Source organism: Oncorhynchus clarkii, chromosome 19 (assembly GCF_045791955.1).
Source record: "Oncorhynchus clarkii lewisi isolate Uvic-CL-2024 chromosome 19, UVic_Ocla_1.0, whole genome shotgun sequence".
NCBI classification, from domain to species: Eukaryota; Metazoa; Chordata; class Actinopteri; order Salmoniformes; family Salmonidae; genus Oncorhynchus; species Oncorhynchus clarkii.
The window spans coordinates 38428429-38487370 of NC_092165.1; the positions used below are offsets into that span (position 1 = coordinate 38428429).

Sequence of the window (58942 nt, forward strand, 5' to 3'; positions counted from 1 at the left end):
GTTACATGAAACATCACAATTATCATTTGGTCACTCAACGTGTCACATGTTACTTAACAGGGCCCATCACATAGAAATATAATCCATGGATTCTATGGCCCCTCACATGTTTCCTATCTTTTAGTACTATGTTTTTTTGTGTACTGCACCACTGAAACTGGCTCTGAACTTGTTCTTAACTGACTAGTTAACTATAGGTTAAATAAATAAATAAATAGATAATAAATGATGATGATTTGTCCAATGCCAGAATCATGGCACAGGGAAACAAAAAACTGATTGTGTGTATATTGTACTGCAGAAATGTAAAGGGTACGCTGTCTGCCTGTTCGTATGTCCTCTCCTTTCTTCTCCAGTCATCATCGCAATCACATTGTAACAACACTATTCTTTATTTAGTACTGGATGAGTGTAGAGGGTACATATAAGCCTTTGGTTTCTGTATGCGCGCACACACACACACACACACACACACACACACACACACACACACACACACACACACACACACACACACACACACACACACACTATATTAACCACACACACACACCATATCAACTACATAAATGCTGGACCTCGCCCACACACTCAGGACTCTTCACCACTTGAGGATGGAGTGGGAGGGTAGGAGCTGAAATAGCTCCTGCAGTAGTCCTGTACACACGAGCACGTGCACCGACCACAGGTCAAGCTTTTTAGGATTCAAACCCTTGCAACCAACCATGATGGAAAACCTGTACAGGTATGTATGGTCCTATGGTATGGTGCTGCACGTGGAAGCCCATACCCTCTGTATTGTTTTTGATGAATATTTGATTTAAAAAATAGATACAATTTATTATGGATCCAATAAGCTACATTGGTTTCATATTATCTCTCTCTCTCTCTTTGTCTGTCTGTGTGTGTGTCTGTGTGTGTGTGTCTGTGTGAGTGTGGGCGTGCAGGCTCCATACGCATGTCAGAGTGAGTCAGTGTGTGGAGGCAGTAGCAGTTATGTCTCACAGAGCGAGCTGACAGATAGAACAGGACAGCTAGTACTATATTATCCTGTTTTACACTAGGTATACAAGAGGACACTGATACTAGAAGAGTAACCCTAAGACAGTCAGCTAGTACAGTAGGACGCATTATACTAAAGAGGAATATACTGTTGATTCTACAGAACTGACTAGACAGGGCAAAAGACACCGTTGATTGTAGATGGATATGCAGCTTGTTTCAGTGATGTAAATACCAGATCATTATCATCCACCCCTCTCAGTCTACTGACTAAAGAGGAGAGAAGAGGAGAGCAAGACAGGAGAGTAGAAAGAGTATAAACGGAAAGAGAAAGAGGACTTCCCGCGCTCCTGGTTGAAGGTGTGTGTGTACCATGGCAGGGGCTCAGCCAGGGACACATGCTCTGAAGCTTAAACCCCCGACCGTCCCCGATACTCTGCAGAATGGCAGCCGCTTCATGAAATGGGACGATGTGAGTATCAGTGTGTGAGTGTGTTGTTAACACTCCTTTTAGGAATGATAAGTGCTAGACATTTAAGATGAAAATGTGCACACACTTGATGTTTGTGGTTGTGATTACACATGTAATGTGGTTGCAAATATGTTGTACCGTGTGTGTGTGTGTGTACATGTACGTGTGTACGTGTGTGTACATGTGTGTACATGTGTGTACATGTGTGTACGTGTGTGTAAGTGTGTGTACGTGCACGTGTTTGCAAGAATGTGTGTTGGTATGTTGAAGGTTTTAAGCACAGAGCAAGGATACAGAGAAATGTGCTGGCATGTTGCTATGGTAACTGCCATGGTTAAAATCCCTCCTTGGTTAGCCGAAATGTTCCACCACATAAAAGAGAGAGATAGATAGAGGGAGAGAGAGTGTGTGTGTGCATTGGTGCGTACGTGTGTGTGTCAGTATATATTTCTAAGTAAAGAGGTAATTTGGGACCGAAGTGATTCATGCTTATGCAACGCCTTAGTCAAACCCAACTCAGCTTCTAACATGCGCACACACACACACGCACGCACGCACGCACGCACGCACACACACACACACACACACACACACACACACACACACACACACACACACAATACAACATATTCACAACCACATTACATGCATAATCACAACCAACAATGTCAAGTGTGTGTGCTAATCTCTGTCTCCATGTGGTCAGGATCTCTCAACAGTGACTCCCATCACCCTGACTGTGGATCCACACGGATACTTCCTTCACTGGACTGACCAGAACAAGGTACACACACACACACACACACACACACACACACACACAGGAGCTAAGTGGAGGAGACGCCATGCAGTCTCTCACTTTGGGACTCCCACTGTGTATTCTGCTTCCTGCTGGGGCTTAGTCCCCGTGTGTGTGTGTGTGTGTGTGTGTGTGTGTGTGTGTGTGTGTGTGTGTGTGTGTGTGTGTGTGTGTGTGTGTGTGTGTGTGTGTGTGTGTGTGTGTGTGTGTGTGTGTGTGTATGTTTTTGAGTGAGTGAGTAAGTGAGTGAGTGATGAATATTTTAACACCCCTCGCACTCCTTCTCTCATGTCTTTACTCCCTCCCTCATTATCTCTCTATCCTTTTTTCTCTCTGTCTTTCTCCCTTCTATCTCTCCTGCAGGAGACAGAGTTGTTAGACATCACCCATATAAAGGATGCCAGAACAGGGAAGAGCACCAAAACACCAAAGGTACTTAACCCCCAGGACCTCTGAATCTTAACCCAAGCGTGTCAAACCAGGCTCCTGTTGGTTTTCATCACTGCCTTTGATTCATAGTCTGATTCCCTAGCCAATCAGCAATACTAATCAGTTACACTGATCAATGATGTACCATGTTGAAATAAAAACACATTTTGAGGACTGGAGCTGACACCCCTGGTCTAACCTGGGACCTTGACCTCTAACATCTAAACTCTGACCCTCTGTCCTCTCTAGGAGGCGAAGCTGCGTGAGCTGCTTGATGTGGGGAACCTAGTTGGTCGTATAGAGAATCGTTTGTTGACCATAGTCACAGGACCGGACATGGTCAACATCACATACCTCAACTTCATGGCCCTGCAAGAGGAGGAGGCCACGGTATGCACACACACACACACACACACACACACACACACACACACACACACACACACACACACACACACACACACTGTTCCTCTCTTTGTCTCTGTGTTGTATAGGAGTGGGCTGAGGAGCTGTTCTCTCTGGCCTCCAACCTGTTGAGTCACAACATGAACAGAGAAACAAGTCTGGAGAAAGCGTGAGTCTATCGGGAAAATTCATTTTGGGGCTGATTAAATCTTTACGGCATTTAAAAAGGAAAGGCGGGTGCCAGACAGATCTGTGATAGCAATGGAGATCACTGGGAATGTTGGTGTGACAGAGGTGTGTTTATTCCTGTCTCCCTTTTTCCTAATCTTTCTCTAATAGGTATGTCAGACTGACCCTGCAGCCAAACTCAGAGGGGCGGATCCCAGTCAAGAAGTGAGTGAATCCCATTCGTTCCTCAATCATTTTAGGGGATCGTCCTGAGCAAGGTGTTGTGCAGAATCACTGATCTATATAAATGATCTGGTATCCCAAATAACTACTCATTATGGGGTCAAGATTAGTGAATCTGTGCAGTGCTTTTCTCAGGGCCCATCCCTTCGAACACAAATTGTCACTCCCGTGTCTGCTGATTAACTCCCTGTGAATCCTTTGGGATGTGATTGGTTTATATTGTGCATGTCCTGCCCCTTTTATCCAGCATCGTCCGCATGTTCTCAGCGGACAAAAAGAGGGTGGAGACGGCTTTGGAACACTGCAACCTACCATTTGGACGGGTATAGATTATAACTATGGAATACTACAGTGCCTTGCGAAAGTATTCGGCCCCCTTGAACTTTACGACCTTTTGCCACATTTCAGGCTTCAAACATAAAGATATAAAACTGTATTTTTTTGTGAAGAATCAACAACAAGTGGGACACAATCATGAAGTGGAACGACATTTATTGGATATTTCAAACTTTTTTAACAAATCAAAAACTGAAAAATTGGGCGTGCAAAATTATTCAGCCCCCTTAAGTTAATACTTTGTAGCGACACCTTTTGCTGCGATTACAGCTGTAAGTCGCTTGGGGTATGTCTCTATCAGTTTTGCACATCGAGAGACTGACATTTTTTCCCATTCCTCCTTGCAAAACAGCTCGAGCTCAGTGAGGTTGGATGGAGAGCATTTGTGAACAGCAGTTTTCAGTTCTTTCCACAGATTCTCGATTGGATTCAGGTCTGGACTTTGACTTGGCCATTCTAACACCTGGATATGCTTATTTTTTAACCATTCCATTGTAGATTTTGCTTTATGTTTTGGATCATTGTCTTGTTGGAAGACAAATCTCCGTCACAGTCTCAGGTCTTTTGCAGACTCCATCAGGTTTTCTTCCAGAATGGTCCTGTATTTGGCTCCATCCATCTTCCCATCAATTTTAACCATCTTCCCTGTCCCTGCTGAAGAAAAGCAGGCCCAAACCATGATGCTGCCACCACCATGTTTGACAGTGGGGATGGTGTGTTCAGCTGTGTTGCTTTTACGCCAAACATAACGTTTTGCATTGTTGCCAAAAAGTTCAATTTTGATTTCATCTGACCAGAGCACCTTCTTCCACATGTTTGGTGTGTCTCCCAGGTGGCTTGTGTCAAACTTTAAACGACACTTTTTATGGATATCTTTAAGAAATGGCTTTCTTCTTGCCACTCTTCCATAAAGGCCAGATTTGTGCAATATACGACTGATTGTTGTCCTATGGACAGAGTCTCCCACCTCAGCTGTAGATCTCTGCAGTTCATCCAGAGTGATCATGGGCCTCTTGGCTGCATCTCTGATCAGTCTTCTCCTTGTATGAGCTGAAAGTTTAGAGGGACGGCCAGGTCTTGGTAGATTTGCAGTGGTCTGATACTCCTTCCATTTCAATATTATCGCTTGCACAGTGCTCCTTGGGATGTTTAAAGCTTGGGAAATCTTTTTGTATCCAAATCCGGCTTTAAACTTCTTCACAACAGTATCTCGGACCTGCCTGGTGTGTTCCTTGTTCTTCATGATGCTCTCTGCGCTTTTAACGGACCTCTGAGACTATCACAGTGCAGGTGCATTTATACGGAGACTTGATTACACATAGGTGGATTGTATTTATCATCATTAGTCATTTAGGTCAACATTGGATCATTCAGAGATCCTCACTGAACTTCTGGAGAGAGTTTGCTGCACTGAAAGTAAAGGGGCTGAATAATTTTGCACGCCCAATTTTTCAGTTTTTGATTTGTTAAAAAAGTTTGAAATATCCAATAAATGTCGTTCCACTTCATAATTGTGTCCCACTTGTTGTTGATTATTCACAAAAAAATACAGTTTTATATCTTTATGTTTGAAGCCTGAAATGTGGCAAAAGGTCGCAAAGTTCAAGGGGGCCGAATACTTTCGCAAGGCACTGTATATAATATAACAAACTATACAACATAAAAGCTGGTAGTGGTGGTATTTTAACTGGTAGTTATTTCCTCTCACACTCAAGCCAACTATTTAAATGACCACTTATTGAAACCTGAATCATCTCAGTGGTATTTGTGTTCCTCTGCAGAGTGACTCTATTCCCCTTGAGGACTTCACCCCTGACCTTTACAGATCTTTCCTCTCCCACCTCTGTCCTCGGCCAGAACTAAGCTCAGTTTTCTCTCAGCAGTAAGTACTGATACTACCTCCTGGTACCCAGCTCTAAACCCTGACCCTTTCTGATCCTTCCTCTCCGATCCTCTGCTGTTCAGCCAGAACTCAGCTCAGTCTTCTCTCAGCACTATGTACAGTCACTAATTCCTGACTATTTCTCTCTCTCTCTTTCTGTAGAGGTGCTAAGGGTGCTTACCTGTCGGTGGATCAGATGACAGAGTTCATTAATGAGAGGCAGAGAGATCCTCGTCTGAATGAGATTCTGTATCCTCCTCTCAGACCCTCTCAGACACAGACACTGATGGAGAAATATGAACTCAACCACAGCCTGCTCAAACAAGGTGTGTGTGAGTGTGTGTTTTGTGTGCATGCGTTGGTGCCTACGTGTAAGCTTGCGTGCATGCATGTATGCATACTTTTGTGTGTGAGATATGAGTGTCTTTGTGTATACACAGTGCATTCGGAAATTATTTTGTTACGTTAGTCTTACCGTTACAGTTTTTTCCCCTCATCAATCTCAACACAATACCCCATAATAAAATAGGATTTTATAAATTTTTGCAAGTGTAAAAAAACGAAAAATGGAAGTATCACATGTACATAACTATTCAGACCATTTACTCAGTACTTTGAAGCACCTTTGGCATCGATTACAACCTTGAGTCTTGGGTATGACGCTACAAGTTTGGCACACCTGCATTTGGGGAGTTTCGCCCATTCTTCTCTGCAGATCACCTCAAACTCAGTCAGCTTGGATGGGGAGCGCCTCTGCACAGCTATTTTCAGGTCTTTCCAGAGATGTTCGATCACGTTCAAGTCCAGGCTCTGGCTGGGCCACTCAAGGACATTCAGAGACCTGTCCTGAATCTACTACCGCGTTGTCTTGGCGGTGTGCTTAGGGTCATTGTCTTGTTGGAAGGTGAACCTTCACCCCAGTCTGAGGTCTTGAGCAGGTTTTCATCAAGAATCTCTCTGTCCCTCGATCCTGACTAGTCTTCCAGTCCCTGCCACTGAAAAACATCCCCACAGCATGATGCTGCCACCACCATGCTTCACCGTTGGGATGGGGCCAGGTTTCCTCCAGACGTGACACTTGGCATTCAGGCCAATGAGTTGAATCTTAGTTTCATCAGACAAGAGAATCTTGTTTCTCATGGTCTGAGAGTCCTTTAGGTGCCTTTTGGCAAACACCAAGCAGGCTGTCATGTGTTTTTTACTGAGGAGTGGCTTCCGTCTGGCCACTCCTACCATAAAGTCCTGATTGGTGGAGTGTTGCAGAGATTGTTGTCCTTCTGGAAGGTTCTCCCATCTCTACAGAGGAACTCTGGAGCTCTGTCAGAGTGACCATCGGGTTCTTGGTCACCTCCTTGACCAAGGCCCTTCTCCCCTGATTGCTCAGTTTGGCCGTCGGCCAGCTCTTGGTGGTTCCAAACTTCTTCCATTTAAGAATGATGGAGGCCACTGTGGTTTTGGGGACCTTCAATGCGCGGAAATGTTTTGGTGCCCTTCCTAGATCTGTGCCCCAACACAAACCCATCTCGGAGCTCTACGGACAATTCCTTCGACCCCGTGGCTTGGTTTTTGCTCTGACATGCACTGTCAACTGTGGGACCTTATATAGACAGGTGTGTGCCTTTCCAAATCATGTCCAATCAATTGAATTCACCACAGGTGGACTCCAATCAAGTTGTAGAAACATCTCAAGGATGATCAATGGAAACAGAATACACCTGAGTTCAATTTCAAGTCTCATAGCAAAGGGTCTGAATACTTATGTAAATAAGGTGTTTCAGTTTTTAATTTTTAATAAATTAGCAAGTTTCTAAAAACCTCTTTTCGCTTTGTCATTATGGGGTATTGTGTGTAGATTGCTGATGTTTTTTATTTTATTGAATCCATTTTAGAATAAGGCTGTAAAGTAACAAAATGTGGAAAAAGTAAAGGGGTCTGAATACTTTGTGCCTGTGTGTTCTGTAGGCCTGATCACGTTGGAGGGGCTCAGCAAGTACCTAGTGTCTGATGAGAACGGAGTGATTCCTCCTGAGAAGCTGGACCAGTCCGAAGACATGACCTTCCCTCTGTCTCACTACTTCATCAACTCCTCACATAACACCTACCTCACAGGTACACACACAATAGTGATTTAGGGTCATGAAATATTGTGTGGCTGATGGGTGGGTGTGTTGAATAAAGAGAACACAATAGCTTACATCCATAATGTACTGTATCATGCAATTATAATTCTTGTGCCATTTATATTTATAGGCTACTTTGAGGTTTTTCTCTCATTATTTTAGGTTATCTGGCATTCATGCGTAAGCCTACTCTTTAGGGCCTAACTGTAGCCTATGCACGCCAAATAGCCTTTATGCCAATCACGAAATGCTGTTGGGAACGGGCAGAACAAGTTCATGTAGATCCACAGAGGAAAAAACAATCTCGAGTGTAATTCAATAAAAGAAAAGCTGTGAAATGGAGAGTTAAAAATAAAGAGAGGGGAGGGCAAGAAAAGTCATGTTTGGGAAAGATGTGAAGTGATAAGAGGATGAAAGCAGTGCCGGGCTCTGTTATGTGTTATGATTGTGAGGCGCTGTACAAATAGAGCGTAACAGGACGGGAACAGACGTGGAGAAATGTTATTTGCTGGCTGCTACCAGCTCTCACAGTCAGAACTAGATGTTCACCCATGTTTCTCAAATGTTGAAGTTCTTCCAAACATCAAGTGTTTAAGGTTAAGTTTAGGCATTCACTCAGAATGTTTAAGGTAAGAGTTCAGGTATGGGATAGGCTTGGAACAAAAATGTAAAAAACAACTTTTTATTGCTGGATTCCAACTTGCAGCCTTTGGAATCAGAGACAGATGCTTACGCCCATCCGCCATTCCCGTCCACATCGCCCTAGCAAAACCAAAATCTACTTGAAGGTAACAGTGCTTACTGTTGCCCCTAGTGGCTGGTTTCCACGTCATCTCCCGACTTCCTCAGACATGGATGGATGTCAAATACTGACTTGTATCACAGGTCACCTGGATGATTTATTTCAGCAGAGAATGCGAAGTCAGATACTGTCTGTATAGCTATTTTTAATCAGCATCTTAAAAGCTGATATGCATCCTGTAACGATGTATGCTGAGAGTCGGGAAGCAAGTACAGGGAGTGAATATTTAATAAATAAACGGTACATTATACACAACAAGAACAGCACATAGACATGAAACAGAAACAATAACGCCTGGGGAAGGAACCAAAGGGAGTGACATAAATAGGGCAGGTAATCAAGGAGGTAATGGAATCCAGGTGGGTGTCAATAAGTGCTGGTGGGCGTGACGATGGTGACAGGTGTGCATAATCAGCAGTCTGGTGACCTAGAGGCCAAAGAGGGAGTATACGTGACACATCCAAGCCAAACTGAAATCTTATCAGAAACATCTTGGGTCGTTTTCATAGCTTTCTATTTCCTTAAAACCGGTCAAACTGATGTCATTTAGACATTTTGCATAGAAAATCTCTCCTGGTTTTTTGTTGTTGTCGATTTATTGAATTTTCTCCCAGGTCCCCAAATGTCTTTGCTCTGCAAAGAAGTAGAGATGACAGAGAAAACTTTACCAATGTCAACTAGAATGAAGCATTCATTCTATTGATTTAAGACATTATTCTGGTGAGCAAGGGTTTCTTTAGTCTTCTAGGGAAACATAATGACAGAAGAGAAGGTGCATGTATGTAATGATAGATAAGTTGACGAACAAATAGAAATTATAACTGGAAACATATCTTCAGTGCATTCAGAAAGTATTTTGTTATCTGACAGCCTTATTCTAAAATTGATTAAATTGTTTATTTTTTATTTTTATCATCAATCTACAGTACACACAATACCCCATAATGACAAAGCAAAAATACATTTTTAGTTGTTTTTGCAAATTATAAAAAATACAAAATTGAAATATCAGATTTACAAAGGTATTCAGACCCTTTACTCAGTACTTTGTTGAAGCACCTTTGGCAGTGATTATAGCCTCAAGTCTTCTTGGGTATGACTCTACATGCATGGCACACCTGGGGAGTTTCTCCTATTTTTCTCTGGAGATCCTTTCAAGCTTTGTCAGGTTGGAAGGGGACCATCGCTGCACATATTTTTCAGGTCTCTCCAGAGATGTTTGATCAGGTTCAAGTCCGGGCTCTGGCAGTGCCACTCAATGACATTCAGAAGCCACTCCTGCGTTGTCTTGGCTGTGTGTTTAGGGTCGTTGTCCTGTTAGAAGGTGAACCTTCGCCCCAGCCTGAGCTCTCTGGAGCAGGTTTTCATCAAGGATCTCTCTGTACTTTCCTCCGTTCATCTTTCATTCGATCCTGACTAGTCTCCCAGTTCCTGCTGCTGAACAACATCTACACAGCATGATGCTGCCACCACCATGCTTCACTGTAGGGATGGTATTGGCCAGGTGATGAGCGGTGCCTGGTTTCCTCCAGATGTGACGCTGGCATTCAGGCCAAAGAAGTTCAATGTTGGTTTCATCGGACCAGAGAATCTTGTTTCTCATGGTCTATGAGTCCTTTAGGTGCCTTTTGGCAAACTCCAAGTGGGCTGTCATGCTTTTACTGAGAAGTGGCTTCCGTCTGGCCACTCTACCTTAAAGTCCTGATTGGTGGAGTGCTGCAGAGATTGTTGTCCTTCTGGAAGGTTCTCCCATCTTGACAGAGGAACTCTGGAGCTCTGTCAGAGTGACCATAGGGCTCTTGGTCACCTCCCTGACCAAGGCCCTTCTCCACCGATTGCTCAGTTTGGCCAGGCGGCCAGCTCTAGGAAGAGTCTTGATTTTTCCAAACTTCTTCCATTGAACAAACAGCTGAACCTGGCATCACTAACACACACACACACACACACACACACACACACACACACACACACACACACACACACATACACACACACACGCACACCTATTATTTGTTGACTCACACAAATCTAATCTGTGTGTAGGCCTATATATATTTATAAATATGTGTGTGTACGTGTGTGTGTGTAGCGGGGCAGCTGGCAGGTAGTTCGTCAGTGGAGATGTACCGTCAAGTGATGTTGGCAGGCTGTCGGTGTGTGGAGTTAGACTGTTGGAAAGGACGGACCACAGAGGAGGAACCAGTCATCACACACGGCTTCACCATGACCTCAGAGATCTGCTTTAAGGTACAGGCATGTCGCACGCCGCTCGCTCGCACGCACACACAAACACACACATGCTCTGAAATCTCCTGCATCAAGGCTAACTCCATTCGTCTGTGTCAAGGCTACATTAGTCTCCGCCTTGTCTCTGCTTCGAAAATGGATCATTTTATTCTGATATAGTCTATATCGGACGTGGCAGGCCACTGCAGTAACTTGAATACTGTCATGTTTGTGGAACCATTCCTGAACAATCCTAGCTTTGTGTCATTGGGCATTATCCTGTTGAAAAATTATTTTCACAGATGGATACAGTGCTGCCATGAAGGGATGCACCTGATTGGCAATGTGTGGCTCAGTTAGTTGGGCATGGTGCTTGCAACGCCAGGGGGACCAGTGTGAAAAATAATAAAAATGTATGTACTCACTACTGTAAGTTGCTCTGGAGAAAAGCGTCTGCTAAATTATGTAAAAATGGCAATGATATCCTGGGGCATTCAAACATTGCTCCACTTTTATCAAGGGGCCAATGTGCGCCTTTTAAAGAAAAATTATTTAACCTTTATTTAACTAGGCAAGTCAGTTAAGAACAAATTCTTATTTTCAATGACGGCCTAGGAACAGTGGGTTAACTGCCTGTTCAGGGGCAGAACGACAGATTTGTACCTTGTCAGCTCGGGGGTTTGAACTTGCAACCTTCCGGTTACAACACTCTAACCACTAGACTACCCTGCCACCTTGAAAACACACCCCACACCTTGACACCACCACAACCTGCCTTCAATGTTGAAACGGTGCGTGATAGATGCAGTAGTGTAAAAATACTTTAAAGTACTACTTAAGTAGTTTTTTGGAGTATCTGTACTTTACTATTTCTATTTTTGACAACTTTTACTTTTACTTCACTACATTCCTAATGTACTTTTTACTCCATACATTTTCCCTGACACCCAAAAGTACTCGTTACATTTTGAATGCTTAGCAGGTGTTGGGAGTGTGTATTGGAGGCGAAGTCAGGTGCAGGAGAGCAGAGTGTAGTGAACAGGCACACTTTTTATTCCGGTCAAAAATGACAGCACAAAATAACATAAAATGTGCTCAAAACACGGAACATAGACAAAAAGTAATGCGCGTAACAATATCCACAATATCAAAATACACGTAACACAATCAATCCTACACAAAGACATGATGGGGAACAGAGGAATAAATACATATGAATTGATTGGGGAATGAAAAATAGGTGTGCAGGGAACAAGACAAAACAAATGGATACATGAAAAATGGAGCGGCGATGGCTAGAAAGCCGGTGACGTCGACCGCCGAACGCCGCCTGAACAAGGAGCCGACTTCGGCGGAAGTCATGACAGCAGGACAGGACAATTGTCAAATTCACACACTTATCAAGAGAACATCCCATGTCATCCCTACCTCCTCTGATCTGACGGACTCACTAAACATATGCTTCATTTGTAAATGATGTGTTAGTGTTGGAGCATGCCCTGGCTATTTGTAAAGTAAAATAAACAAGAAAATTATGCTGTACGGTTTGCTTAATATAAGGAATATGAAATTATTTATATTTTTACTTTTACTTTTCATACTTAGGTATATTGTAGCAATTATATTTACTTTTGATACTTAAGTATATTTGAAACCAAATACTTTTAGACTTTTACTCAAGTAGTATTTTACTGAGTGACTTTGACTTTTACTTGAGTCATTTTATATTAAGGTATCTTTACTTTTACTCAAGTGTGATAAGTGGGTACTTTTTCCACCACTGAAAAGATGCATGTACTCATGTGGTTTTCTTCATACCCTCGTCCTCCCATCAGCGTGAAACAGCAGGAACCAGGATTCACCAGACCAGGCAATGTTTTTCAAATTCTCCAGTGCCAAGTGTTTTCTTTCCTTAGCCCACTGCAATAGCAGTTTATTGTTTTTTGCTAAAAGAAGTGGAACTCTATAAGGTCGTTGGCTGCCATACCCCAATGTACGATGAGTTGTGCATTCTTTTCTGGGTCTTTGGGCACGAATTTTGTACTGTCAGTTGACAAACTGTTGCCCATCTGTTGCTCTGCACAATTCATGTCAGCCTCCTTTTTCTTCTTTCATCAATTACCCCTTTTTTGACCACTGGCCTGCCATTGGCTGGATGTCCATTGGGTGGTGGACTATTCTTGAAACACGGGAAACTGTTGAGTGTGAAAAACCCAGCAACCCAGTTCTTGACACACTCGAGCGTTGCAGTTCTTGACACACCTAATGTTTTGTACACTCAGTGTAATAAAATAACCAACTATTATAACTTCTCCTTTTACTCTACAGGAGGTGATTGAGGCCATCGCTGAGTGTGCTTTCAAAACCTCTCCTTTTCCTGTCATCCTGTCCTTCGAAAACCATGTAGACTCGTGAGTGAACATATACTGTATATATATATATATATATTAATAGGCAAATATATTAGAAAATATTTGGTGAACTGGTCTTTAATCCTGACCCCTGACCTCTAATCCTAACAGGCCAAAGCAACAAGCCAAGATGGCAGAATATTGTAGGTCGATTTTTGGAGATGCACTACTGATTGACCCACTGGAGAAATATCCTGTAAGTTTTTAGGACACATGCGTGTGTCGTCCCCCCCCCCCCCCCCCCCCCCCCACACACACACACACTTGCATGCATGTAAGCTGATATGTGTGTGCGTTGCCTGTGCGTGTGTGTCTGTTTGTTTGTGTGTGTGTTAGCTGGAGTCTGGGGTACCCCTGCCAAGTCCTCAGGAGCTGATAGGTAAGATCCTCATTAAGAACAAGAAATCCCACAAGCCCTCGGCTGCCCATGGCAACAAGAGAATGGCAGAGCACCCAACCAACCAGAGCGTAGCAGCAGAACAAGCAACAGATGAACCCTCGTCTCCTAGCAACATTACAGAAGGTGAGGCTGTCTGCAAGTGTGCTCTAATGCATAAACATTATGATAATAATAATAATCATGTTCATCGTCTTCATCACTATCACAGCTGGTGAGGCTCTCTAGAAGCTTTTTATGAGAGATGACAACAAAAACACTTTTAGAGTATATGAAAATGTAAACATTCTTTCAGGGGAAATAGAGGCTGAAGACGATGACGATGACGATGATGATGATGACGATGACTGTAAGAAGACATCAGATGAGGTGAGTTCAGTAGCTTGTACTCTCCTACCATGGTTACTTGGTTACCCTTTAACACTGCTGATGTAGATTAGAGTGGAGTGTCAGGGTTAGGGTAACATGGCTGCCTGTTATGTGATGACTTTGTCTCCAGGGGACAGCAGAGGAGCGGGAGGCTGTAGCCACAGAGGAGATGTCCACTCTGGTCAACTACGTCCAGCCCACCAAGTTTAACTCCTTCGAGGCGTCCAAAAGTATGCTGGCTCACTGCATATACACTGAGTATACCAAACATTAGGAACACATTCACATGGAACACATGTTGGCCCATGTTGATTCCAATGCTTCCCAATGTTGTGTCTAGTTGGCTGGATGTCCTTTGGGTGGTGGACCATTCTTGATACACACGGGAAACTGTTGAGTGTAAAAAACCCAGCATCGTTGCAGTTCTTGACACAAACCAGTGCGCCTGGCATCTACTATCATACCCTATTCAAATGCACTTAAATGTTTTGTCTTTCCCACTCACCCTCAATTGTCAAAAGGCTTAAAAATCCTTCTTTAACCTGTCTCCATCTACACTGATTTGAAGTGGCTTTAACAAGTGACATCATTAAGGGATCATAGCTTTCACCTGGATTCAATTGGTCAGTCTATGTCATGGAAAGAGCAGGTGTTCTTAATGTTTTGTATACTCAGTGTAAACACACATATGAGCGCATAAACACACAAATGCATAATAAACCATTATGTTCTTTCCCCAGAGGTTAATCGTAGCTATCAAATGTCATCATTTGTGGAGACTAAAGCTCTGGAGCACCTCACGAAGTCGCCCGTGGAGTTTGTGGAGTATCCTTAAGATTCAGCTGCCCTCTAAATAACCCCAGCAATAACCCGGAACCCTAACTCTTCTTCATTATTAGTTTGTAGTGTGGTTGATTACTTCCCTCCTAAGGGTTTGCTTTGCTCTCTATTGTAGCTAATTCCATTGAAGATTAGCAGCAGTTAAGTCTCATCAATGCAGTTGACTAATATACAGGCCCTACTCTACGCTCTTAGAAAAAGGGTTCCAAAAGGGTTCTGTGGCTGTTCCCATAGGAGGACCCCTTTTGTGTTCCATGTAGAACCCCTATGTGGAAAGGCTTCTACATGGAAACCAAAAAGGTCCTATCTGGAACCAAAATGGGTTCTTCAAAGGGTTCTTCTAGGGGACAGTCAAATAACCCTTGTTGGTTCTAAGATCAATCAATCAATCAAATGTATTTATAAAGCCCTTTTTACATCTGCCAATGTCACAAAGTGCTGTACAGAACCCCACCCTAAAACCCCAAACAGCAAGCAATTCAGACGTAGAAGCACAGTGGCTAGGAAAAACTCCCTAGAAAGGCAGGAATCTAGGAAGAAACCTAGAGAGGAACCAGGCTCTGAGGGGTGGCCAGTCCTCTTCTGGCTGTGCCGGGTGGAGTGTTCTAGGAAGAGTGTTCTTACTATAATGTAATGTCATGTCTTTAACATGTCCTCTCAGATATAACAAGCAGCAGTTGAGTCGTATCTACCCTAAAGGCACTAGGGTGGACTCTTCCAACTACATGCCACAACTCTTCTGGAACGCTGGCTGCCAGCTGGTGGCGCTCAACTTCCAAACTATAGGTGAGGCCTGCCTACTTGACCTGTGACCCCTGACCTCTCTTAACCTCTGACCTCCCCATGACCTCTGTCTCTCTCTCTTTCTTTATCCCTCTCTCTCTCAGATCTGTCTATGCAGTTGAACTTGGGCATGTATGAGTACAATGGGAAGAGTGGCTACAGACTGAAACCAGAGTTCATGAGACGACCAGACAAACACTTTGACCCGTTCGCTGAGAGCACTGTGGACGGCATTGTGGCTAACACAGTCAAGGTCAAGGTAGAAGTTACAGAATACTCTAACCATAACCATAACCCAACCAACACACTGTCTGTCAAGGTTAATTAACCAGTTACTGTAGTTTAGACTAAATTGTGGATATAAGATTAGCCCATTTAATCTGAGCGTCTCTCTCCTACAGATAATATCAGGCCAGTTTCTGAGCGACAAGAAGGTAGGTGTGTACGTAGAGCTCGACATGTTTGGTCTTCCTGTGGACACCAGGAGAAAAGCCCTGAAGACCAAAACATCCCAAAGCAATGCTATCAACCCTGTCTGGGACGAGGACCCAATCATCTTCAAGAAGGTGAGACAACAGTATGACCGACTGGGTTTGAACCCAGGTCCCCTAAATGCCATAAGACTGGACTGTGTTAGCCCTCTGAGCTAAAGCCTAGGCGTTAGCTCAGAGAGCTAACTCAAATCTTCAGGAATCAGGCAAACTGTATAATCATAGGTAGCATATAATATCGAAGTGTAACAGTTTAGCTGTGTAAAACTGTATTATTTTAACTGTATAACTGTGTATAATATTAAAGTATATCAATGTATGACTGTGTCTAATTGTGTTTTTGTAGGTAGTTCTCCCGACATTGGCCTCTCTGAGGATTGCTGCATTTGAGGAAGGAGGAAAGTTCATAGGTCACCGTATTATCCCTGTGCCAGCCATACGGCCCGGTAAATCAAATCAAGTCAAATTTTATTTGTCACCTACACATGGTTAGCAGATGTTAATGTGAGTGTAGCGAAATGCTTGTGCTTCTAGTTCCGACCATGCAGTAATATCGAACAAGTAATCTAACAATTTCACAACAACTAAATCAAATCAAATCAAATTTATTTATATAGCCCTTCGTACATTAGCTGATATCTCAAAGTGCTGTACAGAAACCCAGCCTAAAACCTCAAACAGCAAGCAATGCAGGTGTAGAAGCACGGTGGCTAGGAAAAACTCCCTAGAAAGGCCAAAACCTAGGAAGAAACCTAGAGAGGAACCAGGCTATGTGGGGTGGCCAGTCCTCTTCTGGCTGTGTCGGGTGGAGATTATAACAGAACATGGCCAAGATGTTCAAATGTTCATAAATGACCAGCATGGTCAAATAATAATAATCACAGGCAGAACAGTTGAAACTGGAGCAGCAGCACGGCCAGGTGGACTGGGGACAGCAAGGAGTCATCATGTCAGGTAGTCCTGAGGCATGGTCCTAGGGCTCAGGTCCTCCGAGAAAGAAAGAGAGAAAGAGAGAATTAGAGAGAGCATACTTAAATGCACACAGGACACCGGATAGGACAGGATAAGTACTCCAGATATAACAACATGACCCTAGCCCCCCGAAACATAAACTACTGCAGCATAAATACTGGAGGCTGAGACAGGAGGGGTCAGGAGACACTGTGGCCCCATCCGATGACACCCCCGGACAGGGCCAAACAGGAAGGATAGGAAGGAACTACCTTATACACACAAGTGTAAAGGAATGAATAATAATATGTACATAAAAATATATGGATGAGCGATGGCCGAACAGCATAGGCAAGATGCAGTAGATGGTATAGAGTACAGTGTATACATATGAGATGAGTAATTTAGGGTATGTAAACATTATATAAAGTGGCATTGTTTAAAGTGGCTAGTGACACATTTATTACCTCCAATTGTCCATTATTAAAGTGGCTAGAGATGAGTCAGTGTGTTAGCAGCAGCCACTCAATGTTAGTGATGGCTGTTTAACAGTCTGATGGCCTTGAGATAGAAGCTGTTTTTCAGTCTCTCGGTCCCCGCTTTGATGCACCTGTACTGACCTCGCCTTCTGGATGATAGCGAGGTGAACAGGCAGTGGCTCGGGTGGTTGTTGTCCTTGATAATATTTTTGGCCTTCCTGTGACATCGGGTGGTGTAGGTGTCCTGGAGGGCAGGTAGTTTGCCCCCGGTGATGCGTTGTGCAGACCTCACTACCCTCTGGAGAACCTTATGGTTGTGGGCGGAGCAGTTGCCGTACCAGGCGGTGATACAGCACGACAGGATGCTCTCGATTGTGCATCTGTAAAAGTTTGTGAGTGCTTTTGGTGACAAGCCAAATTTCTTCAGCCTCCTGAGGTTGAAGAGGCGCTGCTGCACCTTCTTCACCACGCTGTCTGTGTGGGTCGACTATTAGTTTGTTTGTGATGTGTACGCCGAGGGACTTAAAACTTTCCACCTTCTCTACTACTGTCCTGTCGATGTGGATAGTGGGGTGCTCCCTCTGCTGTGTCCTGAAGTCCACGATCATATCCTTTGTTTTGTTGATATTGAGTGTGAGGTTATTTTCCTGACACCACACTCCGAGGGCCCTCACCTCCTCCCTGTAGGCCGTCTCGTCGTTGTTGGTGTTGGAATCGGCTAAACTTTGAACATTGAGATATTAAATAAATGATAGAGACGAAGCCTTGAATAAAAAGAATATGTAGCGACCCAGAAGGCTTTGGAATGTGTTTGATGGAGGAGAGGAGAGCGATGTGTTGATATAGGGAAGACAGATAGATATCTGTGGATTAGGTGAAGGAGGGGTTGAGGTCAGGAGGTGAGGCGTGAGGTCAGTTCCCCTTAAGGGAGTAATCAGGGTTAGTATCTGGTTACCTTCTTTCTCTTGGGCATAAACTAAGGATGGAGAGAGGGAGTGTCTTAAGTAGGATGTATATAACTGTGATGTCTGAAATGTTTGCTGTCTGATTACAGCTGTACAGAACCTTTGGGAATGATTCAACTTGGTTACAGCTGAGTTATTTACTCTGAAAAATAAGAACCCAACATTGGTAATCAAGCCTACACTGTAGTGTCGTCTGCAAACTTGATGATTGAGTTGGAGGCGTGCATGGCCACGCAGTCATGGGTGAACAAGGGGTACAGGAGAGGGCTGAGAACGCACCCCTGTGGGGCCCCAGTGTTGAGTATCAGCGGGGTGGAGATGTTGTTTCCTACCCTCACCACCTGGGGGCGGCCAGTCAGGAAGTCCAGGACCCAGTTGCACAGGGCGGGGTCGAGACCCAGGGTCTTGAGCTTAATGATGAGTTTGGAGTGTACTATGATGTTAAATGCTGTGTTGTAGTCGATGAACAGCATTCTTACATGGGTTATGATGGGTTAGGGCAGTGTGCAGTGTGATTGCGATTGCATCGTCTGTGGACCTATTGGGGCGGTAAGCAAATTGGAGTGGGTCTAGGGTGTCAGGTAGGGTGGAGGTGATATAGTCCTTGACTAGTCTCTCAAAGCACTTCATGATGACGGAAGTGAGTGCTACGGGGCGATAGTCATTTAGCTCAGTTACCTTAGCTTTCTTGGGAACAGGAACAACATTATATTTACCTGTAAACAGTAAACACTGTTTCTGCAAATAGTTTTGTGTTTCTTTCTCTCTGTAGTCCTTATTGTCCTCTGTTTTCCTCTCCTGTCCTCAGGTTATTAACTATGTTCTGTCTGTCTCAGGTTATCGCTACATTGGCTTGAGGAATGAGAAGAACCAGTCTCTGATTCTGCCTGCTGTGTTTGTCTACATTGAAGTGAAGGATTATGTCCCAGACACCTTTGCAGGTAGGTCTGGTGTACGACAATGCCTATTAGACCTGGAGGTCTCTGTATAAGCTTAGTACCAGCTTAGTCATCAGTGGTAAGGAACACGTGCATGTGTGGCAGGAATATCTGGCCTCAGAGAAGTAGTCTTTTTCTTCAGCTTGCCCACATTGCATCAAGGCTAATCCCTAATGTGTGTGTGTGTGTGTGTTTGTGTGTGTAGATGTGATCGAGGCGCTGTCTAACCCCATCCGATATGTGAATCTCTTGGAGCAGCGGTCCCAGCAGCTGGCTGCTCTCACCCTAGAGGAAGGGGAGGAGGAGACCAGCAAAGAGGTTTGTGGTCAAACTAGGGTTTTGTGGTCAAAAGAGGGTTATGGACAGTAAAAACAGGCTCTCCTTGATACACATGCATTTAGAAATACTGTTACATTGCTGTTGTTGCTGGTGTTGATTGTAATGTTAAATGTTCTTGATGCTTTTGTGTTATAAAGGTTGAGGCTAATGCTGATCAGCCAGGGCCCGCTGAGCCAAAAGCAAACCTACGAACTGCTCCTCTGGAGAACGGTCTCAGCCCCAGCCCTACCGTCACACCCAGGACTCCTACTAACACACCTCAGCCTGCAGCCACAGGTAACCCTGGACTTCTGACTCCTGACCAACCAACTTCTATCTGCCAAAGTCACACCCAAGACTGCTACAATGTCACCGCAGATGTATTGACATTAATTAATTTTCCCATTTAAATGGTGTGCCGCCAACCAATTATAGTGTTTTTGTTGTCTTTTCAGAACCAGCCAAACCAGCGTTGAAGACTGAAGACATGGTGCAGAGCGTTCTGATAGGTCAGAGGGATCAGGGGGCGGGATTGTGTGTGGTCAGTATAAGACAGTGTGGCTGTGGTGTGTAGTCTATGTGCTCGACTGTGTGGTCTCTGCCGGTTCAGATATGGAAGCGGCCACACTAGAGGAGCTCAGGCAACAGAAGCTGATCATGCGGGAGCAGAAAAGACACTACAGGGAGATGAAGGATGTGGTGAAGAGACACCAGAAGAAGACTTTGGAGATGGTGAAGGAACATACCACCAAATACAACCAGGCTAAGAACCAACACACACGCAGACACAACGCTCTACTGAAGACTAAGCAACATGGTAAGACAAGGTAGGTAGGGTGGAGGGGGGTTGGGGGTGTAAGGTAGAGTGTTGCATTGTGTGTGTATGTGTGCGTTGTCCCTAACCCTGACTCATGTCCCTCTTGTGTGTGTGTGTATGTGTATGTGTATGTGTGTGTGTGTGTGTGTGTGTGTGTGTGTGTGTGTGTGTGTGTGTGTGTGTGTGTGTGTGTGTGTGTGTGTGTGTGTGTGTGCGCGCGCGCGTGCATGTGTGTTGTAGAAGTTTGACGCCTGGAGGGGAGGCTGAACTGAAGCAGTTTGATGAGGAGGGAGAGGACCAACTGGTGGAGCTGAGAGAACAACAACAGCAACAGCTACTGGAGCTGAGGCAGGAACAATACTACAGCGAGAAATACCTCAAAAGAGAACATATCAAACAGGTAACACACACACATACACATTAATACATTATATAACTGTACATTCTAATACTCACCACTATTGCAGCTGATGGAGAAACTGACTACGGTGACTGAGGAAAGCCAGAACAACCAGATGAAGAAATTAAAAGACATCTGTGACAAGTGAGTTTGACATAACTGTGAGACGTCAGTTTAACAGAGACGTAAAGTGAGTGTATTATAAAGATATAATTGTAAACAATTCTATAAAATATCTCATTTGTGATACTCCACCGTTGTAGAGAAAAGAAAGACCTGAAAAAGAAAATGGAAAAGAGGAGAACAGAGAAAATCAAAGAAGCAATGACGAAAGAGAAGCACTTGGCTGAAGAGTAAGAGGGAACTGTGTGTGTGTGTGTGTGTGTGTGTGTGTGTGTGTGTGTGTGTGTGTGTGTGTGTGTGTGTGTGTGTGTGTGTGTGTGTGTGTGTGTGTGTGTGTGTGTGTGTGTGTGTGTGTGTGTGTGTGTGTGACAGAGAGATAGAAATACAGCCTATGTGTATGATTGAATTTCTTCTTCTGTTGTCAGGGAGAAGTTGGAGATCAACAAATCATATGTGAATGAAGTGGTACAGAACATCAAGAGGGTGAGAATGAAAGGGTTTGGGGACAGACATCACTCAAAACTCTTGTTGGTGAATCATCTGCGTGATGTCAAGTACTGTTATTTTCCTGAGAAGTGATAGCGATTCCAGGATCGAGTGGTCTATTCACTGAAGGTAACCTCTCTGTTCTCTGCTCTAGCTGGAGGACGCCCAGTCAAAACGTCAAGAGAGACTGCTGGAGCAGCACAAAGGCATCCAGCAGCAGATTCTGGATGAAAAACCAAAGGTGACAGCCCAACTAACCCATGACCTCTAACCTTTAACCCCGCAGCCCTTATTTATTTATGTATTTATTTAACTTTTATTTCACCAGGTAGGCCAGTTGAGAACAAGTTCTCATTTACAACTGCGACCTGGCCAAGATAAAGCAAAGCAGTGTGACAAAAACAACACAGAGTTACACATGGGATAAACAATCGGACAGTCAATAACACAATATAAAAATCTGTATACAGTGTGTGCAAATTAAGTAAGGAGGTAAGGCAATAAATAGGCCAATAGTGGCGAAGTAATTACAATTTAGCTATTTACACTGGAGTGATAGATGTGCAGATGAGGATATGCAAGTAAAAATACTAGTGTGCAAAAAAGCTGAAAAACAAAAACAAATATGGGGATGAGGTAGGTAGTTGGCTGGTTGGATGGGCTATTTACAGATGGGCTGTGTACAGCTGCAGCGATCGGTAAGCTGCTCTGACAGCTGATGCTTAGAGTGAGGGAGATAGAAGTCTCCAACTTCAGTGATTTTTGCAATTTGTTCCAGTCATTGGCAGCAGAGAACTGAAAGGAAAGGCGGCCAAAAGAGGTGTTGGCTTTGGGGGTGACCAGTGAGATATACCTGCTGGAACGTGTGCTACGGGTGGGTGTTGATATGGTGACCAGTGAGCTGAGATAAGGCGGAGCTTTACCTAGCAAAGATTTATAGATGACAGGGAGCCAGTGGGTTTGGCGACGAATATGTAGCGAGGACCAGCCAACGAGAGCATACAGGTCACAGTGGTGGGTAGTATATGGGGCTTTGGTGACAAAACGGATGACACTGTGATAGACTGCATCCAATTTGCTGAATAGAGTGTTGGAGGCTATTTTGTAAATGACATCGCCAAAGTCAAGGATCGGTAGGATGGTCAGTTTTACAAGGGTATGTTCGGCAGCATGAGTGAAGGAGGCTTTGTTGTGAAATAGGAAGCCGAGTCTAGATTTAACTTTGGATTGGAGATGCTTAATGTGAGTCTGGAAGGAGAGTTTACAGTCTAGCCAAATACCTAGGTATTTATAGTTGTCCACATATTCTAAGTCGGAACCGTCCAGAGAAGTGATGCTAGTCGGGTGGGCAGGTGCGGGCAGCGATCGGTTGAAGAGCATGCATTTCATTTTACTAGCATTTAAGAGCAGTTGGAGGCCACGGAAGGAGTGTTGTATGGCGTTGAAGTTCGTGTCCAAAGAAGGGCCAGATGTATACAGAATGGTGTCGTCTGCATAGAGGTGTATCAAAGAATCACCCGCAGCAAGAGCGACATCATTGATATATACAGAGAAAAGAGTCGGCCCAAGAATTGAACCCTATGGCACCCCTATAGGGACTGCCAGAGGTCCGGACAACAGGCCCTACAATTTGACACACTGAACTCTATCTGAGAAGTAGTTAGTGAACCAGGCGAGGAAGTCATTAGAGAAACCAAGGCTGTTGAGTCTGCCGATAAGAATGCGGTGATTGACAGTCGAAAGCCTTGGCCAGGTCAATGAAGACGGCTGCACAGTACTGTCTTTTATCGATGGTGGTTATGATATCGTTTAGGAACTTGAGCATGGCTGAGGTGCACCCGTGACCAGCTCGGAAACCAGATTGCATAGCGGAGAAGTTAAGGTGGGATTCTAAATGGTCGGTGATCTGTTTGTTCACTTGGCTTTCGAAGACTTTAGAAAGGCAGGGCAGGATGGATATAGGTCTGTAACAGTTTGGGTCTAGAGTGTCTCCCCCTTTGAAGAAGGGGATGACCGCGGCCGCTTTCCAAACTTTAGGAATCTCAGATGATACGAAAGAGCGTTTGATTAGACTAGTAATAGGGGTTGCAACAATTGCGGCGGATAATTTTAGGAAGAGAGGGTCCAGATTGTCTAGCCCAGCTGATTTGTAGAGAAATGCTTATTGCAATTCTCAATTATTGTGGATTTATCAGTGGTGACAATGTTTTCTAGTCTCAGTGCAGTGGGCAGCTGGGTAGGAGGTGCTCTTATTCTCCATGGACTTTACTGTGTCCCAAAACTTTTTGGAATTAATGCTGCAGGATGCAAATTTCTGTTTGAAAAAGCTAGCCTTTGCTTTCCTAACTGACTGTGTGTATTGGTTCATGACTTCTTTATGATTTAGGGAGGAGGCTTCTGATGTTAACATGCATGAACCCAAAGCTTTTACGGTTGCAGAAGTCAACAAATGAGAGCGCCTGGGGACACACAGGGCCTGGGTTAACCTCTACATCACCAGAGGAACAGAGGAGGAGTAGGATGAGGGTACGGCTAAAGGCTATAAGAACTGGTTGTCTAATGCGTTGGGAATAGAGAATAAAAGGAGCAGATTTCTGGGCGTGGTAGGATGGATTCAGGGCATAGTGTACAGACAAGGGTAAGGTAGGGCACGAGTATAGTGGGGGTAAACCTAGGCATTGAGTGTCGATGAGAGAGGTTACATCTCTGGAGGCGCCAGTTAAGCTGGGTGCGGTCTCCGCATGTGTGGGGGGTGGGACAAAGGAGCTATCTAAGGCATGTTGAGCAGGACTAGGGGCTCCACAGTAAAATAAAACAATGAGAGCTGCCCTAAACAACAGTATACAAAGCATATTGACATTAGAGAAAGGCATAAGCAATCACAGGTGTTGATTGGGAGAGCTAAGACAACAACGGGTGAGACAACAACGGGTAAACAGCTAGGACAAAAACAACGGGTATATAGCGATGAATCGGCAGAGAGGGTCAGTTAGCTACACACAGGGCCTGAGTTTGAGGCTGGGGCAGACAGATAAACAAAATGAAGTACCGTGTTAATGGACAGTCCAGCAGGCATTGGCTGTGTAGCCGAGTGATCATAGGGTCCAATGAGCAGCACAAGATGAAACAGGGAACCGTTCGGTTGATTACCACGTTGAGCGAGTGGGAGACAAGGCGTTCAGGGAGCTAGCAGGCCGGGGCTAGCAGATGGATCATCACCAAACATCCACAACGCAGAGGCCGGTTGAGAGCACATCGGCCGAGTTACGTCAGTAGACCAGCAGACCAGTAGTGATGGATCGGCGGGGCTCCGTGTCGACAAAGAGTCCAGACCAATTGGCAAGAGAAGTGTTGTAGTTGGTGTACTTTGTTTACTAGCCGGGTGATGGGCCTAGCTCAGGGCTAAATGGTGCATGCTTCTGGACAAGGGCCTTAGCCACATTAGCTCCTCGGTAGCCACTAGCTAGCTGCGAAGATCCATTGTAATGGTTCAGAGCTTGCGGCAGGAATCCGGTGATGTAGTGGAAAAAAGCAGTAACGATATGCTCAGGGCTGGTTTCGTGCTGTGCAGACTGACAGGTATTATCCGGGCTATCCAGACTAAAGCTGCAGGAGTCCGAATTAAATGTAAAGGCCGCTAGCAGAGGCTAACAATGACTAAATAGCTAATAGCTAATTAGCTGGCTAACTAATGATGGAGGTTCCAGTTATAACGTCTATAAAAAAAATAGCTGATCCGTACCACATTGGGTGAGGCGGGTTGCAGGAATGTATATTTATTTCGAAAATTTAAAAAAGAGATTGAAATGTATACAAAAACCCCCGCAAAAGACAATATTTACATGGGACGAAAATAAACACGTCTTACTGCTGCGCCACCTTGGATTACCATAAACCGCAAACGCCTAACTCTAACCCCTGACCTCTGACCCCAGCTGCAGGGTGCGGTGGAGGCGGAGTACCAGGAGAAGTTCCGCCTGTTGCCGGGGGAGATCCAGGACTTCTTGCAGAACAGAAAAGGAGGGGTAAAAGGTCATGTCGTGCCCCGCCCCTCCACCCCTCATGACACGCTCTCTGAGGAGGAACTAGATGAGGACCGAAGGGAGTGAGAGAGAATGGGAAAAAGTCCATCCTTTTCATACTCCTACTCTGTAACCAGGAAAACAATGAGTGGTTAAATGGTCGAGGAGAGTGTCAATTCGTTAGTAGGCGAACGGAGAAGTATGCTCACCTCCTCAATTACCTACTTTGGCAGAGGATGCACAAGAGTATCCTCCTGACGGCTAGCGCAAAAGTGTTTAAAAATGTGCCACACCCCCTTTGAATCAGCTGTTGTTTTCTCAAAGGAGAAAAGCATGAACATATTGTATCTATAAAATGTGTTGCACAACAAGCTACATTTGTTTTTATCACATTTATTTTGGGATTCCACCCCTGTAAATATAATTTGCCTGATAATGCGAAAGTGGAGAAGGAGAGTCTCATTTCATACAAGTGGATTTGTTTCCACATTTCCTCTCCTCGCCTCTGCTCCTCGATTACCTTTGATATTTTTCAAAAGCAGGCAAGCAGTGGATGGAGGAGAGGACATGAGGAGTCGAGCAAAACCAATTACGGTTCTGCCAGAGAGAGAGAGCTTTTCTTCTTAATGAATGCTGGTTTAGTGATGCACTCTACAGGTAGTCGGGACAATGTGTATTGTCATGTTATCTGCGGTATATTAACCATAACTTTTTGATAGTTGAGATTTGATATACAATATACTAACACTGCTACATTGTGCTCTCCTGCCTTAGAGGACTCATAAGTAGGCCTAGTGGCCGAGCAGAGTGTGTTGCATGAAGCCAAGCAAAGCACGTTATTATTCTACTGACCACATCTTGACCTCAGACACGGTCCTGTTGTTCTGACCGCATGTGATTCTTATCTGGTCATGGGGTTGTGGTAGTCAGTGGACAAGGGAGAGGCTTTTTGCTGAATTTCTATTTGTACTGAAATGTAGACTATTTGCTTGTCTTTGCAACACTCCTGGCTGTCTGTGCTTTTCTCTTGAAAGACGTTGCTGCTGAAAAGGTTTGTTTAATTGTTTTCTACTTGATATTAATGCTTTTAGAGAGTTTTATATACAGAAATTTTGCTAATGACATTAAAAATAATGAGCTGTTGATTGTTGTGGTTCCTTACAGTTTCAGGGATGCATGACTTTATGCAGTATTTTTATTGAATGTTTCAAATGTACTATTATATGGTTATTAACAAGGATGTACTGGTTCAATCATAATTAATGACTTACTTTAATTTTAGTTTATGTTAAATTATATTTAATACAATTATATCCCAAACCATTTCCACCCCTAACTCATGTCTTACTCCTGATGTAGTGTAAAATAACCAAATAAAATGTCAGATCCAACAAATATTGAAGAAGCGGTTTCACAGGGGACCAACAATGTGTTGCAACAGGCTGAGTATGTTTTTGTTTGGTTATTTATTTGTATTTGTTTTACTTTTATGACATTATCTTGAATACTGTTAATGTTAGGGGACTGTGTGCTTGGGTTAAGGTGAGGGCATTTGTCCTGTGTATGTGCTTTGCCCAGAATTTGTGAAATCCCTTATTTTAAATATTGCACTTTAAGCATCATACAATATGTTTGACTATTTTTCTGGGGTTGGATGTATGTTTTGATAAAACAACTATAGGCCTAGTATACCGTAGTAGTTACAAAAAATGAAGTTTGGATCAATAAAATTACATGAATCCCTATGAAAACCTACATTTCTCAACATGTTATGGAATTACAAACTGGGTTTAAGTCTCTTTTTGAATACAGGTTTCAAGGTAATTATATTAATATTTCTGATGTATATAATTGTATTGGGTGTATTTGTATATAGTTGCATTTGTTTGATTGTGGTACTATATTCAATAATGATAAGATAAGTAAAATATGTTGGGTGTTACTAGTAAGTATGTTACTAGTAAGAATTATTTGTTGATATGTTTAACTTTAAAAGTTCTCACTTGTATAGAGCCTTAGCTCTCAGTAATGATTTGCCCCTTGTTTTTGTGATTACTTGAACCCCATTTATGACTAAAATATTTATTCTGAAATGAGATGTGTGTATTTTCTTTTGTTAAAAGCATACATTCACACAATCTAACTTGTACCCACAAATGCAAAAATGTTATATTGAAAACACTGACATAAGTTTATTTTAACACCCATACAAAACCATATAAAATCGACAGCTCTTCCGGCTGGATAGACGCTTGACAAATCAGTCAGTATTGGCAATAACAGTGTTGTGCCACCGTATGGTGCCACCACCAAGTTTTTGGACAGGCACATCCACTAACAGCAAACTCAGAGTAATTTGAAAAAAAAGAAGATTTTTTTATGATTCCTTGGTAAACCACAGCCTTGGACATTTTGAACAATAAAATACATTAAAATAAAATAAAAAGCTCAATGTCATTACATTCTGTATAACTCGTTATAGTTGTATTGCATTTAATGTTGACCATTTTTCACAGTGGGATTTTTTTCTTCTGTGAATTTACAATTTCCTCCCATATGTACTGAGGTCCGCAGTGATTACAGTCTGTGCAGTTTTTAAGAAACGCACGTGAGCTTTGATTTACATGTTGCGTTGTTGTTGTTTTTGTGCCTTTTGAGAGTATACCTTTTGTTCTGGTGCTCCAATTCAAGTGACAGCATGTCGATCAAGATGCATGGAGCCCGCCCCCTTTATCCATCCCCCCCATTCCGCCACCCTCCTTGCTCCCTGGCCGTAGCAAGCAGCAGTGAAGACGAGGTAGTTTTGAAGCCGTGGCATTAATGATCTCATCTCAGCCTGATCTCCGCATCCTACAGAGGATCTTATGACCAACACAGGGATAAAGTAAAATAAACGACGGTACGTTGAATGTATTCATTTGTCAGGATTGATACGAAATATTTATTCCTGAAACTCTTATCAAATGTTAGTCTGGTGAGGCGGGGGGGGGCTAGCTATGTTAGCTACACATTTAGCTAGGTAGTTAAACCATTTTGTAAAGCAGAAGTATACACTCCAGTTTGAGAAGGGTAAGAAATTATGTAGTTGGAAAAAATGAAGTTTTGTAATTTGAAAACGGTGTCATAATGTATCCCAATTTTATCTCGATGAGTAGGAATTGGCTAGCTAGCTAGTTATTTCAAAATGGCCTCATCTCCATTGTCGCCCCAGCTTCCCTTTTGCTCGAACTAGACAAAGCATGCGGTGCAGCTACCAGAGAAGGCCACTAGCGATTGCAATGGGTGCAATGTAAATAACTGATTTAATTTTGTAAATTTATTTTTTTATTAACCTATTATGAATTGCAGGATGCACCCTCGCACTGTTGGGTAGTCAGATAATTTCTCCATTCAAATAACCATAAGCGGCCGTGGAAATATCGACGTCAGTACTGTGGGGGAGGGGAGCCAATTCCTAGGTGGAGCCATAGACGAGGAGGAGGATCTCTGGTGGAGCTGTTGCTCTTTGAAGTTTAGTGTTGTAAACTGAGACATAACACAGGGTACTTGCAACAAGCACAGGATTGAGGTTCCCTCCTTACATGTGGCAGTGACAGACTAATTGATTGGAGTAATCAGCAAAAGACAACCTTGAAGTGTTGTATGTTGTCTTGACCTATGTTTTGTTTTTATAGCCACATTAACCTATTTGATCCTTTTTTCCATGGATATCGGCCTAACAGATTTGTATTGCACAGTCCTTTTTAGGTTTGCAGTGTTTTATAAGGAGCAATAAGGCCCCATCCTCGCACCAGTAACTCATTCTTGTCACATCATAATGATTGCACCTCTTTTTCCTTGTTTTCAGATATCCAATCAGCTAGACTTCCTTAGTAGAAACCCGTTGTTTGTGGGGATTGGTGAATTAACATGAACACAGTGTTGTTACTTGTGTAGTATTTTGCTTCTTAGTTAGAATTCATCCTTTGTTTTTGACAGGCTTTACTAAGGTAAAAAAAACAACAACAAAAAACAGAGAGAGTACATTCATATGTCTGCCTCACATTTATTTTTATTTTTAATAGGGTACCTGGCAACGCCCCTCATGAATTGGACTAGAACATTTGCAGCTATGTAAATACCATTTGGGTTCTAGCAACTTGGAACACACAAACGTTTGCTGAAGTTTGCATGTTTTCTTGTACTTCAGAGGTTTGTGTCAAAAACCTACTGTTCATACATTTTATCTGTGGTCTGATGCAGGTCCCTTTGCAGTGTTCAGTTGTTGCAGTTAAACTAATCTTACTTTTCAGTAAGGGCACCAGTCCAATTGTGTGACAGAGTATTTCATCATAGTTTATTTATGGACAAAATCTGCATTCAAGTTAGGTTCATTAACACAGTCAAAGCACTCTTCTGGGTACTTCCAATGGTAAAAATATACAGTAAATGCAAGTGTCACCTTGTGATAGCATTTGTTGCTCCAGTGGTAAGATGTCCACTAGGGTAGGACCGAAGCTGAATGTTCTGATTGATTGTGCCCCTGTGATGTCCACAGTGTACCCCTACAGCTCTAGAATAGATACAATACATTGCTAATTAGGAACGCTGCATAAGTTGCTATTATCAACTGTGTGCTTTTTTGCTATCAGCAAGTATAGTGTTAAAATAATCTATACTGAACAAAAATATAAATGCAACATGTAAAGTGTTTGTCCCAGTTTTCATGAGCTGTAATAAAAGATCCCAGAAATGTTCCATATGCACAAAAAGCTTATTTATCTCCAATTTTGTGCACACATTTCTTTACATCCCTGTTCTCCTGACAGGTGTGGCATATCAATAAGCTGATTAAACAGCATGGTCATTACACAGGTGCACCTTGTGCTGGGGACAATAAAAGGCCACTCTAAAATGTGCAGTTTTGTCACACAACACAATGCCACAGATGTCTCAGATTTGAGGGAGCGTGCAATTGGCATTCTGAATACAGTCATGTCCACCAGAGCTGTTGCCAGAGAATGTAATGTTAATTTCTCTACCATAAGCCGCCTCAACGTTGTTGTAGAGAATTTGGCAGTATGCCCAACCGCAGACCACGTGTAACCACACCAGCCCAGGACCTCCACATCCGGCTGCGGGATCGTCTGAGACCAGCCACCCAGACAGCTGATAAAACAGGATAGTTTCTGTCTGTAATAAAGCCCTTTTTTGGGGGAAAACTCATTCTGATTGGCTGCCAGGCTGCACCCCTGTCCAGTCATGTGAAATCCATAGATTGGGGACAAATTCATTTTTTCTATTGACTGATTTCATTATATGAACTGTAACTCAGAATTTTTTTTGCATGTTGCGTTTATATTTTTTGATCAATATATTGACTAAAAAAGTTTGTTGTTTTGAAACTCTCTTGTCTGTTTTAGTTTTCTTTATTGCATACTTACCTCCTGTTTTTATATCCTTTGTTGCTTCGTGGATGGTTGATCCATGTAGCAGAGTAGTAACGCCAATCAATGCCCTACCCAGAGCTCTCTCTGAGGGGACGCATACCCTTACAGAAGTTCCTTTGTTTTAGTCTTATGGGAAATGTAGTCACACCAGGCTCATGTCCTGTGTTCTCTCCCTACTCTGCTCTCCCCGGCTTGTTTGTCCCTTGGAGCCAGCAGCCGACCCTGTTGTTTTGAGGCAAGTCTTCTGATATCTTCTCATTCAGGCAGAGATACAGCATCGGGAAGGTTAATGTTAACTTTTCCTCCTTTCCCTGTAATGACATTCTAGCAGTTCTAGTTTTCGGAGCATGGTGTGTGCATATCTCAAACACAATATCACATTAAACCTGTGTGGTTTCATTTGACTTTTCTTACCCAGTATGTGTCCTGTTCTCTTTTGTGCTACCAGAGTGAAGTTGTTAACTCACTTTTGCCCATAATTAGGAGATGTCTGACGACAGGTGGCAGTGGGGTGGGATGGTGTGTGTACATGAGCTGATTGTGCTTTTTTGAGAAAAATCTGACCTGTCCTAACTTTGACCGCAGTGATGGCAGGTGGTTGGTAACATGCTGTATTTTCGGTGGTTCAGTGGGTCTGTTAAAAGTGTGGTTGTTCCGCCCAGCAGGAGCCTTGCTTCAGACTGGCCTAAAATGGGCAGAAAGGGTGCAGAACAAAAGCTGCTTGTTGCTTGTACAAAAGTACTGAAGCGCTGCAGCCGGGACCAAGCTGCTATGCTAATGCCTGTGCCTCTCAACAGGAAAGGTATAGCAAACTTTCAGAAAAACAACAAGCCATTTATACTGTAGGCCACTACATGAATATTTAGCTAACCTAGAGATTCTTCATCACAGAATTCTCTTACCAATTGAAATTTAGCTTATCACGTTAATAGTTTGTCCTTATGCCACACACTTCAAACATAACACCACACATAAGTTCATTCATTTTTAGAATGTACTTTTGATAAGTAAAATTCTGCAAAACAACAGTCTTTCATGATACCATGTGTGTTTGTGTCAGAATGGTAACGTTTTTGTGACACATTTTTCATCAATAACACTCTCCGTCTCCCCTCACCACAGAGAGCCAAAATGTTCCCGAAGGGCACGAAGCGCAAGTTTTCTGACTCCGGGGATGAACCTGCGGCAGGCGGTGAGGATGTAAACCAGCCGAGTTCGGTGGCCGTAAGGATGCTGTCATCCTACAGCCTGCAGCGGCAGTCCCTGCTGGACATGTCCCTAATCAAGCTGCAGCTATGCCACATGCTGGTGGAGCCCAACCTGTGCCGTTCAGTGCTGATTGCCAACACGGTGAGGCAGATCCAGGAGGAGATGACCCAGGACGGCACCTGGCAGATCATGACCCAGGCCCTGAGTGCTGCCAACGCTGCTGCCCAGTGCTCTGCAGACCGCCTGGTGGCCACTGAGGTGCTGTGTCGGCAGACCGAGGCAACCCAGGGGGAGCAGGTACTCAAGCCCTTCCCAGCGGTGGGGTCAGAGGGTTGCCCTGCAGAGGAGGAGGAGGAGAAGGTGGTGGTAGTGGAGGAGGAGGGCGAGGGGGGGGTATCCATGTCCACGGTTTCCCCCCAAGCCCCAACCTCCTACCTGCCAGGCACCTTTGGCATGGACCCCTGCTGGGAAGAGGAAAATGGTGAAGATGAGGAGGAAGATGAGGACAGTGAGGAGTGTGGGTCTGGTTCGGAGGAGGGAGACAGTGACAGGCTTGTGGAGGACTCCAGGACAGCAGAGCAGGTCTTTGGCACGTTCGAGATCAAAAACCCTGCGCCCAGCCCCGACCCTGCCCTGGAGGAACTGTTTTCAGATGTGGATGCGTCCTACTACGACCTTGACACGGTGCTGACAGGCATGCAGAGTGCGCCTAAGATGGGGCCTTACGACCTCCTGGAGAGCCTGTCCTCCCATGGGCCCTCACCCCTCAGCTCTAGCACCAGCTGCCGATCAGACCTCAATGAACTGGACCACATCATGGAGATCATAGTGGGCTCCTGAGAAACAACACATTCCCATTCATACAGACTTGGTAGACTCTTTACAGACAATGCACATGGTGCGTACATGGATATGGTGTTATTATTATACATTCAGACGTTGAGGGTTTATGAAATCAATAACTTATTCAGTGTTACCACATGCAGGTGTGCATCTGTTAGTGGGCAGAGATTACAGCATATACCATTATGATTTTTCTTATTTACATACTTTTCTATGTTTCCTTTTATCATACAATCTATTTTTTCCAGTTTTGTTTTAATTTATTGTTATGCATGGACTGAAGAACAATGTCATTACACTACACAAGAATAGAGACCGGAACATCCAAACCTTTGAAGCAATGTATATTTTCCTAAAGACTAAAACAAATATTAGTGAAATAGATGTATATTGTACGTATATATGTATATTGAAATATATTTTTTGCAACATACAGTTTGGGAAATGTACCAGTATGACTACATCTAATCCCCCCCTCCTATTTTTAATCTGACAGAGATTTTGAAATGTTAATGTAGCCCGATTCGACCAGTCTTCCTATGGTTTGGAATCAAGTCTCAAGACAGGGACCGTCCTGCTTTTTCAGGCACATTTTTTTTCCCCCGCTTGATTTGAATCCATCTCTTACGACCTAGACTAGATTTGTTCAAGTATTAACAGAAACTCTTGCTTGATATCAGCATTAAGAAGCCATATTTTCTGATATTTGTGTTATTACAAATTGAGAATAATGGGTTGACCCATTAAGTTATTACTTTTTAATTTATTTAATTTATTAAATAGACACAAACATGCCAAGTTGCTTTTAACTGAATCGTGTAGACCCATGTGATATATTTTATATATCACAAGGGTCTACCGAACCCCCCCCCCTTTTTTCTTCAAAAATAACTATGGGCCTGGGTTTACTATTCACTATGCAGTTCATTTGTGAAATGATATTTTGTACAGAATTCATCCATAGAAATGTCAATGGTTTTTTTCTTTTTCCATTTTTTTGGGATGTACAAGCAACTGCCATTCTAAAGATTTTTCAAAATGTCTTATCATGATTAAGAGATTACTCAGGCAAACCGTATCAGTTAAATCCGACAGTATTACTCCGGTCATTACTACCACAACACTCCTCTGAATGATGTCACTCTGCTTCAAACAGGAGCTAGAATTTCAACTATTGTAAAGTATATGCATTTTTATATTAATAAAAAATGTAGCATCTTTGTAAATATTTTTTATAATAAAAGGTGCAAAGTTAATTGTCATTTATTTTATTTTTTAACTAGATAAAATGTATCTGTTAGTTTAAGGATCAACCCTTTTTTTTTCAATTTACACCTAAAATGACATACCCATATCTAACTGCCTGTAGCTCAGGACCTGAAGCAAGGATATGCATTTTCTTGATACCATTTGAAAGGAAACACTTTGAAGTTTGTGGAAATATGAAATGAATATAGGAGAATGTAACGCAAAGAAAAAAACATGCGTTTTTATTTTTTTTGTACCATCTTTGAAATGGAAGAGAAAGGCCATAATGTATTATTGCAGCACATGCGCAATATAAAATTTGGCCACTAGAAGGCAGTAGTGTATGAGCAAAGATTTAGACTGATCCAATGAACATGTTCAGAATGTTGTATCAAGACAGCCCAAATGTGCCTAATTGGTTTATTGATACATTTTCAAGTTCATAATTGTGCACTCTCAAACAATAGCATGGTATTCTTTCACTGTAATAGCTACTGTAAATTGGACAGTGTAGTTATGTCTAAAATTCTGATATGGGCAGAAAGCTATGTCCTGGGATTTTTTGTTTGTTACTTACAACCTCATGCTAATCACATTAGCCTATGTTAGCTCAACTGTCCTGTGGGGGGACACCAATCCCGTAGAGGTTATTAAAGGTAAACTAAGTTCAAGGTATTGTGTTTGATGTGAAGTTGGTGAAAGACACTAAGATGTCCAATGTGCATACCAATCAGTGGACAAACAACAAAATGTAAACAATTGAGAAAATGCACACCATAATATTTTCACATGCAAATACCACTTGGTTTCTATGGCATACAGTGCTTTCGGGAAGTATTCAGACCCCTTGACTTTTTCTACATTTTGTTACCTTACAGCCTTATTCTAAAATTGATTAAATCTACACACAATACCCCATAATGACAAAGCAAAAACAGGTTTTTAGAAATGTTTGTAAAAACTCTGGAAATATCACATTGACATAAATATTCAGAACCTTTACTCGGTACTTTGTTAAAGCACATTTGGCAGCGATTACAGCCTGGAGTCTTATTGGGTATGACGCTACAAGCTTGGCACACCTGTATTTGGGGAGCTTCTTCCATTCTTCTCTGCAGACCCTCTAAAGCGCTGTCAGGTTGGATGGGGAGTGTTGCTGTACAGCTATTTTCAGGTCTCCAGAGATGTTCGATCGGGTTCAAGTCTGGGCTCTGGCTGGGCCACTTGAGGACATTCAGAGACTTGTCCCGAAGCCACTCCTGCGTTGTCTTGTTTGTGTGCTTATGGTTGTTGTCCTGTTGGAAGGGGAACCTTCGCCCCAGTCTGAGGTCCAGAGTGCTCTGGAGCAGATCTTCATCAAGGATCTCTCTTTACTCTGCTCCGTTCATCTTTCCCTCTATTCATCTTCCCTAAATCCCAGTCCCTGCTGCTTAAAAACATCCCCACAGCATGATGCTGCCACCACCATGCTTCACCTTAGGGATGGTGCTAGGTTTCCTCCAGACATGATGCTTGGCCTTCAGGCCAAAGAGTTCTAAATTGGTTTCATCAGACCAGAGAATCTTGTTACTCATGGTCTGAGTCCTTTAGGTGCCTATTGACAAACTCCAAGTGGGCTGCCGTGCCTTTTACTGAGGAGTGGCTTTCGTCTGGCCACTACCATAAAGGCCTGATTGGTGGAGTGCAGCGGAGATGGTTGTTCTTCTGGAAGGATCTCCCATCTCCACAGAGGAACTCTGGAGCCCTGTCAGTGACCATCGGGTTCTTGTTGCCCTTCCTGACCAAGGCCTTTCTCCCCCGATTGCTCAGTTTGGCCAGGTGGCCAGCTCTAGGAAGTCTCTTGGTAATTCCAAACATCTTCCATTTAAGAATGATGGAGGCCACTGTGTTCTTGGGGACCTTCATTGCTGCAGACATTATTTGGTACCCTTCCCCAGATTTGTGCCTCGACACTATCCTGTCTCGGAGCTCTACGGACAATTCCTTCGACCTGGCTTTGTTTTTGCTCTGACATGCACTGTCAACTGTGGGACCTTATATAGACAGGTGTGTGCCTTTCCAATCATGTCCAATGAATGGAATGTACCACAGGTGGACTTTAATCAAGCTGTAGAAACATCAAGGATGATCAATGGAAACAGATGCACCTGAGCTCAATTTTGAGTCTCATAGCAAAGGTTCTGAATACTTATGTAAATGTGGTATTTCTGTTTTTTGAAATGTCTAAACCTGTTTTTGCTGTGTCATGGTGTTTTTATTTTATTCAATCAATTTTAGAATAAGGCTGTAACATAATACATTGTGGAAAAAGGGAAGGGGTCTGAATACTTTGTGAATGCACCGTATCTGTAGTGCTCAATAAATTATTTTCCATGAGAACAACATTACACTTCTTTACAAATTATGTGAAACTACATAATTTGTACAGTAAGTTAATGACGACAAAAATATCAACACTGGGTCCTCCTTAGATTTTAGTTATTGATGGCATATTCTTACAAATAGTCATTGAAATTACTAAATCATATTGAAATATACAAAAACACATTGATCTCAAAGTATGTTCTTATTAATTCCTCTCCTTCAAGGTTATCATGTACATTTCACCTTCACAATTACAATAGGCCTTTGTCCTTACATGGCTGTTCATGGTCCCTTCGACCACAATAGTTATTTTCTCATAAGGAACATTTATGTTACATTGTATGAGTGCCTTCAGAAAGTATTTCCACCCCTTTTACACATTTTGTTATGTTCAAGTGGGAGAAAAATGTATTTAATTGTCCTTTTTTTTTGTCAACGAACCCCTCACAATACTCTGTAATTGGGGTGGCAGGTAGCCTACTGGTTAGTGTGTTGGACTAGTAACCGAAAGTTTACAAGATCGAATCCCTGAGCCGACAAGGTAAAAATCTCTCATTCTGCCCCTGAACAAGGCAGTTAACCCACTGTTCCTAGGCCATCATTGAAAATAAGAATTTGTTCTTAACTAACATGCCTAGTTAAATAAAGGTAAAAAAAATAAATAAATGTCAGTGTAAGAAAATTGATGATTTATTTAAAAATGTTATGAAAAATAGAACACTAATATATCTTGATTCGATAAGTATTCAATCCCGAGTCAATACATGTTAGAATTAACTTTGGCAGCTGTGAGTGTTTTTGGATAAGTCTCTTAAGAGCTTTGCATACCTGGATTGTACAATATTTGCCCATTATTCTTCAAGCTCTGTCAAGTTGGTTGATGATAATTGCTAGACAGACATTTTCAAGTTTTGCCATAGATATTCAAGCCGATTTAAGTCACAACTGTAACCAGACCACTCAGGAACATTCAATGTCATCTTGGTAAGCAACTCCAGTGTATATTTGGCCTTGTGTTTTACCTTGTTGTCCTGCTGAAAGGTGAATTTGTCCGTCTGCGTCTGTTGGAAAGCAGACTGAACCAGTTTTTCCTCTTGGATTTAGTCTCTGCTTAGCTCTATTATGTTTTAAAAAACAACTTTAATAACTCCCTAGTCCTTGCTGATAATAAGCTTGAAAATATGAAGTGGTACTACTCAGTGATTTGTTATGTTGGATTTTCCACAAACGTAACGCTTTGTATTCAGAACAAAATGTTAATTTCTTTGCCACATTTTTTGTAGTATCTACCAATAGTTGCCCTTCTTTGCGAGGCATTGTAAAATGTCCCTGGTCTTTGTGGTTGAATCTGTGCTTGAATTTCACTTCTCGACTAAGGGACCTTACAGAATGTGTGTGGGACAGTGACGCGGTAGTCATTCAAAAATCATGTTCACCACTATTATTGCACACAATAGTGAGTGCATGCAATTTATGTGACTTGTTAAGCAAATTTCTACTCCTGTAATTATTTAGGATCTCCATAACAAAGGGGTTGAACACTAAAAACTAAAATTTCACTTTGACATTATGGGGTATTCTGTTTAGGCCAGTGACAACATCTAATTTTAATACATTTTTAATTCAGGTTGTAACACAACAAAATGTGGAAAAAGACAAGGGGTGTGAATACTTTCAGTGACAGTGAAGGCACTGTCACTGTTCCTATTCCATGCATCTGTAACCGTGTTTGTATGGTTGTTACAACCTGTCACACCCTGATCTATTTCACCTGTCCTTGTGATTGTCTCCAACCCCCTCCAGGTGTTGCCCATCTTCCCCATTATCCCCTGTGTATTTATACCTGTGATATCTGTTGCCAGTTTGTCAGGTCAACCAGCGTTTTGTTCTCGGCTCCTGCTTTTTCCAGTCTCTCTTTTTCCTCACCCTCCTGGTTTTTGACTCTTGCCTGACTGACCACTCTGCCTGCCCCTGACCTTGAGCCTGCCTGCCTGCCTGCTAACCTGTACCTTTGCCCCACCTCTGGATTGTTGACCTCTGCCTACTCTGAGCCTGCCTTCCGTCTGGTACCTTTGCCCCACCTCTGGTTAACTGACCTCTTCCTGCCTTGACTTGTCTTATTGCCTGCCCCTGTTGGAATATTAAACTATTGTCAATTCGACGTTTCTGCATCTGGGTCTTACCTTGCTTCCTGATACAACCACCGTTATAACAGTAGCACAAGTCTGGTTTGCACTCAGAGAACCACTACGTAGTAGACTAGATACAGTGTATTTCAACGCATGTAAAAAGTTCCAACCTTAGAGAATGTGTTGCACATTTCCCAGCCCTGTGAGTGGTTAAGACCGCCCACTGACGATTATAATATTGAGGGTGTTCGATTAAGTGCACCGTGCTATCAAATGCAGTAGCTCCATAATACAGGTCCAGTAGCCTAGGGGAGAGTGGGGTAAGTTGAGCCATTGTTTTTACATTCAGCATCACTCTGTCAAGGGAAGTATAGTATTCTTTCTAACAAAGATATCTACATATATTTCAGGATGTTGTGTATTCTTGGAAATAATCAGAATTAATTTAAACGTTTCAGTTTTGAAAACATAGGTTGTCCAACAAAAAGTGGTCTCTTGGCACATCTTACCCCGGCTATGGGGTAAGTTGAGCTGCGGAACAGGTTAAGCAGCCTACAAATTTCTGTACTGAATGAAATATTACCACTGCCCCACTACCATATCTTTACTTCCCAAACACAATTCAACACAATCAAAATCACATTTTTATAATTGTAAGCATCTTCTAACACAGGTTTAACACCTAACAAACACTTTGTAATTTTATACTTTTAACATAGGCACTGTTGTTACCTCATATCTGAGCAATAATGCCTTGCATTACGCCTGGAAAGAAAACACTTCAATTTGCTCAACTTGCCATTGGCTAAACATATCCGAAGACACAGCTACAAGGATGCACTTTCATGCTAGGTTTAGGACCTCATATTGAAGCCCAACTTATGCATAGACCAATCTTAAAATGATCTACTTTCGTTTCGATACAAGCATCATGAAACCTCTAACAAAATAAATAAATTTGACTTTGTGAAATTAGTTTTTGCGGCCTAACTTGCTTACCAGGGTAGTGTCAACACTGAATAAATTGTCTTTGTAAATGATGAACAAAAAATCTAGATGCATCATTCAATCTAAACTCAAGCTCATATTTAGTAGTTCTTACACATGAACAAATCCATAAATACAGTGGTTAAGTAGATCACTGTAAACAGCGAGTGCTAATATAGTAGCCTATCAACTCACTGAACAAGAAAGAGCCTTCTATCACAAACTATATTTAAAACCGTATGAAGACAGGACTCAAATTATGTATAGATGTACATTTCATACTTAAATGTTGATCAATGAAAGTTATAGATATCCTTCCTGTCTAGATTCATGTTGGGTCGTGGCGTGAAGGGGAAGCAGAGCTGTAATGAGGCAGATGGGCTTACGGTCTATGGGCCAGAGAAGGCTGAGGTCCAGGTTCAGGGTGGGTCTTCTTACCTGCCTCACCTGCAGCAGTGCCAGCTGGTGCTCAGCCTGTGCCTGGACAAGCCACAGCGCAGTTAAACAGGAGTGGAACTCAGCCTGCACCACTCAGTGCTGCTGGTGAATACCTTGAGGCAGATTCAACAGGACATGCAGAGGGAAGGCCAGGTAGTCTGTAGGTAGTCCCAGTCACTCTCCCCTGATGCACCTGCCCACATACCTGGCCTCTCTGACTTGCCTTTTAATGATGTCCACCATGATTCCCTGCTCTGTGACAGTATTTGGGAGGAGGACGGGCCACTCACCTACCCAGGGTGTGCTGAAGGAAACGGCCTGGGTGTCTCCTCGCCGCACCATATTGCCTACACCTCCCTCTCAGGACAGCTCTTCTGGACACCCCAGATCCAAAGCCCCTTGGCACCCCTTTGCTCTTCTAAGAGCAAGACACCAAACTCCCTGGGCTGCCTCACAGACCTTTCCCCGGATGGCATCTTTGAGGACAAGGACACCTGCATGTACTACTCCTCTGATCTCCCCTCTGCCTGGGCCGGCTACCTGTCCTGATGGGCCAGTGGGATGGCCTCATGGGGGAACGAGGGACTAAAGATGTGCTCCAGTTATCTCGGTCAGCACATTACAGCCGTGTCTGACCGACCTCAATGATCTGGACCACATTATGGAGATCCTGGTCAGCTCGTGATTCATGGGGGTCACATCAGGGGTCATGACCTGCTTGTTAAGGATCTGAACATCATCAGGATAACCTGGCTTGGTCCGGTTAAGAATTGTAAATGACAATATATATTTTTTACAATGTGGATAGTATTTTTGTCATACTACAATGGTTTTATTCAGGTGACAGAGACTTGTGTATCTACTGTGAACAGAATATTCCCTTTTGAGGCAGTTAGTAGAATGCAAGAAAAATATGCACTACCTGTAGAGCTTGTCTTGTTATATAATACCTCTTCTTGAAATTGTACATTATCTTTGCATTTAATCTAATTATTCCAATTCTACTTCTCTTGATCAGCACTGTACTTGTAAAGTCTGTCACACCCTGATCTGTCACCTGTCTTTGTGCTTGTCTCCACCCTCCTCCAGTTGTCGCCCATATTCCCCATTATCCCCTGTGCATTTATATCTGTGTTCTCTGTTTGCCTGTTGCCAGTTCGTCTTGTCTTGTCAAGCCTACCAGTGTGTATTTCGTACTCCTGTTTTCTTGAGCCTGTTTTCTAGTTATGCTGGTTTTGATCATTCTGCCTGCCCTCCGCCTGCCCTGGATTACTGACCTCTGCCTGCCCTGACCCTGTCTGCCACTCTGTATCTTACGGACTCTGCCTTGGACTACCGACTTCTGCCTGCCCAAGACCTGTCGTTTGCCTGCCCCGTTTTATAATAAATGTCATATTTGAACTGTCTGCATCTGGGTCTTATCCTGAGATGTGATAATATTGAGTTATTCTGTATAATCAAAGGAAGTTCCTTGTTCTCATATCAACCACTTTTCCCTTTAAAAAATAATGCCTTAAAGACTTAAAATAGTTCTGTAGAAATGTAGTATTTGAGTTACAATAAGGAAAGTTAGCAAATATATCCATCCAGCTGAGCAGTGAGAGGCTTCCTCCAGTGGCGGACTGGGACAAAAATTAGGCCCTGGCATTTGAGACTCAACAGCCCACATCACCGCTGACACCATATATGCTGTGCCTTTTTTGCCTCCCTGTTGTGCAGTTTTCCTCTGCATCATCTCTGCTCTCACTCTGTCTGTCTGTGCTTCTTCTTGTTCTCCTCTTTCACTCTGTCTGTCTGTCTGCCTGTCACTCCTAAGTATTAATAGCTATTATGCTGAACAAAAATATAAATGCAACATGCAACAATTTCAAAGATTTTACTGAGTTACAGTTCATAGAAGGAACATAGACAATTTAAATAAATTAATATGGCCCTAATCTATAGATTTCACATGACTGGGAATACAGATATGTTGGTCACAGATTACTGAAAAAAATGGGCCTCAGAATTTCATCACGGTATCTCTGTGCATTCAAATTGCTATCGATAAAGTGCAATTGTGTTTGTTGTCCGTAGCATATGCCTGCCCATAGCATAACCCCACCGCCACCATGGGGCACTCTGTTCACAATGTTGACATCAGCAAACCGCTCACCCACATGATGCCATACACGTGTTCTGCGGTTGTGAGGTCAGTTGGACGTACTGCCAAATTCTCTAAAACGACGTAGGAAGCGGCTTAGGGTAGAGAAATAACATTACATTTTCTGGCAACAGTTCTGGTGGACATTCCTGCAGTCAGCATGCCAATTGCACGCTCCCTCAAAACTTGAGACATCTGTGGCATTGTGTTGTGTTGCAAACTGCACATAATAGTGGCCTTTTATGTTTAATCAGCTTATTGATATGCCACACCTGTCAGGTAGATGGATTATTTTGGCAAAGGAGAAATGCTCACTAACGGATGTAAACAAATTTGTGCACAAAAGATAAGAGAAACTTTTAGTGTGAATGGAACATTTCGGGTATCTTTTATTTCAGCTCATGAAACATGTGACCAACACTTTACATGTTGGGTTTATATTTTTGTTCAGTATAAATTATGAACTTCACAGGGTGGTGAAAAGTGCAAGGTGATGTGCTCCTTTCCAATAAACATAAAGGGTCGTATTCTGGTGACATGATAATCGATGCTTGGCTGCCATTTGACAAATAGAAATAATATTGTCCATAATAATCTCATCCATAGGCTATTGGCCTACTTGCACAGTGTCTGCAAGCTGTTGGTTAGTGCGCACGTGCCAATACCAGTGGGCACACTCGCTGTATAATTTACTTTTTTTGTGAGAAAATCATCAGTTAAATTGAAAATGAAATGGAAAAGGTATATTTTTGTGCACTACATCATCACGCACAGCCTTTTATCCGCAACAAGTCAGTTTGATGGACACGCCTTGGAGTTTTTATGCTGATTTTTGAATATTCGCATCAAAATCTGTCGGCATTTGGATGAAAACTGAGAAAGAGTAACACAGTAGGTAGGTTTTCTCCATACCTCGACTGCACTGTCTTCTGTAGCAGCATCTGTCACAACACTTGGACCAGCCGATCTTTTAGAAAATGAGTTGGTTAATTTCATACATTAAGCAGGCTGTAGCCTCAAGCCTTATTTTGGTCTCTTAACTTTTTTCGGTACTACCATTCTGTTTTTTTACGAGCCGTGATCTGGGCTGACTAATGACAAGAGAGTCAGAGCAAGATCTCTTTGCTGATGTGCGTTTGACTTTGAACGTGAATTTTGTGCCACATCAGCCAATCAGAAAACCGGGCAGGCCTATCTTGGTAGGGGGGACTGGACGTTGTCCACTGATCAGGAAAATGCTCAAATATATTAATATGACAATAGAGAAATTGCACAAAAATCATCAGATGATCTGCCATCTCCCTTAAAAAAGGCAAATATTTGTATTATTATTAATTTATTTTGACCATCCCACCCCCAAAAAAGATGGTCCAATGCACCAATGCCGTCCTCTGTGTGTGTGACATATAAGGCACAATACAACCCAAGATCATCCTTCCTTCCTCCATCCTTCCGTCCCTTTGCCTTTTTTCCGCAACTGCACTGCAAAGAGATGTAATCTAAATTCACTCTGACATCCCGCTAGTGCACTAGCTGAGAGGAGATAGTAGAGAGAGAGAGAGGGGGGAGGGAAGTGTAGGGCCTACATCACTTGTCATGTAGGAGGGGCCTACTTGTAAAAAGGTGATGGTTTTTCTCTCAGTATTTCAATTCTATTCACAGACTCAACCTGCCAGCCAAACAAGTGACATGTGGGAGGAGTATGCACCTCCACTAACCTCTTGTTTTCTCTGTCTGGAAAAGCAAATTCTGGTGGTTGAAATGTAAGAGAACTGTCTGAGATGCAGTTGTACACATGTAATAACCTCTCTGTTATACTGGTTTGTGCTGATTAGCTCCATGATGCCCTGCAGTCTTACTTACAAAATGGCCAATGACATGAAACATGTCTATGGTTTTGAGTATTAAGGCAGGTTAAGAAAAACAGAGGACCAAACTAAGGAAATATTAAGAAGTGGAGGACACCAATAATGTGATACCATAAATAGTTAAAGCACAAGCAATCCAAATTTCCATAAAAATGTATCCACAGTGGGAAGACACACCCAATTACTTTTTTTGGGGACCATGCACTGCCCTAGATCACAAGCCAGGTTTCTACAGTGAGACTTGGATATGGGTATTCTACAAAACAAAATATACGGACAAAGCTTGCTTCTTGAGGTGTTCATTGTTGAGGTGCATGGTCTGAAGGTCTACACATGTTGTATTCGGCACATGTGACAAATAAAGTTTGATTTGAATACTTAAGTAAATAAGGTATTTCTGTTTTTAATACCTTTGCCAACAATTCTAAAAACCTGTTTTCACTTTGTCATTATGGGTTAGTGTGTGTAGATTGATGAGAAAAAAAAATGTGTAATCAATTCTAGAATAAGGCTGTAACGTAACAAGATGTGGAAAAATTCAAGGGGTCTGAATACTTTCTGAATGCGCTGTATGTTTGCAAAATGGGGGTTGGGACTTATGAGGAAGCCAGTATGCCCTCTAGTGGAGTGCTGTGACTTCCAAAGTCTTCCAAAGAATTGCATTGTTCCCTCTGCTCTTGACAATAGTTGTATAAAAGAGGTGTTACACTGAATAAATAACTCAATACAATTATAGAACATTTTATAGTATCACTGTAACTGCACTCCGTATCAAAATATTATATATAAAACCAGGAACACGCCTGCAAACTAAATACACAATATCATAGAATGTACTTTCTTTACAATCTGTATAAATAAAATGTTGCGAAAAGTGTATACTTTGTTCTCACCCGGGTAACAACCCAACCCGTTTCACCCATCTACAACAGTACAGTAGGGCAATGCTGAGCAGCATCTTCATCTTATCCTTCTCCATAGTTTAGTGCAGGAGGCTTCTTGTGGTGCTGAGGCTGCAGCTGGATGCTGCATTGAGTCAGCCACTGCTGGGAGATTTGGTAGAGGAAAGCTGGGGTGTCACCATGGCACGAGGAGGGGGCCAGCAGCTGAGTGGAGATGAGAGTAAGGCCAAAGGTTACAGGTGTGCTCCCTGCTAATAAGAGTAGAAAGACGCCCAGTGATGCCCACTTCTGGGTGGAAGAGTAGCCTAGTGGTTAGAGCGTTGGACTAGTAACCGGAAGGTTGCAAGTTCAAAACCCCCGAGCTGACAAGGTACAAATCTGTCGGTCTGCCCCTGAACAGGCAGTTAACCCACTGTTCCTAGGCCGTCATTGAAAATAAGAATTTGTTCTTAACTGACTTGCCTAGTAAAATAAAAATAAATAAAAAAACGTCCTAAAAAGGAGAAGTCCCCCCCCTAACACACACACACATGTATGCACACACCTTGGTTTTGATGAGAGCAGCAGCAGGGGGGCAAGAGGTCTCTGTAGTTTCTTCATGATCTTCCAAAAAGACAGACTCACACTATGGAAGGGAAAGACCACAGATATAGAACCCAGTGTCTTCAGAAAGTATTAACACTCCTTCACTTTTTCCAATTTTTGTTGTGTTACAGCCTGAATTTAAAATGGATTAAATGTAGATTGTGTCACTGTAGTACAAACAAGATCGGCATAATGTAAAAGTGGAATTATGTTTTTAGAAATGTTTTACAAATTAATTACAATATAAAAGCTGAAATGTCTTGAGTCAATAATTATTCAACCCCTTTGCTATGACAAGCTTAAAATAGTTTAGGAGTAACGATTTGCTTAACAAGTCACATAAGTTGCATGGGCTCACTCTGTGCGCAATAATAGTGTTTAACATGATTTTTTGAATGACTACGTAATTTCTGTACTCCACACATACAATTATATGTAAGGCCCCTCAGTCAAGCAGTGAATTTCTAACACAGATTCAACCACAAACACCAGGGAGGTTTTCCAATGCCTCACAAAGAAGGGTACCCATTGGTAGATTTTTTTTTTGGGGGGGGGGGGGCAGACACTGAATATCCCTTTGAGCATGGTGAAGTTATTAATTACACTTTGGATGGTGTATCAATACAATCAGTCACTACAAAGGAAGGACACAGCTCAGGGATTTCACCATGAGGTCAATGATGACTTTAAAACAGTTACAGTTTAATGGCTGTGATAGGAGAAAACTGAGGATGGATCAACAACATTGCAGTTACTCCACAATACTAACCTAAATGACATAGTGAAAAGAAAAAAAGCCTGTAAAGAATACAAATATTCAAAAACATGCATCCTGTTTGCAATAAGGCACTAAAGTAATAATGCAAAAAAATTAAGCATTATGTTTGGGCTAAATCCAACAACACATATCACTGAGTACCAGTGTTCATATTTTCAAGCATGGTGGTGGCTGCATCATGTTATGGGTATGCTTGTTATCGGCAAAAACTATGGAGATTTTTTGGGGATAAAAATATACGGAATAAAGCTAAGCACAGTCAAAATTCTAGAGGAAAACCTAGTTCACTCTGCTTTCCAACAGACACTGGGAGACAAATTCACCTTTCAGCAGGACAATAACCTAAAACACAAGGTCAAATATACACTGGGGTTGCTTACCAAGATGACATTGAATGTTCCTGAGTGGCCTAGTTACAGTTGTGACTTCAAATCAACTTGAAAATCCATGGCAAGACTTGAAAATGGCTGTCTAGCAATGTTCAATAACCAACTTGAAAGAGCTTGAAGAATTAAAAAAATATATATTTTGCAAATATTGTGCAAAGCTCCAAGAGACTTACCCAGAAAGACTCACAGCTGTAATCGCTGCCAAATGTGATTCTAACATGTATTGACTCAGGGGTGTGAATAGTTATGTAAATGACATATTTCTGTATTTCATTTTCACTTTGTCATTATGGGGTATTGTGTGTAGATGGGTGAGAGAAAAAAATACATTGAACACATTTTGAATTCAGGCAGTAATACAACAAAATGTGGACTAATTCAAGGGGTAGAACTACTTTCTGAAGGCACTGCATTGTCTATGCAGAACACAAGGCAGACGACTTGGCAAATATATTTCCTCCAGTGTGGAATCTTGGAGCATCATCTAGCGCAGGGGTTCCCAAACGTTATTACTCAGGCCCCCCCTCCCTTCCAGCATTGGGGAACATAACGCCATCGGTTGAAACACAACATGCTCTTGAATACAGGGTGGGTGTCATGTTTGGCTGATAAATGGGAATGAAATTGAAATTTCAACTTTCAAATGGTACCACAAAGATGGTTGGAGGCCCACACATCAGATAATGTTGACTTGAATGGGAATATCTGTTGTTTTCAGTCAATCCTCCATAGGAAACCAATTGAAATCATATAAACATAGATAATAGAATAGAGATTACCATTTAAGTTTACAAGGGGAGGGTCCTGGAGTATAGAAAACATGGAAGCCAATAATATTTACCCCTATCTTTTTGAGAGTTTATTTTTATTACTTGTTAAAACTTCTTCAGGATAAGTGGGTCCCCTGCGGGACGGTTGATCTAAACTAATGCGATTAGCATGAGGTTGTAAGTAACAAGAACATTTCCCAGGACATTGACATATCTGATATTGGCAGAAAGCTAAAATTCTTGTTAATCTCACTGCACTGTCCAATTCACAGTAGCTATTACAGTGAAATAATGCCATGCTATTGTTTGAGGAGAGTGCAAAGTTTTGAACATGAAAAGTTATTAATAAACAAATTAGGCACAGTTGATACATCATTTTTAATAGAAATGAAAATGTTCATTGGATCAGTCTGAAACTTTGCACATACACTGCTGCCATCTAGTGGCCAAAATCTAAATTGCACCTGGGCTGGAATAATACATTATGGCCCTTCTCTTGCATTTCAAAGATTGTATTATCTTTTACCAGATCTAATGTGTTATATTATTCTACATACCTTTCACTTTTCCACAAACTTCAAAGTGTTTCCTTTGAAATGGTACCAAGAATATGCATATCCTTGCTTCAGGGCCGGAGCTACAGGCAGTTAGATTTGGGTATGTAATTTTAGGCAAAAATTTTAAAAAAGAGGCCGATCCTTAAGAGGAAAGAAAATCTCTTCCTCCCCGCAATAATATTAGTATAAAATAATATAATTTTCTATTTTTGGGCCGGATACAATATAGCTCAGATTTGTTTGCGAATCTTTATCAACAGTGCCAATTATTTTGGATCTGACTATTGTATTTCCAATTAATAACCCAAAATTTTTCACAAAAAGTAAAGACATTCATCCAGCTAGGCTGGGTGTATTCATTTTAAAAGGACCCCATTCTTCTCATTCCCCACCTACCCATCTCACCTGGTCAGATATGCAATTTGAGGGTTTGATTCTGAGGGCAGAAACCATTCTGCTGTGGCTGTGGCAGTGTACGCTGGGCTTTGGCTCTGACAGCCTCAGCCTGCTGGGCTCAGCCACCAGATGGCTCCACAAGCTGCCACAGTCACTAAGCAAGAGAGAAGAGGAGTCAGATACAACCTCAAGGAACATAGAAGTGAAGCTTCATACATATACAAAGGCATGTTTTTAGTTACAGTAAAAAAGAAGGATAAATTAGACACCATATTGTAGCTGTTGGTTGAAAAGGCTGTGTGTTTTCTAGCAGCTGGGACAGAGATCGTACAGTACAGTTGGTTTCTTTAGCTTCACCCAAGACCTGGAAGCACTCCTGGAAAACTACACATGATTTCTTCACATTGCCATTCTCCAGCTGTATAGAAAAATATATCACATATATCATATTTGTACATTGTTTATTTATTAGCCTACATTAGGAAAATGGCAATTAAGACAGCTCCTATATAGATCACAATTCACAGGTAATAATTTCCTCTTAAGTAAAACTTGGAATGATCAAAAAGATTTGTGCACTCTCACCTTTGTTGAGAGTTTAGAGATGTCCATGTCCATGGGTGAAGACAGAGATGAAGAATTTTCAACTGCATCCGACTTGTTGCCATTACAGGCAGAACTCCAGTCTCCAAACGCACTGTCCACCTCGGCGTCATTCTGTTCCCAAGCAGTTTGGACAGACCAGTCGATGAAATCCCCGTAAGCAGGAAATAATGGTTCCTCCATTGAACGGATAAGTCTGTTTTAGGACAAGGGTCAGATAATGGAAGAAATTACAATTTATCTGTCCGTTCACATCCACAGACGCCCCCAACTTCTGGTCTGATCATGCAATGCTGTGATGATAAGTAGGCCATCAGTGACTTCCCTCTCTCTATTGTTATGATTTCCTGTGCAGCCCATACACTTAAATAATACGGTGCAACATGTAATAAGAGGATAGAACCACGACATGAAGTGAATTAGTGTAATGATAGCCACAAAAACATACATGTGTACAAATTAAAACGAGAACTATACAAACCTGATTAATAAAACAAGAAACACAACCTACACATAATGCTAACCCGTTGTTAGACTGAACTCATTTGAAATAACCATATTACGTACATTATGATTACATTACACTCATGATACAGTGTATCGGAGAGGTCTACACCGTTAGATCCTACGAAGTATTTAGCTGAGAGACCTCTAAACAGGGTAAATATTCCTTACCGATGGCGCGTCTGTAACAGGGGAAGTTTCTAAGAATCCGGAAGGTGATAATAAACAATAGTCTATGCCGCGTTCAAAAGAACTGTGAGCTCGGAACTTGGAAATCTTCGACTTCCGACTTCAGTGGGTTTCAATCAACTGGGAACTCTGAAAAAAACGATCTCGACTGGAAAAAAACGATTTGAACGATCATCTAACCAAATTCCAACTATGGAACTCGGGCCTATACAACTCCGACTTTTCCGACCTGAAGATCAATGACGTCATGATTTAACATCGTATTTTTTTCCCGAGTTCCCAGTTCTTTTGAACGCGGCACTACTTCCCACTGTTTTGGATCCGCCCCGATGACGGAGAGATTGCGTAGGAGCCCAGAGCTAACCTTACCTGACGCAGGTGCATTGATAGCGAAAATCTAGACGCAACTGAAACCGACAGAGGGCGCCCTAAATTCTAAGATGTGTGTTTTAGCCACAGTTGTGTAACTTTGGCCTACTTGACAAAGTAAGAATTGATTGTCAAGACATGACTAGACAGGCACAACATTAACATTTGACCCTCTATAGGGAGATACTGTATATTATTTAAAATGAATGGTGATGATTAATGTGTTCAAGTTGGCCTCAAGTTGGTAAAGCAATCAAGGACATTTACTGTGAGTAAACATATTTTATTTCATTTAATTCCGTTTGCCCTGAGACATTGGGAAAGAAATACACAGCCTGACTCTACTCTTATGGTTTGACATAATGAGAACAATTACTTGGGAGGAAATATGTATATCCATCCACATGGTTAAAATCAAAACCCTACGGTCAATTAGTAGTAACAGTACACACAGTTGCTCACAGACAGGCTGACAAGACTGATATGATTAGGCTTTTTTTTTAGGTTTTGTTGATAGACAGTATGAAGAACAATATTTTTGCATTCCTCGACCACAGTTTATTTAAGGCATGCCATGTGAACTCAGAGCAGTAATTGGAATAGTAAATAAAGCTAAGCAGGGCTGGGCTTGGTGAAACTCTGGATGAGAGACCGAAGGGTAGCTGGAGATAGATCAATTGCCCAGTCTATAGTTTATTTTCTGATAGTGGATGTAACGTTGAAGATCTGATGTTGTTTTAAAGGTACAAATTCAACATAGTTTGTCTATGTTGACATTCGGGTTACCATGATGACATAATCCTGTGGTTGAAATGTCACACTCAAAACTGTTTACTTCGATTACTTTTTTCAAATCCTATGCATTTTCCACGTAGATTCCACATTGACAAATTAAGGTGAAACAATGTTTTTTCAACCTCTTTTACCATTATAGGTCTTCACTCACTGATATAAAGTTGGATGCATTACAAGATTAAGATGTTTTTCATTACACTAAACCAACATAAATAATGCTTTATCGCTCTTTAATTTAAAGTACTTGGCATAGCCAAAGTTCAATGCAGAGAAAAAATACTATGGTGGATTTATTCATGTTTTCACTTTATCCCTACGTTACATTGTGTCAGTGAGGGAGCAAATCTCAGATTTGTATCAGTTTGATGTGGAGACAAAGCATGGAAATGGAGGAATGAGAGATAGAATTCATTTGACCTTTCTCTGCCTCAGCTTTCTCATATGTACAATATCCAACTACTGCACCATCAGATATATATAATTTCCCGTGAGGACGAGGACATGGACAGTTATACCATATGTACCCTGAGTAAAGTAAACAGAACCACGTCGTTGATTTTCTATATTGACAAGGATTCCGATGTGGATTGCATGCAGTATTTCTGGTGTTCCATTAATTAAAGCTAATTTCCTAGAGTAACACCATTTTGTGCAGCTCTGTCTTCCCACATGAAAAACCAGTACTCACAGTAGTGTTTTTGCGAACGTTACTGTACGTTCAGTGTTTTTGCTGACACGACTGTAGTAAACTGTATTATTTATAGTTTACTGTAGTTTAAATTCTGTAGTAAAAAAAACTGTAGTATATAATATAGTATTTACTGTAGTGTTTTTGCACACTAGTGTTTTTGCGGGCATTACTATAGTATTTACTAAAGTATTTACTACAGTGTTTTTTTGCGGATAAAACTGTAGTATTTACAGTATTCTACAGTGTACTACAATATTCTACAGTAAGTACGACACAAGGGATACCTCAGTGTGTACTATAGTATTTGTCATGTATGCTCTCTCCTCCGGTGATCTAGGTCGCCATTGACAGGTTTGCCGCGCCTCAGCAGAGGTGACCGGTCCGCTCCTGGTCCACAGGATTGTCATTTTGGTTGGCGTTCTGCGGCTGGAGCCGTGCGTCGGGGATGGGGTACTGTCACGTGTGCTCCCTCTTCGGCCTCTAGGTTACCAGGCTGCTCGATATGGCACACACCTGTCACCATTGTACGTGCATCTGCATGTCTTCAGACTCACCTGGACCACCAACTCCCTGATTACCTTCCCTATATATGTCACACCCTTTCAAATCAAATCAAATCGAATTTTATTTGTCACATACACATGGTTAGCAGATGTTAATGTGAGTGTAGCGAAATGCTTGTGCTTCTAGTTCCGACAATGCAGTAATAACCAACGAGTAATCTAACCTAACAATTCCACAACAACTACCTTATACACACAAGTGTAAAGGGATAAAGTACAGTGGGGCAAAAAAGTATTTAGTCAGCCACCAATTGTGCAAGTTCTCCCACTTAAAAAGATGAGAGAGGCCTGTAATTTTCATCATAGCTACACTTCAACTATGACAGACAAAATTAGAATAAAAAATCCAGAAAATCACATTGTAGGATTTTTAATGAATTTATTTGCAAATTATGGTGGAAAATAAGTATTGGCCGAGGAACTTAAAACTTTCTACCCTCTCCACTACTGTCCCGTCGATGTGGATAGGGGGGTGCTCCCTCTGCTGTTTCCTGAAGTCCACGATCATCTCCTTTGTTTTGTTGACGTTGAGTGTGAGGTTATTTTCCTGACACCACACTCCGAGGGCCCTCACCTCCTCCCTGTAGGCCGCCTCGTCGTTGTTGGTAATCAAGCCTACCACTGTAGTGTTGTCCGCAAACTTGATGATTGAGTTGGAGGCGTGCATGGCCACGCAGTCGTGGGTGAACAGGGAGTACAGGAGAGGGCAGGAGAGGGCAATAATGTTACAGTTTTTTCCAACTGCTTACACACGTTTTCAAAACTGTCTCCTTTTTTTCAAAACTCTACACACAATTCCCAAAACTGCACTCACAAAATGCAAAATGCCTCACATCTCCTTCAAAATGTAACACTGCATTCAAAATGCCATAAACACATGTCAGAATGAAGCATTTGCATCAAATTGCAAACACTGCTTTCATAATAGTACATTTTTGGATATACCATGTAAACACTGTTGTTCTAAATCTAAAGCTCTTTGGTCTTTCATAGGCTTATATCTACATTTCAATACAATGTTCTACAGTGAAAGTAATCTGCTGAGAGGGGTAACAAGTACACTGTAAACACCAATGCAATGTAGAAACAGAAAATATTTATTCGGCCAAACATTACTGTTGTATACAGTAGCATACAACAAAACCATAAACATATGTAAACCAAAAGTATATTCTTTAGAATACAGTAAAGAACACAATTGTGTGTGTGGGGTCCCGGGGGGACAGTCCAGGAATTGGTAGGGGGGGGCAGTCACCAGTGCTAAGCTACCCTTCATCTCTTCTCCGGCCTGGGTCTGGCCACAATACTTCGTCCACATCACAAGATACGTTTTCTCTTGCCAAACATCGAGGGAAGTATCTCCTAGCATGGCGTATCCAACCTTGTACAGAGGCAACCTCTATGTCCCCACGCGTCCTCCATTGCCTGGAGAAGCGGCATGCGGGCATAGGGTGGGCGATCATACACTTTCCAGCGCCGGGCTGAGAAGAATTCCTCTATGGGATTTAGAAAAGGTGAATATGGGGGTAGGTACAAAACTACAAATTGTGGATGGGTGGCAAACCGGTTTTTGACCAGAACAGCCCGGTGAAAACGAACATTGTCCCATAAAACCACAAATCTAGCAGGCTCCTGATCTGGATCAGGCACAAGCATTGTGTAAATTGCATCCAGAAAAGTGAGCATATGGCTGGTGTTGTACGGACCCAGTGTGGCATTGTGATGGAGGACCCCGTTTTGAGTGATGGCAGCACATATTACCCCCACGCTGTCCATGGACATTGGTAATTGCCCTCTGTCCTATTACACTTCTTCCGCAGCGCCTGGTTTTGGTGAGGTTGAAGCCAACCTCATCCACATAAATAAATTCATGGTGAATTACATGGGCATCCAGCTCCAATACTCTCTGTAACAGACAAAAGGATATACAGATGAGTAAATATGGTATGTCTGAAGTACTGGAAGTAGTGTTGCATACATACCTCTGCAAAGTCATGTCGCATATTCTTGACTCAAAAAGAAAAGGAAAGCAAGTCCCTTCCTGTTAGATTTTTGTGTTTTAGGTAGAGAATTGTGTGTAGTGTTTTGAAAAAAGTGTTTTATGCAATTAACAACTGAGGCAAAGGCTGAGAAATAGCTTATGGTTTTGGATATTTGGTGTGTAGTTTTGCACTTTAAGTGAGAGGTTTCAAAAATCATGTGACATGAAAAGATTTTGTGTGTAAGCAGTTAGAAAAAACTGTAATGAACAGTAACACATACCTGTTTAAAATTGAAAAAACAACAAATCATTAGGAAGTCTTAATCATCATCATATCAATAGTTTCACAACCTTGAAAAGTGATTTTAAAGGTGTACGATTTTAACCCATTAAATAAAATGTAATATGAATGTCAGAATGAGTGAACAATAATAATTAACATAGGGAACAATAGCTCATTAACCTGTTTATTTATTTATTTAGTGTGTGTGTGTGTGTGTTGTGTGTGTGTGTGTGTGTGTGTGTGTGTGTGTGTGTGTGTGTGTGTGTGTGTGTGTGTGTGTGTGTGTGTGTGTGTGTGTGTGTGTGTGTGTGTGTGTGTGTGGCATATCAGTGGGAAAACTGGGGGTGTTTCTTGAGTTTGGTAAGTTTATTGAAGTTTGGTTGACAGGGCAACTCGAAGGTCATGCTGGCTGTCCAGTTTGTTTCTGCTTTTAGTTTTATAGCACGGCTATAGCAGAGACGCCACTTTCACACAGATATGTAGTTCTGAACGGTAGCATGATTTTTATTGCATGACAGACGAGAGCAGGATACTCAACTGTTCTTATGTCAGAAGATTTTGAAGTGACTTGAAGATTTTATTTTAAAAGAAATTACTATTAATGTTAATCTGAGAGACTCTGATATTATGTTTTATTTTGATCCAAATGATATGTACCCTGATTTAACTTTCATTGTTAATTTGTTTATTTTTCATGGAAGATTCTTTATCCATAAAATGAAGTGGGCAAAGAACAAACCCCTCTTCACATTATTTAAGATATCATTTAAATATTATTTTGAAATGATCAGTAAATGTAAAAACAAAAATGCAATACGCACCATAAAACTTTTTGACAAATAGAAAATGTATCTCGATATGTAATACTGTTAGGTTTATGTACTCTTGTTTGTAGTGTTCATAATAGAGAGTAGGATACTCTCCCATTACGCTGCTTCAAAACTTTGGCAGTGTCATTTCCGGGAAGCGCATGCTCAGTCCGCGATCTAACGACAGCTCCAACATCAGAGTCTCTTCGTTGCTTGGCAACGTGTCGCTCCTCATCTCCACTTGAAAGGGGTCGCGTTTCCAGTCGTCTTGCCTCCTGTTCTCCTCCGGGAAGTAGTCGCAAAACTTTCCCTGCAGCTTGACAAGTTGCTATTTAACGATTTTTCCAGTGTGTCGCTGTGCGCTTTGTTGATCAGGTTCTCAATCTTGAAATCAGCATTAGGAAACATGTCAATCCTCCCGTTAGAAACATGATTTGTCAAAACGGTAAGCTTCATCTTGAAGGCATCCACATTGTCCCTCTGTTCAAATCAATTGTGCCACATCCCTTGCATTGACACATTGAGAGAATTCAGATGATCAAAAATATCCGCCAGGTAGGCAATTTGCGTGAACCATTCCTCACAATCGAAATTTTCGGGCAGCTGTCCTCTGCATGATAAAGCATATGCTGGTGCACGCTCCCCATAAGGCCTGGAAACAACTATTTTTTTATATAGTTGACACACTTGATTACATCCTGGAGCGTGGCGTGGAGCTCAGGCACCATGTCCTTCGCTGCCAATGGTGCTCTGTCCAGGATCCGCTTTAATACTGTAACCGATGTGAAATGGCTAGCTAGTTAGCGGTGTTGCGCGCTAATAGCGTCTCAACCGGTGACGTCACTCGGTCTGAGACCTGAAGTAGTTGCTTGCGAGGGACGGACGTTAAACTGTTACCTACCGGAGTGCTTTCCCTTAATGGCAGCTGCCAGTCGATGCACCCATCCCAGGCCAGTCCCACGGAGCCCAAGTAAAGACAGGCTCTGCAGAGTTGATGTGGTTTGCCACATCTGCTGCAGTGGCCATTTGCACTAATGCTCTCTGGCACATTCAGACAAGAGTGCTCTGAAATCTGAGTAGATAGCCAGAGCGAATTTACGAATGCACCCTACGTAAAACCACATTTGATAAAGTCGGGCTCGTATTTTCTCTTCTTGACAGGGACCAGGTTGTCTGCCTTGTTGTTGATATTGGAAGCAGCAGTAGAGCTGCACGTTTTAAAAACGTGTCCATGATTTTACTCTGACAGAGTTAAATGACAGCTAACTATCCACATGTGCAATAACTGCAGAACAAATCTGCATAGTTAGCTGTCAATCAAGCTAGCTGTCAGAAGAAGATCTGTATTATCTGATTGGACATGTCACATTTAAAACTAAACAATGTTACATAATTAAATGTTTATTGGATCTGTTTGTGTGTGTGTCGAGAAATCTGTGGAGGTGCTTTGCTGCAGGAGGGACTGGTGCACTTCACAAAACAGATGGCATCGTGAGGTAGGAAAAGTATGTGGATATATTGAAGCAACATCTCAAGACATCAGTCAGGAAGTTAAAGCTTGGTCGCAAATGGGTCGTCCAAATGGACAATGACCCCAAGTATACTTCCAAAGTTGTGGCAAAATGGCTTAAGGACAACAAAGTCAAGGTATTGGAGTGGCCATCACAAAGCCCTGACCTCATTCCTAGAACATTTGTGGGCAGAACTGAAAAAGTGTGTGCAAGCAAGGAGGCCTACAAACATGATTCTGTTACACCAGCTCTGTCAGGAGGAATGGGCCAAAATTCACCCAACTTATTGTGGAAAGCTTGTGGAAGGCTACCTGAAATGTTTGACCCAAGTTAAACAATTTAAAGGCAATGCTACCAAATAGTAATTGAGTGTATGTAAACTTCTGACCCACTGGGAATGTGATGAAAGAAATAAAATCTGAATTAATAATTCTCTCTACTATTATTCTGACATTTCACATTCTTAAAATAAAGTGATGATCCTAACTGACCTAAAACAGGGAATGTTTATTAGGATTTAACGTCAGGAATTGTGAAAAACTGAGTTTAAATGTATTTGGCTAAGGTTCATGTAAACTTTGGACTTCAACTGTATATATGAATACAGCAGAGGTCTGGACTCGAGTCAAATGACTTGGACTCGAGTCAGACTCGAGTCACAAATATGATGACTTTCAACTCGATTTTGACTTGAACACCAATGACTCCTGACTTGACTTGGACTTGAGCCTTATGACTCGACCTGACTTGATACCCTCCCCAAGCACAAATATAAAATATGATGCTATTAAAACAAGTGTGCTGTTCATCAACTCTTCATTTAACGGATTACAGTTTGATTTTTGCAGCAGCCAATCAAATTGTGCCAACTGAGAAAAAGTTGTGCGTGGCAGTGCAGATGAACATCGGCGGGTGAATTCAGATGGAGCCCTTGGAAGGATGATACCCAAAATTATTATTTTCGGACATAAAGACGACGCTGTATCATCAAAAAATGGATTGCAACTTGCAAAACATGCAGGAAGAAAATTACAGATGGAGGTGCAACAATTTCCAACTTTGTTCGACATTTGAAACTGCACAAAGAACGGTAAGTCGGGGTTAATATAGCCTACAGCTATATATTTTATTACTTTACTAGTGTATCATGTAGGCTAACATAATGTTAAATCAATGAGCCTCCACACAGTCAGTGCGGGAACGTGATCATTGCACCCAAGATTGAGCTACAACTGGCTAGGCATTTGGTAGCCGAAATCCTGCCTGATGTTACTGCTGTTCCTAAAACCATTGACATACGTTAGCCTACTGTAACCACACAGAGAGAGAGTGTGTGTGTGTATGTTAAGGTTGGGCGATTGTGTACAAGCCTACATTGCGCCCCATGACCATCCTCGATAGTCGATCACTATTGGGGGGGGTCTTTCTCATGGCTACCCATGCATTTCCATGGAAATATAACATTTACAGGAAAGTCATAAATATATAGATATTTTTAAAAGCATTCATGATTTGCGTAAATGTAATATACAATCTATTACTCTTGTTAAAAATAGTGTATGAAATGGTAATATATCACGACTTCCGCAGAAGTCGGTCCCTCTCCTTGTTCGGGCGGCGTTCAGCGATCGATGTCACCGGCTTTCTAGCTACCGCCGATCCACTTTTCATTTTCCATTTGTTTTGTCTTTGTTTCACACATCTGTTTTCAATCCCACAATCACTTGTTCATTATTTAACCCTCTGTTCCCCCATGTTTTTTTGTGAGTGATTGTTTATTGTATTTTCAGTCTGTCATGGTGTGCGTGTATTTGTTACTTTGTATATTTTTATTTTTGAGTAAAGTACGTTTGATTACTCATGTCTGCTGTCCTGCGCCTGACTCTCTACACCAGCTACACCTAGGACCCATTACAAATACATTTGGCGAAGAGC

General features: G+C 42.1%; 3 protein-coding genes across 4 annotated transcripts; 2 read left to right on the plus strand and 1 right to left on the minus strand.

The window, feature by feature from the left end:
- Positions 1-1079: 1079 nt before the first annotated feature.
- On the plus strand, positions 1080-27704 carry LOC139374245 (1-phosphatidylinositol 4,5-bisphosphate phosphodiesterase beta-1-like). Its single transcript, XM_071115273.1, has 32 exons — positions 1080-1474; positions 2181-2258; positions 2637-2705; positions 2952-3092; positions 3197-3276; positions 3447-3500; positions 3766-3841; positions 5636-5736; positions 5899-6062; positions 7699-7845; positions 10748-10905; positions 13213-13295; positions 13407-13491; positions 13632-13818; positions 13988-14061; positions 14192-14291; positions 14802-14886; positions 15563-15687; positions 15789-15943; positions 16086-16250; positions 16522-16621; positions 19407-19511; positions 19714-19826; positions 19985-20123; positions 20282-20335; positions 20437-20653; positions 20884-21043; positions 21111-21187; positions 21307-21396; positions 21592-21649; positions 21807-21893; positions 25588-27704. Exons 1-32 carry the CDS (start codon positions 1376-1378, stop codon positions 25759-25761), a joined length of 3600 nt encoding a protein of 1199 aa, XP_070971374.1. The 5' UTR covers positions 1080-1375; the 3' UTR covers positions 25762-27704.
- Positions 27705-28436: 732 nt separating this feature from the next.
- On the plus strand, positions 28437-34411 carry LOC139375141 (cell division cycle-associated protein 4-like). Of its 2 annotated transcripts, XM_071116637.1 has the most exons (3): positions 28437-28573; positions 31769-31905; positions 32226-34411. In XM_071116637.1, the coding sequence occupies exon 3, from the start codon at positions 32235-32237 to the stop codon at positions 33150-33152; it is 918 nt and encodes a 305-aa protein (XP_070972738.1). In that variant the 5' UTR covers positions 28437-28573; positions 31769-31905; positions 32226-32234; the 3' UTR covers positions 33153-34411. The 2 variants fall into 2 exon arrangements, with proteins under 2 accessions (XP_070972738.1, XP_070972739.1); XM_071116638.1 differs by lacking the exon at positions 31769-31905.
- Positions 34412-42181: 7770 nt separating this feature from the next.
- LOC139375143 (uncharacterized) lies at positions 42182-50414 on the minus strand. Its single transcript, XM_071116639.1, has 6 exons — positions 50375-50414; positions 49295-49508; positions 48979-49127; positions 48719-48863; positions 45779-45859; positions 42182-45438 (listed from the first exon to the last, which is right to left on the minus strand). The coding sequence occupies exons 2-6, from the start codon at positions 49493-49495 to the stop codon at positions 45298-45300; spliced, it is 717 nt and encodes a 238-aa protein (XP_070972740.1). The 5' UTR covers positions 49496-49508; positions 50375-50414; the 3' UTR covers positions 42182-45297.
- Positions 50415-58942: the final 8528 nt, after the last annotated feature.

What these genes read in the sequence shown, in the direction of transcription:
- LOC139374245 (XM_071115273.1), top strand. Translation starts at nt 1,376, where the DNA reads ATGGCAGGGGCTCAGCCAGGGACACATGCTCTGAAGCTTAAACCCCCG. An exon ending in TGCAAGAGGAGGAGGCCACG is followed by an intron (nt 3,093 to 3,196) that starts GTATGCACACAC and finishes TGTGTTGTATAG; the next exon opens with GAGTGGGCTGAGGAGCTGTT. An exon ending in AAGCAACATGGTAAGACAAG is followed by an intron (nt 20,654 to 20,883) that starts GTAGGTAGGGTG and finishes TGTGTGTTGTAG; the next exon opens with AAGTTTGACGCCTGGAGGGG.
- LOC139375141 (XM_071116637.1), top strand. Translation starts at nt 32,235, where the DNA reads ATGTTCCCGAAGGGCACGAAGCGCAAGTTTTCTGACTCCGGGGATGAA.
- LOC139375143 (XM_071116639.1), bottom strand. Translation starts at nt 49,495, where the DNA reads ATGGAGGAACCATTATTTCCTGCTTACGGGGATTTCATCGACTGGTCT. An exon ending in TCTCTAAACTCTCAACAAAG is followed by an intron (nt 49,128 to 49,294) that starts GTGAGAGTGCAC and finishes TTTTCTATACAG; the next exon opens with CTGGAGAATGGCAATGTGAA. An exon ending in CAAATTGCATATCTGACCAG is followed by an intron (nt 45,860 to 48,718) that starts GTGAGATGGGTA and finishes TCCCTTCCATAG; the next exon opens with TGTGAGTCTGTCTTTTTGGA.